At 33.5% G+C, this 72,089-nt stretch overlaps 1 protein-coding gene across 1 annotated transcript; it reads left to right on the forward strand.

Moving 5' to 3' along the window:
- Positions 1–283: 283 nt before the first annotated feature.
- LOC124539849 (sodium-coupled monocarboxylate transporter 1) lies at positions 284–34,870 on the forward strand. Its single transcript, XM_047117206.1, has 10 exons — positions 284–404; positions 18,250–18,464; positions 25,446–25,588; positions 27,448–27,650; positions 28,390–28,521; positions 29,664–30,023; positions 30,325–30,455; positions 31,049–31,299; positions 32,006–32,145; positions 32,678–34,870. Exons 2-10 carry the CDS (start codon positions 18,257–18,259, stop codon positions 33,030–33,032), a joined length of 1,923 nt encoding a protein of 640 aa, XP_046973162.1. The 5' UTR covers positions 284–404; positions 18,250–18,256; the 3' UTR covers positions 33,033–34,870.
- Positions 34,871–72,089: the final 37,219 nt, after the last annotated feature.

Raw genomic sequence — 72,089 nt, forward strand, 5'->3', positions numbered from 1 at the left:
CTTATTCCTATTTCCTAGTCCAGATATATAAATTTCCAATATAATCCAGGCCACAGACATACCTTACAAATATAACAATATTTGCAACGTGCATAATCCCTCCCCAATACAGCTGTCGTCTAAAATAAATAAATAAAAAAAAAAACATTCTAGAAAAGATTCGCTCTGAAACGGAAAACGCCTAATTAGCAAAGATCATAAATGTTTTTGTTTACAATACGAATTTCAAATATCGAATGTAATATAAATCAAATCGGATTCACCGTTGTTTGATTGTCATTCGCAGTCCGCGCGTCGGGACATGCGGTCGCGTCGCGTTGTGTAACTTTGAACGAGTGGAATTGAGCCAATTCATCTATTTACGGATCGCGGAAAACAGTAAGCGTTGTTTAGTTGTTTATATTGTATGTATATTGAAAACAAATAATCCGTTTACTTTGTGGTGTATTAAATTTGTTTGAATCATTTTTATTCTAATAAAACGGTAACTATTACTATTTTACGTATTGTGTCGCAAAGTTTTAATAATAAAAAAAAAATATTTCGTAACAATTTTACGTGCGATATTTCATATACGGTTTTGTATTAAATTAAATAAATACTTCGAGTTACAATGTTTATGTTTGAAAACTACGTAAGTACACAAACTGTGATTTGAAAATGCTGATTTAATCTCAAATGTAACGATATAGTTCCCATTCATTTGCATATTTATGCAATAAAATTTTTAATTTATAAATTCATACTTAGCACAATTATTAAATAACTCAGCAATTATAATTGTTATTAATTCCATTGTGATATTATCCTAAGCGAATACTTTTTAAGAGACGATTTTAGTGTATTGCGCTGAAATTGTTCAGTGCTTAGACCACTTGAGTCTTAACTGAAGTCTGTGGATTCGAACTCTGGCTTGTCAAACATTTCACAGAACAAAGTAATTTACTTTCATCGTAATGCCTTATTTGTAATATTACAGTTTAATTGAATCAATATCATATTAACGTAATTATAACGTTTATTTATAAAGTAAGCAACGATATATTTTTGATCTTTGGTTAATTTACTTTAATTTATTGTTTTTGGTTTGTCTATAAATCACCAATGCGCCGACAACCTTTGTAAATAACATGTTATGGCCCTTGTGCCTGTAGTCACACTGGCTCAAAATCCTTCAAACAGGAAAACAATAATAAGTATTGCTGTTTAATGGTAGCTGGTATAAGTGATGAATGGGTGGTACCCAGGCGGGCTTTTAGAAAGCCTAACAACCAATGATGTGAGTGTTAAAATTAAACCTATGTAAGTTTTTCCACGATGTTTCCTTCATTGAGTAGTAATTAATTATGAACACAAAGAAAGCACATGAACATTTACATTTAATCTTGTTTTTCCGCGTTTAAACTCACAGTCATAGATTAATATCTATCTATCTATCTATCTATTTCTAACCACTGGGTCGTTTAATCTCACTTCATTTATGTCTACTATATTATGTACTAAAATAGCTGAGATGGCCCAGTGGTTTGAACGCGTGCATCTTAACCGATGATTGCACGTTCAAACCCAGGCAAGCATCACTATATATATGTGCTTCATTTGTGTTTATAATTCATCTCGAGCTCGGCGGTGAAGGAAAACATCGTGAGGAAACCTGCATGTGTCTAATTTCATCGAAATTCTGCCACATGTGCATTCCACCAACCCGCATTAGAACAGCGTCATGGATTTTTTTTTTATGGTATAGGTTGGCGGACGAGCATATGGGCCGCCTGATGGTAAGTGGTCACCATCGCCCATTGAAAATGACGCTGTAAGAAATATTAACTATTCCTTACATCGGCAATGTGCCACCAACCTTGGGAACTAAGATGTTATGTCCCTTGTGCCTGTAGTTACAATGGCTCACTCACCCTTCAGACCGGAACACAACAATACTGAGTACTGTTATTTGGCGGTAGAATAACTGATGAGTGGGTGGTACCTACCCAGACGGGCTTGCACAAAGCCCTACCACCAATGTGTTCCAAACCTTCTCCTTAATGAAAGATAAGGCCTCATCCCAACAGTGGGAAATTTACAGGCTGATACTTTACTTTTTTTATATTATGTGCTTATTCAATAATTACTTTTATTACAATTATAAATCGACATTATTTAATTTTAGTATTCAATATTGTTAATTTAATAATAACTTTAACTAATTCACGGGATGGCGTACGATTCTTAATATATTTTAAATTTAAATAATCACGCAAAATGGTCTGAATAGATGTAAATCCGTTCTTAAATCTAATCAACGTCAAAATGCTATTCATTCTTTTTAGGTTCCGTTGTCTTAAAAAAAGGAAAACACCTTTAAGATTACGTCGTCGTCCGTCTTTCCCTCTGTCTGTCAATGGCATTATCTCAGCTGTGCGTTCAGTTTTCCAATTATTTGATAATGAGTAATACTTAGATCTATAGATCCTAACAGGTAATGTTATATGGATGTATAGGTCGCAATTTCCATACATTATCTAAAGGAATCAAAACGTAGATGGTCCCTTTGCCCTAATTATGATATTTGGCTAAGATTTCGACAGTAAAATAATTCCGACTCATATTTTCCCGGTTTAATTTATAGTCGTAATTAAACGTTATCTAACGAAATTTTTTTTTTGATTTTTTTCTGGAAATTGTACATTTACAGAAAATATATTCGTGTTTTCTACCACGTGTATAATATAGTTGTTTTTAAATGTTGACAAAGAGTAACTACTGAGTTTCTTGCCAATTCTTCTTTGTAGAATCTACTTTCCAAACCGGTGGTAGTACTTAATTATTGACGACTCAAAAACGCTTTATTGTTAAGTTTACTTGGAATGCTTCTACCCAACGACATGGGTTACTTTTTCAACCTTTGAAGGGGTTATGTGGATAATTCAAAAATGACGATTCAAAAGTGCTTGTAAAAGGCTACTTGAATAAAGTTTATTTTGATTTTGTTTAATTTTTTCAATATTCAAATTTTATAATAGTCCACTTTGTGAGTCCACCATTAAAGAAAACAAGGAATTTTAAAAATGGAATTAATATAGGTATTGCATTTATTTACAACTACATTACATAAATAACACAAATATTACAATACATAAATAATTAACATACATCATTATTACATGTTACGTTTAAATGAAATATTTCTGATGTATAATGAAGCCTTTGTTATGTTTAATTATTGTTAAAACAGTTATATAATCTAATTAGTTGAACGAGGGTTGCAATCTTGGTAAACAAAATAAAAACTAAGGTTAGTGCATATTGGTTGTATAAGAAAAGGTTATTATTTCACATTGACAATGTTTAGGTCAACAATAACATCAACCTGTAAATTTCCCACTGCTGGGCCTCCTCTCCCTTTGAAGGTATGGAGCATATTCCATCACGCTATTCCAGAACGGATTGGTGGAATACACATGGGGCAGAATTTTATGAAATTAGATATCACCGAGCACGAGATGAAATATAAACACAAACTAAGCACATGAATATTCAGTAGTGCTTGCCTAGGTTGGAACCCGCGATCATCCGTTAAGATGCACGTGTTTTAACCACTCTCGGCCATCTCGGCTAGATAGCCGAGATGGCCGAGAGTGGTTAAGACCTAGATAGGTCAACCATGCCCTTAATATAAGTTCATTTACTTATCTATTTAAAAAAAAGAAAGTGAACAGTAAAATAAAAAAGAAAAAACGTCAAACCGACATTCAGAGAGCTCGTAAAATCTAATCTCCGTTGATAAGTGACAATTTCCGATTCGAAATCGAAGTTTTTATTGCAATCGATTTTTATGACAGTGATACGACATGTCGGACGCATTGGGCTCACTACCGTTTAGAGGAATCTAATTAATTTAACTTGGACTTGTTATTTTTTAATATATAAATATACCTACCTAGCTCCGCACTTCAATGCCGATAGTAAATATACTATAGATTTTCTTCTTAGTTCTTTACTATATACTAAATATATTCTTTACTATTCTTACTCTACTATGTACATGGACTATATACAAAAACCTACTTGAATCACTCTATTTATTAAAAGAACGCATCAAAATTCGTTGCGTAATTTTAAAGATTTAAACATACATAAGAATAGGGTTGGTGGCGCATTGGTGGTAAAGAACGGTTAATATTTCTTGCATTAGTATTTCCATGGGCAGTTGTGACCACTTATTAGACCCATTTGCTCGTTCGTCTTGAGAGCTGAGATGGCCCAGTGTCCCATGTGCTTTCCACCAAACCGCATTGGAACAGCGTGGTGGAATATGTTAAAAACCCTCCCCTTAATGGAAGAGGAAGCCTTATCCCAGCAGTAGGAAATTTACAGGCTGTTACTTTACTTACTTTTGCTCGCTTGTCTAAATATATGTTACAGAAAAACTTCGGTGGATACATTTTCTATAACATTATGATATTCCGAATTAGGAATATCAGGAAATAGAGATAACACTGGAAGTGGAATTTTGCAGGTCCACCTGTACACTCAACAGCTCTTCATTTCGAATGGCAGGCATGACGTAAAAACAAATACATAAAAATAGAAATTCAAAGTAAATACTGGTCTGAATGTACACAGCTGTTATTGCATATTAATCTTTATCTAAATATAGTAATAATTTAAGCAGATAAGGATTTCGAATGAAATATAGCAACTGGCATTAGATACGGTTAGTTAAGTGCGGGAAGATTGTTTGGCTCGATACGATATGTTTAGTCACCAACCCAAAGATTCATCTTCAATTCTTAAAGCATACGTACAAAACTAACAGCAGAACATTATAGATATTGAAATCACCTTTGATTTATTGGTGGTCAGTAGAGATGGCCCAGTGGTTAGAACACGTGCATCTTAAACGATGATTGCGGTTTCAAACCCAGGCAAGCACCGCTGTTTCATGTGCTTAATTTGTCTTTATAATTCGTCTCTTGCTCAGCGGTGAAGGAAAACATCGTGAGGAAACCTGCATGTGACAAATTTCATAGAAATTCTGCCACATGTGTGTATTCCACCAATCCGCATTGGAACAGCGTGGTGGAATATGTTCCAAACCTACTCCTCAAAGGGAGAGGAGGCCTTTAGCCCAGCAGTGGGAATTCACAGGCTGTTGTTGTTATTGGTGGTAAGGCGTCAGGCCATCGGGCTAATTTGTCATGCGAATGAAACAGCGATCTCGTCTATTTATGTGGGTATTCCGTTGTACTAGGCGTCTTGGGTACCGGCGAATCCCATATGCCCCTACACGTGGAAAAGGCTCACTGGGTAGGTTAGGCTAGATATAACTACTACTAAGCCGAGATGGCCTTAATTTGTGTTTATAATTCATCTAGTGCTCGGCGGTGAAGGAAAACATCGTGAGGAAACCTGCATGTGCCTTATTTCATCGAAATTCTGCCACATGTGCATTCCACCAACCAGCATTGGAACATCGTGGTGGAATATGTTTCAAATCCATTCCTTAATGGAAAAGGAGGCCTTATCCCAGCTGTGGGAAATTTACAGACTGTTACTTTAGTTTACTTTACTACTACAAAGCAGCAATACTTAATATTGTTGTGTACCGATTTGAAGTGTGGGTCGTCTAGGCTTGGTGTGATATCTGAAAATGGTTGGATATTGTTTACAGTGCCAATGTATAAGAATATTGGTGTCAAATATACCATTAGGTGCCAGGTCGGACCGCTAAACTAAAAAATTTAACGAGTTTGTAAAGACCGTTTTCATTTCAGGCCAAAGAAAAACCATGTTCCATTTTCAAACACAAACGTTGTGTTTTTTATTATAACTTCCGTTAATATTATGTCTGTATTTTCTAAACATCAAAACACATGTCCCTTTCCGTAAACAACAATCGGAAATATTTCAATAATGTTTCTAAGTTATTCAATCCAAAGGCGTTGTATATAAACGTATTAAGCACATGTTTATTTATAACAAAATTTATTGAGAAAAAAGAAGTAAAACGTGACACTTGCCTCAAAATCTTATCGAGTTAGATGAAAAGTTGCGTAGACTTTGAATGAACTAAGAAATGAAACGCCGTGAAATTTACTAGCTGGATAATTTAAAATATTTTGTTGTTAAGTTTGTTTAATGAGCCCAGTGATTAGAACGCGTGCATCTTAACCGATGATTGCGGGTTCAAACACAGGCAAGCACCACTGAATATTCATGTGCTTAATGTTTATAATCTCGTGCTGGGGGTGAAGGAAAGCATCGTGAAAAACCTGCATGTGTCTAATTTCATAGAAATTCTGCCACATGTGTATTCCGCCAACCCGCATAGGAACAGTGACCTTGAATATGTTTCAAACCTTATTTTCAAAGGGAGGGGCCTTAGCCCAGCAGTGGGAAATTGAAAGGCTGTTGTTGACGTGATATATCTTAGGCGTCAAACTGAGTGACATTTCGTGATGGCCGACTTATGCGTGCGTTGTTCTTTTATTGTGTGTTCACACACGTATGAAAACGTTTTCAATTAATATTTATTTCAATTAACATCTTAGATGTTTACCGTGCTGCGTAAAAATAGTCACATTTTTTAGATATTTAATTACTTTAAACGTTTGTAATATAACAATCAAGAATTCAATTGTTTGATGAATAATCTTGTTTAGTTATAAGTACATATCAAATTACTTTTATGAACATAAATATTATAATCACTAACTTAAGAGAATCAATTAAATACACGCAGTGATTAAATTAAGTGTTATGGATATTTAAATAAACAAAATTTATCACCCTTCTCTCTCACACGCAGGCAAAAGGTAGGAACAGGTATATATAGAGTGTTTGTTTGTACTCAATGTTTTCACTCATCTTAAAACCTTTGTTCAATTGTTCCTAATACAAGTGTGTAGATTATGATACAATAACATCAACTCACAATAGATGTCGCGATGGTTCACTTATTCACTAGCCGTTGACCGCGGGTTTGTTCGCGTCCAAATTGAATATATTTATAGTTTAACTTAAAATATTGCGTTTATTTAAGACCTCTTTGCATACCATATTGGCGTGTTCTCCCTTAGGGTAAAATATTCAGAAACGCTTAAATACGTATCTACTCATTTCTAATCATTATCCAAGAATGAAGTTTTATTTTTATAACAAAAAAAATTATGGACTTCCATACAAACTTTCACTTAACACCTATTTCACCCCCTTAGGGGTAACATTTTCAAAAATCTTTCCTTAGAGTGTCTGTTCAATAAAACAATCCTCCTCACCAAATTTCAAGACCCTAATTATAATAGTTTACGGTCGGCGATGATCAGTCAGTCAGGACAGATTATTTTATAAGTATAGAAAATGGTATTCTTACATATAGGCTAACGTTATATAAAACACATGTTAGGTTATACGTAAAAATGTTCTCATAAATGCACACATACAAAAAGTTTCTTATCAACGATTACAATGTGTAGTTATTAAAGAATTCTAATCTATAATAATTTATTATACTTTATAATGAAATAGCAATTTTAATTACTGTTCGATGTTTTATGTGTGTGCGATGTAAATACATGACGGATTTAGCGGCCTATTGGATTATGAGTGGGAGATGTGCTTGTGTTTGTGAACAAACATGGGAAATTTAATGTCAAATTTAGGTGGTCATTTCAACTTCAATACTTACAGATAATGAAAAGCCACTTCTGACAGCCCCGTGTGATCGGGGTGGATCCCAAATGTTTGAGGAGGGTAAGAAATAAGACTTGTTACTGTTAAAGTATAAGTCATAAAATTTTACGAAATTACTTTCGACAGTATTTTTACTGCAAAGAATTTTAGCCAGAGGATTTATACCCCTTCTAATTATTGACAGAACTTACGTTTTATTTGTATACCACAAGGTTTCACACAAAAAACACATACAATTATAGACTGAAGTTCAAATATCAAATGAAAATCTCTTGTTTCAACTAGAAAAGTTGATGTGGCTTTTATCAAGTTTGATAGGTGCACACCTTCCGTTTTATAAGTGGTTTCACTGACGTCTCCATAATTAGAATTTGCTCCGTCCTAAGGCTTCAATTGTACCTACGTCATAAGTTTATAACTGAACTATTTTTTGTCCAGTATAGTATTAAAGTAATAAAGTAACATCCTGTAAATTTCCCACTGCTGCGATAAGGCCTCCTCTTCCATTAAGGAGAGGGGTTGGAACATATTCCATCACGCTGCTTCAGAATGCACATGTGGCAGAATTTTGATGAAATTAGACACATGCAGGTTTCCTCACGGTGTTTTCCTTCACCGCCGAGTTCGAGATGAATTATAAACACAAATTAAGCACATATATATAGTGGTGCTTGCCTGGGTTTGAACCCGTAATCATCAGTTAAGATGCTCGCGTTCTAACCACTGGGCCATCTCAGCTCAGTATAGTATTCTTTCTTGCTATCTCTTTCCTTTTGTATTTACGAACTGTTATAGTTATAACCTGTGCTAATAATGTAAATATTTAGAAATGATAATGATCTCGTGCCAGCGTACTATTCAAACGAATCAAAATATTTATTTAAGTAGGATCTTACGAGCTCTCGAATCGTCATCTTACAAGATCAATTTGAATGTACAGCTATCGGTTCCGAATACATTTATACATATTGGCCTTCTGATGGTAAGTGGTTACCAACATTGACATAAGTAAGATATTTCAGCCAATCTTTACATCGCCAATGTATCACCAACATTGGGTGCTGTTAGATCCCTTGTAGTAATTCTGGCCAAATATTTGATGGTACCTACATAGGCTGACATGCACATAATCTTACCACATAGATGAATACGTTATATTGAATAACAATCGACCCGCTCCGGTTTCGTACGGCTGTAATACAGATACTAAATATACTACGGAATTTGTTTATTTATTATATCACATTAGAAACTTCTGAAATTATCAGTAATCTTTACTATATTGTCTATGTATTATATACAAAAACCTCCCTCTCGAATGACTCTTTCTATTAAAAAAAACCGCATCAAAATCCGTTACGTAATTTTAAAGATCTAAGCATACATAGGGACAGACAGATGCAATAATTATGATTAATGTATATTAATTTAGATAGTATCATTTGTTTAGTACGTTTATAGAGCTATATATATTTCGATGTTCTAGATTTAATTTTTTTTTTATTGAAAGTAAGTTAGCGTTCTGATAAATGGGTTACCTGATACGATCTGATACTAACCATACATAGGGACAGACAACGGTAAGCGACTTTGTTTTGTACTATGTAATGATGTGCTAGCTGCAACATGTCAAAGAAGCGTCTAGCGTTGTGCCATTTGGAAGATACATCCTGTTTTTAAATAATCATACACAATTGAATGCCTCAATTAAAATCCGTTGCCAAGTATCAGAGCAGTACTAACACTAACAAATAATGGCCTTAGAAGTTCATTTCCTTTAATGTGTCATGAACATTCCATCGAGTCGAGATGGCCCAGTGTTTAGAACGCGTGCATCTTAACTGATGATCACGGGTTCAAACCCAGGTAGGCACCACTGAATATTCATTCTTAATTTGTGTTTATAATTCATCTCGTGATCGGCTGTGAAGGGAAACATCGTGAGAAAACCTGCATGCGTCTAATTTCAAAGAAATTCTGCTACATGCGTATTCCACCCTGGAAGAGCGTGATGAAATCTGTTCCAAACCTTCTCCTCGAAGGTAGCCCAGCCCAGCAGTGGGAAATTTACAGGCTTATGTTGTTGTTATTGTTGTTATCGAACATTCCAGAAAATGAAAGGTTAATTACTTGTGTGTGTTTATTTTGTGCCAGTTTTATTTCCAATAATATTGAAGAATTCCGACATTACGTTTGCCAATTTTCAAACAAAAGATCAATATGACTAAATTCTTTGTTGACCCAAATACAAGTATTAGGAACTTTGCCAATTGCCTTATAAGAAAATGTATACATAAACAGCTTTTGTCCTGTCATTGCTTTAAATCGATCCTGTTTTCTGGGAAGATATTTAACGTCATTCATTACAGGTAACGTAACAGGAAAATAAAAGAGCAAATCAGAAGATAGTTTTGAAGACTTGACGTTGATTACAAGCTGATGTATGGGTAACTAAAAATACTAAAGTAAAATAAAGACAGATTAATGAATATGGTTTTTAATTTTGGTTCTGAACTGCATAATCCACAATGAGTAATATATAGCACGATCAATTTGTATCTCAGTATAAATCAACCAAATCACTGAGATAAATTACACACGGAAGATCACTTGTAAACGTCAAGAATGTCATGATTATACACATACATTGATGAGAACAGCGATGGCTTAGTGGTTCAAAGATGTGAATTAAAATGTTGATTCTAAATTCAAACGCACAGCACCATGTGCTTTATTTGTTTTCATAATTCATCTCAAGCTCGGCGATAAAGGAAAATTTTGTGATAAAAGCAACCATACTCGTATGATGAAAAGGTAGTCAACTACCAGACTTTTCCATTTTGATCTATATTTCCTACAAATTTTACGACTTTCGTAGTGAATGTCGCAAATCATTTTCTGACATTTCACGCTCGTTTTCAACGGTGAGTTTCGAGTTTCTTATAGTAGTAGTACTCTTTATAGTATGATTATTTGTTTTTGTATCACGTGCTCGTTCAGTGACGGAACTATTCTGTGTTGGATAAGTGCCAGTGTTATGTAAGTACATAGCTAGGCGCCCTTTCGACTAGACAATTATCGAAAATACGCTATTTTAGAAATGTGCGATAGATATGATTAATTTGGACACTATGGCGCTTTAATTTATAATGGCCTAATTATACGCAACGTTTTTGTGTAACGTAATGCAACGTTTCTGACAGAAAGTGACGCAATTTACGTCTGTGACGTGTACTAAGTTTATATATGTACATTAGTTATTCGGCGTCTACTACTTTTGGGTAGAAAATTTTCGGCTAAGGTAAACATAGTGAGAAAACCTGCATGTGTCTGATTACACCAACCCGCATTGGAACAGCGTGGTGGAATATGTTCCAAACCTTCTGCTCAATGTGAGAGGAGGGCTTAGCCCAGTATTGGGAAATTTACAGGCTCTTACTGTATTGTACTTGGATGTGCTTATTTCATCAAAGCATCATCCGTTATATTTGCATAAATATATTAATTATATATACAGAGTGATGTAAATTAATTCTATAAACCAATCACTATCGAGCCAAGTGACCTCTCGGCCCGTACAGTCATCACCTCAGTGTTGATACACTATTACCACGTGTCGCCTATGCAATGTGCCCAACTTTTTGGTGTTTCCTTAAACGAAAGGGGCTACGAATAAGATTATATTGCAAATATGATTTTATGTTTTGGGGATATTAGGGGCTAGTATTGTCGACATTACATACTATGTTTTCTTCATATATTATTGTCTTCATATATTATTGTCATATAGTATAAAAGTCGCTTATCGCTTTGTCCCTATGTATGCTTAGATCTTTAAAATTTCGCAACGGATTTTCATGTGGTTTTTTTTTTAATAGATAGGCTGATTCGAGAGGAAGGTCTTACAGCGGGTCGCTAGTATATATATAAGTCTCCTGTATCTGGGTGTAAACTGCTAATTGATTTGACTAATTATGGTGGTGTGTATTTGTATTTGTGAGTCTGGATAATTCTTGGACTCACTAGATGTTGTTGCGATCGTGAATTTAATACAATTTTTATACTAAGGTAATCAATGCCACTCTCCGATAGAGTCTGATTAATTCACCTACTTATTGTTTCAGAAGATGAGGTTTCTTACAGCTCAATAACGGTCTATTTGTATTTTCATTTTCTCAATACAAAGACTTTGCAGGGCATATGCTTGGGTTGTCCATAAAATAACGTAAAAATAGTATAGGCTTGTCACGATTAGTTGCTGATGTCTTCATTATATCAGATATTGTGATCAATTACAACAGAGGGAGTTTTATTGATGTTAACGACTTGAATAAGCGATAACGCTTGGACTCAGTGAGAAGTTCAATTAAATTCACTAGCATTTTTATGCTAGTGAATTTAATATCCTAAAAGTACTTCGTCGTGTACTATCGTAATTGAAAACACAGTTTAGTACAGTATTAACTCGTTAGTGTGTTTTTAATTAGCAGAGCAAAACACGAATCAGGCACATGGTAAGTCAGTGGAATTTGGACCGTCAGACGATCAGTGGATCATTTTGTGTCAGTATAAGGTAATCTATACATTGGATTGGATTGAACGTTTGTAATATTAAAATAATAGCTCGTTTTTAAATGTATATGCATGTTTACACGGTATATGCACCAAATTAACATGTTTTTCAATTTCTGTCTGTCAAGTAATCTCTGGAACGATTTTGTCGGGACTTCACAGGCACTGATGTAATAAGGAGTAACTTAGGCAGTAAAAACAATTTTGTTGTTGAATTCAAAAGTGCAAGAAGTCAAGGGCACAGTTAGTTACAATTCTATCTTTTTAAATATCTTCTATGTGTATTAAACGATATCCTTTATACAACGAGGTGAATCAAATGTTAGTGTGATTCAGACACATATTTTAAATTTAAGTATTTTTTTTACTATGTATGTAAAAAAAATATATTTAAATTTTAAAAATGTTTCTTTTTTTAATGGTTTCTCAGTTCTTGAACGGTTGGACTCATTATGATGAATTTTATATATGTGATTGGATCGCTAGGCAATTCAGATAAGACAGATCGTCCTAATTTTAGTATCGAGGGCTATTATTTAACAATAAATTAAATTATTATTTAAAGGTTGGGAAAGATATTACGTATATAACTTCATACATTCATACATATTTTAAATAAAGAAATCCATTACAATAATTATCATACAACTCATTCATAACCTGGGTCTTATTTATAAAAAAATACTTCCTGTTTCATATTTTAATAGTACGTATTTATAATGCTATTGTTTTGTACATCAAAGCATAATAAATATTACGATTCTCTATGCATTGTATATAAACATGAAATATATTACTTTTAAGTGATAGTTCCGTATAGTTTTCAGTGGAATATTTAAGATTGACCCAGTGTCCTTTTGCAGCAGAGTCGAGATGGCCCAGTGGTTAGAACGCGTGCATCTTAACCGATGATTGCGGGTTCAAACCCAGGCAAGCACCGCTGATTCATGTGCTTAATTTGTCTTTATAATTCATCTCGTGCTCAGAGGTGAAGGAAAACATTGTGAGGAAACCTGCATGTGACAAATTTCATAGAAATTCTGCCACATGTGTATTCCACCAACCCGCATTGGAACAGCGTGGTGAAATATGTTCCAAAACCGGAACACAACAATACTGCGTACTGTCGTTTGGCGGTAGAAAAACTGATGAGTGGGTGGTACCTACCCAGAAGGGTACTACCTACAAAGCCCTACTAAACTTATTATTATTTTATTAAATCGATAAATTTAAATTTTAAACTCGTATGAAGCTGAAAATTTATTAAGCGAAAGGGATACAATGATAAAACTCCCCATCGATCATTGTAAGTCGAATTTCATAAAGATATGAAACAAATAGTTTGGTCAAAAAATGTATGATCAGCATCATATATAGAATTAACATTGCATGCGAAGCCGGGGCAGATCGCTAGTATTTATTAAAGTACAATTAAAGTAGCCTGGCTTATAGGATAATCTCCCTTTGAGGAAATATTTATTGTCTTAATAAAAATATTTTTAAAGACTTTCTGGAGCTTTGAGTTACAAAAATTCGTTCAAAGTCCGATAAACTTCCGACCTTTACGCGAAGTAGGCGGTTGCAATGACATAATTATAAATACATTTTTAATCATATTTTTCCTTATAAAAAAATATTTTTATTTACAAGTCATATCTTGAACTGTAACTGGAATATAAACAAATCAAAGGTTTTTTTTAATTAATAATGCGTCGGTCAAAGTTCGCACTTTATTATGCACTAAGTGTGCTCGAGGTTTAACTTACGTTTAATTAATATTATAATTGGAATAATAAGAAACTGTAATAACAATACGTGAAGTAAAATTAATTTTATATTTTAAAGTGTTTAATTAAAAATAGTCTTTTGTTTTCCTCTGTGATTGGAATACGTGCTTGTCATCATTCTACCCTTATTCTAATTTACTTGAAGTCTGTGCAGAACGTCTTCTTCTGTACTTCCCTATCTGACGTCATCTCACAAGTAACATCGTTTCCAGCCATATCACCTTAACACAATCCATCTATCGTTTCATTGGTCGTCCCCTACCTCTATATCCATCCAGATTCGTGCTCAAAACCTTCATTCAAATACGTGCTAGTAAAAAGTATTAAATATGTTGTTACCCAGATAATCAATTACTAGTAATTACTGAAAAACTGACATTTTCACCAACCTGTATTGAAAGAGTGTGCTAACGTAAACTTCAAACTTTCTCAATGCCATACTAATAGCCTGTTATTTCGTTTCTTTGATAAAATAATATGATGAGTGTATAAAAATGCGAATACGTAATACGTAATATGACAAAATTTAGTGACTTATTATTAGTTTATATCTTACATCATTGCAATACGGTTTAATTTTCCATGAAGAGATATTTTGGTTTACGTAGCTTCGACTTTTTTCATCGCATCATTTTCGTCTTCTGTTCTGCAGGTTTCATTCTTGTGTTGTAAGCTTTAAACCCTCACAAAGAGAGACCTTAGCCCAGTAGTGGAAAAATTTATCCAAATAGATGTCCCTCTTTAATCGAAATACCACGAAAGATGGTAAACTGAAAACCGTTCACAATTCTTAGGAAGAATGTTGTTAGGAACGATTTAGATATTTTTAGTTTTTATTTTAGACAGTCCACTACCCCTTCAGCGTCATTAGACTTAAAAAAAAAATACTAGTTTAACTTTTTAATTGAGTTCAAATACCACGTTGTGTAAAACAAAGTTGCTTCCTTTTGTCTATTTCTCCCTGTGTGCTTAGATCTTTAATTTTAGCCAATACAACTACATACAAGCATTAATCCTTATCTTGTAAATATAATAAAGATCATTGTGACTTTTTAAAGCATGTGATTTAAATGAATATTTTCGAATATATTACAGATTAAAAAGCTATGAACGTTGTGTACAAACATTGAAGTATATTTAGTATCAGCATTGTACCCATGCAAAGCCGGACAGGTCACTAGTTATTATGATTTATTTTCACAGGAAAATATTTGATGGTGTTTTTTTTGTCAAGTGTAAGTTCGTACGTATATTATAGATCGGTTTTCATTTTTGAAATAGAGTCATTATACAGAACAGTTTCGAAATACATTCAAGAACATATCCTCAAAGATGAGCAAAGCTAAAATTACTCTAAATCGTTCGTAACAATCGGTTGTTTTAATGTGACTACGTACCGTTAAATTGTTGGTTTGTATGCAATTACAATTATTATATTTCTATTGTGAATTGTACATAATGACTGCCCAGAAATTTGTGTTAAGTATTGAGACACTTTACGTCTCTTAGACCTGCCCTGAGCCGAGATGGCCCAGTGGTTCGAGCGCGTGTATCTTAACCGATGATTGCGATGTCAAACTCAATCAAGGCCACTGATGTGATCCTTCAACAGAGGCGTGATCAGAAGAAGTTCGGCTCATACTTATTGACTGTACTGGTCGTCATCGTGTATCTTTTAAATAAATACAGGATGATGATTGCGGGTTCAAACTCAGGCAAGCACCACTATATACATATATATGTGCTTAAGTTGCGTTTATAATTCATCTCGTGCTCGGCGGTGAAGGAAAACCTGCATGTGTCTAATTTCATCGAAATTCTGCCACATGTGCATTCCACCAACCCGCATTGGAACAGCGTGTTCCAAACCCTCTCTTTAATGGAATAGGAGGCCTTATCTCAGCAGTGGGAAATGTACAGGCTGTTACTTTACTCTTACTTTAAAAAAATATAAAAACTTTTTAATCTTTAAAAATATGTTACTCATATACGTTCGAAATTTAAAACGGTCAAATAATATTGATACAAGTATTACATAATCATAACGTTGGTTTTAAGTTTTTGTGATATGGTATTTTATTATGCAATGCATATGATAGTATACATATACATCAACATGATTTATATTCAAAGAACACACAATAAATAAGTTACATACACATAACTTTTAATTTGCTTAAAAATATGTAGACATTGTATATTTGATTTATCATTTCCACGTTTTAGTGAATAAATAAAACAAATGGCTCATAATTGTCCCATAAGTCTTTTTGACAATGATTATAATTATAAAAGAATAAATCAAATAAAACACGTGTGCTCTTATTTGAAATTAAAAATTGTTTTTGTTTTTTTGCTAAAACTATTTAATCGTCATTATATTTCTGACGTTTGTCGTTTGAGATATATACAATGAATACTGACGTATATTGCTATCTCGTTTGTTATAATTAGGATACTTTTTTGTTAGTTTTAATTCAATTAGCCAATGGGCATTGTCCGATTGCCAAAATATAACAATCAATAAGAAATTAATAGTAAAAATCTTTGAAAACAAGCATTTATTTAAATGCGTTAAATCGAAAAAGAAAAAAAATACTGTTATTATGTAAACAAATAACGTTTGATACAATTTATTTTAGTTGGTATCTACATAGTTTGAAAATATTAATTTATAAGTATTATACTCAGGGCTAGTAAGCTATCTCATTGAGACAATCCAATTTTGAGAGAGATTTTTAAAACCATCGGGGTAGGCGGTGCAGTCATAAACTTACATACAAGTATTTACTCACTAATGTTATAAACATTACATACTACATTTAAAATATGTATGTATTATATATCTCTATTATACAGTAATAAATGTTTAAATCAAAAATATTTTCATTAATTTTCTTTAAGTCAACGCCATAATTATAGTAGTTATATATAACTTTATGATAATGAATGAAATTATTTGCATGAATTCTAAATTTAATTTTTCACTAACAATTGATTAAATTTATGCTAATACTTTAAGATACTACAGTTAAATGAGAATATCGTCGGTATTTTCCAGCGTAGAGATGTAAACAATCACCTTTGTGACGGTATTCATGAAACACAACAATGCCATCATTGTTGATATTGAACACTTTTCAGTGTTGTCATTAACACAACAGCGTTTCATAGTCTCAGCCTCGTGGATAGAAAGACCTAACTCACTAAGGGAATGTGTGTAAAATTTACATTATAATTGTGAAAAGGTTTCATTATAGCCATTACCGAGTTTTGTGGCATTCCTTACTATAAACCCTTTTTTCATTCTCGATACAGATACGATATACTTCCATGGCGCGGAAGAGCTCTCATGAAAACATACATATATACAAAAATATTCCATATATATATATATATAATAAACTTTAATAAACTTTTAACTTTCCGTGTCCATGCGACACAGAAAACGTTTTTGGGCAGTGGTTTATGCATATATAATAAAATATCAAGAAATATAATCAATTTACCATTTACTAAGTTTAAAAAGTTTATTAAAACTAAAATAATAGATGCGTCTTACTATTCATTAAAATAATGCTTTATAGAAAAAAAATACCTAGATTTAGGCTAATTGTTGTAAAAGCAGCATTGTAAATTTATTTATTAAAAAATATTTTTTAAAAAAAATAACACCGACTTCAAAGTGATCACTAAAAAAGTAATAAAATAATTTGATTTAAAAACGTATTATTGAAATCGGCCGATCGTATGTAAATATTTCTACATTTTGTTTTTCACTCAAAATCGTCCGATGTTCATTAATATTTGAGAGCTTGCTATTCATAACGTAATCACAACGAATAATATGTCTCATCAACAGCCTGAAAATTTCCCACAGCTGGACTAAGGCCTCCTCTAAGTTTGTGGAAAAGGTTTTGGAACATATTCCACTACGCTGTTCCAATGTGGGTTTGTTGAATACACTTGTGGCAGAATTTTTATGAAATTAGACACAAGCAGGTTCCTCACGATGTTTACCTTCACGGCCGAGTATGAGATGAATTATAAACACAAATTAAAAATGAATACTCAGTGGTGCTTGCCCAGTTTTGAACCTCCAGTTATCAGTAAAGTTGCACACGTTATAACTACTGGGCCATCTAGGAAAAAATGTGTATTGTATAATTATATTTACGGTTATTACTCTTTGTTTCAGATACAAAATGAATACGGGTTGGTTAGTGTGGGAATGCCTCGTGTTTGGATTGTTTGTGTGTGCGACGTCATGTGCACCGCTCTGGAGGAGGAAGAGAGACGCGGCGGCTGGAGGTGACGCTAAGAGAGCTTATATTTTTGCTGGAGGAGGCGTATCAACTCTGTCCATGATACTTTCTGTATCCAGAGGGACATTGGGAGTTCGGTCTTTTTTGGGTAAGTTGTTAACTAATTTAGTATTAAAAAAACCATAAACAACACTCAACTACTCTGTCTTTAATAATTCAGTACAATAAAACTACTGTTATTTAAATTTTGGGATACTGCAGCAGCAAAATGTATATGGCACATTTTAAAACTTGCTCTCTAGACCTCAGAATTATTATAAATTATCAATTTCTAAATTGATATTTGATAAATGGTATTGCTTTCCATGATAATCGGCACTAATGTCACGGTGCCATATCATGCACATTTATTTCATTCGTGTCAAGTAAAAAAAAAATTTGGCAGAGTTTCATTGTCTAAACATTTTCCATAAGTTGTGTGTTTGTTCCATGTGGCCAAACATAGAACATGGGATACTATACATATATATAGTGGGTATGCTATATATGGCATCAAAAGATATGAATAATATGACTATGAACAGTCCGAATTTTGGAAATTGAAGTGAGTGTGTGTACATAGGAAAGTTATAACTCGTAAACAAGCACGTCGCTTAAGCTGGCAGTTACACTGGTCCACTCACCCAAATTAGAACACAACAATCCTATATTTCACGACAGAATATCTTTATCTATCTATTCTATCTAGGTTTTCACTCGACCCTACCACTACACCACAAGAATGTTTTATGATACAGGAATATTAAATATTTTTACTGACATTTTGGATCTAACGTGTTTCATTAAAAGCGTCAATCTCGTAATCAAGAACCAAATATGAGCAAGCAATTTTATGATCATATTCATTAAGAAAGGTTATATATACATATATATTATATAGGGTTGATTTATATTATATCAAACGTACTACGAACAAAGAGGCGGAACAGTAACGTTAACCGCAGATAAAACCACAAGGAGCGACTAGGATGAATATAATTATAGCAAGCTTTATAAAAATCGTTAGCGTAATTTAAAAAGAAGTATTCGCTGTATTTTAATGATTTTCGACGTGGCTGAAAAACGGTAGGTCTTTGGTTCTGTTAAAAAAAAACCAGACTGAGCACAGAATTTTAAATGAAGAGAAAAAATATATAATATGTTTTTGTTCGATAAGTTTTGTTATTAAAAAAATAATTAATAAGTGTCAACATATATTCAACGTTGTTTTATAAATCTTAACATACTTCACATATATAGCTCGTAATGACCTTACTTCACGTAGATCGAAGATATATCGAGATATTATATGTTTTTTGTTGGATGCACTTTGGAGAGTGCTCGAAGGCTTTTTTGAACTGATAGAACCATCTTCATTCCTTTATCGGATAACTAGGCGCAGACAAAAGTTTCATCCATTCATTGTTGACATACCCAAAAGTCGAACTAAACGATTTGTCAGCTCGTTTTTGGTAAGAGTCGCTAAGATTTGGAACGACCTGCCTGCGTCTATTTTTCCTGATAAATTGAACTCCGGAGCCTTTAAGAGTAGAGTGAACAGGTTTCTTTTGGATGGGCGTGTACCACCTTCGTCTTCATCTACACTTTCCATCAGGTGAGATGGAAGACAAACGCCTATTCCATATAAATATGTAAAAAAAAAAAAAATTAAAAAAATATATATTGCACCGAATAAAATGAAATGAAAATTTACAATATGAGTAATTAGGTCGGCTTTAAGAGGCTTTTAAAGACGGTACTGTACTATATGGTACATTAATACAGCATAGAACATAGAGAATACAAAGTATTTTCTTCATTTACAACACTAACCAAATCATAGAACCTAAGATATTGCTCTCATTGGTTTGATTCAACTGTCTGACGCTATGAATTGGAACATCACGTTACAATGTGTTTATATTACAAGCTGTGATGGCCCAGTGGATAGAATACGATCACCTTAACAGATAATTTTAGGTTCCAATACAGGCAAGCACCACTGAATATTTATGTACTTAATTCGTGTTTATAATTCATCTCGCGCTCGGCTGAAAAACATCGTGAGGAAACTTACATGTGTATCAACCAGCATTGCTGTAGCGTGGTGTTATATGCTCCAAGCCTATTCCTTCCTAGGGAGAGGAGGCCTTAGGCCAGTTGTAGGAAATTTACGGACTGTTAATGCAAAGTTGTATTTATATATAACAGTGCAATAGCTATAATATAGTTGACACAAGCCAAGGCTGACCTGTACAAAGCCTTGCCGACAAAGTTCTAAACAATATATACTGAAACAAACGCCTATGCAATTGAACAAAACAATAATATATTCTATTGTTATAATATGAATTGTATTCATTGTACATTGTTGCAGATCTAATTGAAAATCTACGTTGCTACCCCACCAGACTTAGCGCATATTTGCTTATAAATATTTTATGACTTAGGATATATTTTATCATCTATAAATAAAAAATAGAGCTGAGATGGCCCAATGGTTATTGCGGGTTCAAACCAGGCAAGCACCACTATATATATATATGTGCTTAATTTGTGTTTATAATACATCTAATACTCGGCGATGAAGGAAACCTGCAGGTGTCTAATTTCATCGAAATTCTGCCACATGTACATTTCACCAACCCGCATTGAAACAGCGTGGTGGAATACGTTCCAAACCCTCTTCTTAATGGAAGAGGAGGCCTTATCTCAGCAGTGGGAAATGTACAGGCTGTTATTTTACTTTACTTTATTATATAAAAAATAACAAGTCCTGACTGACTGAATCATCAACGCCGTGGCGAATAGGATTGTTTTATTGCGTAGACAATCTCTAAGAAAGGAATTTTGGTAATTCTACCCTTAAGGGGATGAAATAAGAGTTAAGAGTTTGTATGAGTCCGTCACTTTTGAATTTAGAAACCTGCAAATTTATTTTTGGACTACTGATATAAAATTAGTGGATAAGAATTTAAACGTTTCGTTATAGGATTACTTGGTGGTAGAACTTTGTGCAAGCCCGTTTGGGTAGGTACCACCCACTAATCACTAATTCTACCGCCAAATAACAGTACTCAGTATTGTTGTGTTCCGGTTTGAAGGATGAGTGAGCCAGTGTAACTACAGGCACAAGGGACATAACATCTTAGTTCCCAAGATTGGTGGCACATTGACGATGTAAGGATTAGTTAATATTTCTTACAGCGTCATTGTCTATGGTTGGTGGTGACCACTTACCATCAGGTGGCCCATATGCTCGTTCGCCAACCTATACCATAAAAAATTAAAAAAATTCTATTCGAAGAAATTAATTTCAAAACACAAAAGCGTATGTATTTATATAATAATGACAAGCAATGAAAATCAAACTTTCTTATAAATGTATTTATGCATTACTTATAAATATATACTAGGAATTTTAAGTCTCATATTTTATAAAATAATTCAATTTAAACAAAATAAATTTTGCTTAAACATAAAGCATAATGCTCTTTGGTACAAAAATAACCTCATTTTTTGTTTTTTTTTTTCATGTCAATTTATTTACGTACAAGTTCAAAGTCATACAGATTACTACTATGTTTCATTAAAACCCGAGAAAACAAATATGTGATGATCAATGTTTACGTCTAATGAATCATTTGAAATACTATTATTAATACGCGTTTATACAATACTTAACGGTAAATTTGCATAATTAGTAATGAAAGTAAATAACAGTGAATGAAAAACGATTTCTAGAAAATTTCGTTACAGTTCGTGTGACTTACCGCATAAATATTATGTGTATATATGTATGTTAAATTTACAGTGTCGTACTATTGACATATTTATACATATAAATGACATTGTTAAACAATCTTGGTCATTTATTGTATGTTCAATTTAATCTTGTAAAAAATAATGAAAGTTAGTTTAGAAAATCGGACATTTGACATAAACAAAGTATCTCAAAAGTACTCACCAATAAAAAGAAGAAACAGAAGAAATAAAAAGATATTTGATAACCAATTACAGTAATCTTGTACTAAATAAGTGTACTATTATAACAATGTGTCAATATTTTTTTATTGTAACCTTGATAGGCTACTGTTTGACCATTGTCTTGCCTGATGTTAGGCATCAACATGATCTACAATGTAGCACACTTGCCTAGAAGATACCTATTAACTATAGATTTGAAGACAGCAAAATTGTACCTATCTATATACAAACTCAGGTAATTCAGACTACTTACTGCTATCACCTTGTTCGACTGCTGAAAGCAAAACTTAAATAATAAATACTATATATGCGGATGAAGAATCCGTAGGCAAACTTGTATTATATAAAGTAAACTATTTAATTTACGTTCATACTGTACACATGTACAGTGTGTGTAGATTTTATTAGACACATGCAGGTGCTCATTTCTCTGAGAATGATTAATGACACATGAATAGTAAGTGCTTGTGCATTTGAACATACGTTCTTCGATTAAAGACCAGCTTATGATGAAAACGTGTTCCAGTACAAGAAGTGCATCGGTCATTTTCCTCCCAAAAGACTATTTTTAAGGGACCTCAAGTGTAATTCTTAACCATCATTAGCAAGACAAACTCCGCGGTCGTATGGTGTGTCCGGTTTTCATGGGTACGCCACTCCGAGGTCCGGGGTTCGAGTTTTATGTCTTGGGTCTGAGTGTTTGTAGTACCATCGTGACTCTTGATTTTCCATAACACAAGTGCTTTAGCTACTTACATTGGAATCAGAGTAATGTATGAATAATGTATTTATTTATTATAAAAATATACATCTAGGTCTTTAGCAATTTAGATAAAGACTGTTACCTGTTAATTTCTGTTTGTTGTATCTCTATGAGTCGAGGTGGCCCAGTGGTTAGAACGCGTGCATCTTAACCGATGATTGCGGGTTCAAACCCAGGCAAGCACCGCTGATTCATGTGCTTAATTTGTCTTTAAAATTCATCTCGTGCTCTGCGGTGAAGGAAAACATCGTGAGGAAACCTGCATGTGACAAATTTCATAGAAATTCTGCTACATTTGTATTCCACCAACCCGCATTGGAACAGCGTGGTGGAATATGTTCCAAACATTCTCCTCAAAGGGAGAGGAGGCCTTTAGCCCACCAGTGGGAATTTACAGGCTGTTGTTGTTGTTGTTGCTGTTGTATCTCTATGACCATTCTCGACTTAGGGTAGGTCATTATATAATAGTATCATATCACCATAGCTATTGAAAACTTATAACAGAAAGCCTTTCTTGTAAAATCCAATAGCACTATGAAAAAATTATGACACGATAATATCAACCGTTCTATATATAGAATTAAAGACTAATTTCACGCTTACATAAAGATTGTACTTATACCCTGTGAGATCATATTTAAATATATGTATACGTTTATATCTAAGACTTCCATTTACGTTTGTGTGGAGTTTAAATGGTTTTTAAATTCAGTGAAGGAAATTAAATTACTTTATGGTCTTTGAGTAAACGCGTCTAGTACTTGGTAATATTGAGTTCTGGTTTAAAGGTTGTGTGAGCCAGGGTGGCTACGGGTCCAATGATAACTCATATCCCAACGTTGGCATTGGCAATGTACGGAATCCTAAAAGTTTCGTAGAAATTTTCGATATACAATAAGTTATTATCATGATAAAGGCTTTTATTTAAAATCTTATCTAAACAGAATAAATCATTTAGTGTTACCGTTCACGCAGGGCTTTGGGCTAGCCCGTCTGGGTAGGTACCACCCACTCATCAGTTATTTTTCCGCCAAATATCAGTACTTAGTATTGTTGTGTTCGGGTTTGAAGGGTGAGTGAGACAGTGTAACTACAGGCACAAGGGACATAACATCTTAGTTCCCAAGGTTGGTGGCACATTGACGATGTAAGGAATAGTTAATATTTCTTACAGCGTCATTGTCTATGGGTGATGGTGACCACTTACCATCAGGTGGCCCATATGCTCGTACGCCAACATATACCATAAAAAAGCAGCTTATGAACAAAAATAACAAAACAGTATTCTCATGAACTTACTGCGGTTTCAGAATTTTTATTCACATGCTATGGTATTTAAATATCGTATTACTAAGTAACAAGACGGTGTTATATTTCTTATTTTTTTATAATCACGTGTTTTTATACGCATTTCATACTTCGCACGTGGGCATGCATGATGCTATGAAGCCCGATCAATGCGATCCTGTTTGTTCATTTGAATTAATTTTGATGTACGCAAGACGCTGACGACGCTTAAATTTGTTCTATTTCTAAACTTGACAGTTGAATGCTTTTTTTTTTAATTATTATTTATATAGGCAAATGTTGGGTGTTATTGAACCTTGTATAAAATTATATAATTTATTTTTGAATCATAAGCAATAACCTTCTTAGGCGCTGTTATTATAAGATGAAAAAAATACACTTTTTACAATACAATTACTGGACCCATTTATCCTTTAAAATTGCTACAAACAAGTTAACCTTGAGGTATCTCTTTATTATTTTGATTGAATTTTGTAGTTTGATATATCTTGATGTTTGTACGTGGATATCAAAAGTTCAGGATTATAATTTAATTAGGGTTGTGTGGATTTCTTTATAATCTTGTCTCGTGTTTTTCCTTGGATTTTATATTATTGATCTTGGTAATCTGAATTACAAAACTGATCTGAGATAGTTTTCAGACATTTATTACGTAATAGATGGATACATCTATGTTACGGATCGCAATATAATCACATATAAAAAATAACAATATTTCAAGAAATAAATATTTAATTGAATAAAATATCAATCATTGATACTATAACTAGTAAAAAGAAGAGGTCTTACCTCTTTTTTTCCAAACAAAAAGGTAGCCTGTGTCTTTCTTAGGCTCTATACTATTTGTGTAATATAATCTGCATTCCGATCTGGAAGTAGCTTCACTTAATATAATTTGTTAAATGATTCAATAGTGCCTGTAAGATTACTTGAATAAAGTATATTTTGATTTTGAAAATCACAAGGCACATCTTTTTAAAATTGCTCTTTATTTTTTTTTCTCGATATTAAATATAAACTATTGTGTTCCAGGATTCCCATCAGAAATGGTGTATTATGGATCAGCGATGTGGGAGACACTGTACGGCATGATGCTGGCTTTCCCCTTGGTCTGCTGGATTTTCATACCGGTGTATTACCGGCTCAGCACGAACTCCGTGTATGAGTATCTTCAGGTAAGTTTTACTGTTACACTTTTTTTTACTGGGCAAGCCCGTCTGGATAGGTACCACCCATCATATATTCTACCGTCAAGAAACAATACTTAGTATTGTTGTGTTACGGATTGAAGGTGAGTGTGCCAATGTAACTACAGGCACAGTATTGCATTGGTTTTATAAGAAAATTTCATACGGCGCCAATAACAATCTGCATTGGTGGACCATCAGTTGAATCAATTGGCCAACTCTAGTCCAACATAAAAAAAAATCCATACATTTTTATTCCAAAATTTTCCAAAAGATATCACTAAGATTTTAAAATTCGTTCTTTATTAGAAATTTCTTTATATAGAAGTAACACAGGCTTTCTTTCAACATATAAGATTCAAGTTTGATAAGATGGCTGATTGATACGTGTGTGCGTATCACTAGTAATGAAAATCTACTATTCAGTATCAATTGATCAACTCAATCACATAAACGAGCTCCTATACGTTTAATTATAATAATATTGCATTTGTGATGTCAATAGTGATGTCTTAGTGTGCGTGTCACTAAAAGTAAGGACAGCAAAAAAAAGCAGATTTTTTTTATATTAATTTAAAAATGATTAATTCAATACTCGAAGTGAAAAATCTATAGCTTATTATGGCGATTGCTAATCCGTTCCTCTGCCAATTAAGCATATCGGCTGAGTAAGTGTGTTGGAATTCGTTTGATACAAGTCAATAATTCGGTCCACACGAATGAAAACGTCATGACATAATTTCATCTATGATTAAGTCTTTCACTTTGATAAGCTATGTTTCTGTGTTAGGTTTTCGTTTGTTATAGACGAGCGAGTTATCTCAGCTTCGCACGAGTACAATTTATTAATAAAGAAATGATTTATACAAATGTTATAAATGCGGAACTGAATCAAATTTGATGAAACTTGGTTTAGCAAGCTTGAACTCCATAGAATGTTATAGGCTACTTCTTATATTTAACATCTGACGTTAACTACTAAACCGCGAGCAGAATGAGAATTTGTATAGAACAGAATAGTATGGAACTCAGGAATATTGCTTCCTACGAGTGAACAAAAATTGAATTTGGATCATTTTTTTCTAAGATTACTTCCACAATATATAGAAGTATAACAAGACTCTGAAATTACAAATGTGAAATTAAAAATTGCTGCAATTGTTTATTTCTGAATCGAATTAATCGCTTTAAAGCGATATCAATCAATCAATCAATCAGCCTATTGTACAGCCTATAACGATATGTTGATACATAACACTTGCTTACTATTTAACACATTATATCGTGTTTTTGAGCAGGCATTTTTCTTAATAATTCGTTGACTTTTGGTTAGATACAAGGCCTCAGAACCCGAGGTCTTCGATTGAATGAGATTAAAAATGTATTTGAGTTTTTCGGACTTAATTTCTCAGTATCAACTCACAGTTAGATGTGTGCACTCTTATGCTCACTTGTGGTCTTGAGAAAAATTCGAAACTTTTCCTGTCGTTGATTTCCCTTGCCATCAGATTACAAGAGTACGTTTGTATTGATTAGTATTATTTGAATTGGTCTCTGTGACTGAAATCGATCTGAAGAATATCATCAGTGTTTAAATATCTTTTAATATGTGTATCATCATCCTGCATTTTTTTAAACAGACAGATAGAAGAGGCAAAATGTCTTAGTGGTTAGAGCACGTGCATCGTAACCGATGATAGCGGGTACAAATCGAGACAAGCACCATGATATTCATGGGCTTAATTTGTTTATAATTCATCTCGAATTCGAACATCGCGAGGAAACATCTCATCTCATTTAAAGATTATTTATTGGAATATAATAAAACACAAGCTTATCATTTGTAGATGAGATTCGGTTCGATTTGGGTGCGACGGTTAGCGGCGGCTACGTTCCTCCTCCGTCAGACCCTGAATCTGGCAGTGACGGTGTACACTCCCACTGTGGCCCTGCATGCAGTACTGGCGCTGCCACATTGGGCATCAGCCGCTGCGCTGACAGTTGTGGCCATCGTCTTCAATCTACTGGGCGGTCTGGCAGCTGCTATCAGGTGAGTGATATTGAATGATGTTAATGATACTTTACGTATAAGCCAATTTTGTTACACGAGAGAGAAGGATATACGGCAAAGAGAGAAAGGCATATTTTTAAAAGTTTGTCTTCTATCATGTGTACGTTGTACGTACGTTTTTTGTTTTGTATTTTTGTCTTTCATGGTAGTCTAAATCATTGAAACATTTAAAATGAAATGAACTTTGTGCCTGCATAAGAACACTTGTACTAGTGTAATGTTATTAATTTGCAATATGGTGGTCAGTTTTTTGAGAAATAACAGATACAAGATACATAACATCTTAAAACCCACGTGTAGCCGCGTATGGACAGCGTAAAGAATACTGCTAAAAATAATTAACAGAGTAGTTTTTTAAAATGAAAAAAGGCCTTAAGTCGAAAATGATTTCTCTTTCACATCACATTAGACATTCACTGTAATTTTGGGATGGCAGTTATAACCTTCTGGCCAAAATTATAGGTATAGATTAAAAATATATACTAAGATTATAAATGAAAAAATTACTAGTCTGTTTATTGTATATTCATTGCCAAATTAATGAGCCGATTTTGATAACATTTCTTTAAAATGAAAGGTTACCAAATCAAGAATTTCTATCATATGCTTAACACATAACAACTATCCCCTAAAACATTAGTAAAAACACACTCAGCAATAAGTATTATGTAAGAAACTGTACATTTTAATAAATATTTACCACTTCCTTCACTTTCAGAGCTGATGTTATCCAAACGCTTGCGATGGTGATGGTTAGCGCTGCGTTCATAATCCAGGCGACGGTGACAGCTGGTGGACCACAACAGGTCATCAGCGATAATCTGGAGGGGAACAGATTCAAGTTCTTTAAGTAAGTACTTTAAAAATTCAACGTGAATTAAAACTAACAAAAAATTAGTTCAAATGTTATCTTATAAATCAATCAAAATATACTTTATTCAAGTAGGCTTTTATAAGCACTTTTGAATCGTCATTTAACAACTATATTTAGTGGAGCTACCACCGGTTTGAAAAGTAGATTCTACCGAAATGAACCGGCAGGAAACTCAGTAGTGACTATTTTTCAACATTTAAAAATATAAAGTCATGGTATGTAAATATAATTATATTTGTATGTATTATATCTCCTAAAAAATATATCTTATAAAATCGTATTAAATAGATTTTACCTAAAGACGTATATGATTAAGAGTTAGAAAGAGAGACTCGAAGAGAAAGAGAGGGAAAAGTCGCCTCAAGGAGCGTAACCGTTTTAGCTTATGTTACTTTACTTCTCACACTCACACACACTCACACACACACACTCACACACACACTCACACACACTCACAAATAGGAAAGTGAACATGTTTTAAGCCTTATAAAGACTTTTCGTTAAACAAATAGATATTCATTCTCAACATTGATATTGTTGTTGTTGTTTCTATATAAGTGGACGGAAAATACCATGATTGTTAAGGAGATATATTTACAAGTGTATGAGGATTACAATATAAATAAATTTACAATTAAAACAATCTCATAATGAGATTCTTACATTGTGTTATTCTTGCATATTTATAAATTGTTTATATATTTATAAATCGTTGAGAATAATATATATATTTAAAGAGTAATTAAAGATAGTATCATTAAGGTAAGATGGTATCAGTAATAATAAAAATAACCATTTTAATTTAAAATCTTGTATTGTAAAGATACAATAGATAAAATAAGGTACGTTTTTAATTGATTTGACCGTTTATAAAGCACTGGCTTGTTAAGGTCTCAAGTTCGAGATAGTATTTGATGCTCAATACATGATTTATTTATATTGGGGTCTAAGTTTGTCAGAATTTCGAGCAGGTTACCTGACGAATAAAAAAAAATGACCGAGCTAGAAACTATTATTGTGGGACCTCGTGCTCATCAGCTTGGTTATTCATTCCAGAATAATTTTAAGAAATATTGTACTCTATGCCTATCGTATTAAGATATAAATTATCTTTCCAGCTTCACATGGGACCCAACAGTAAGAGTGGATACGATGTCAGCGCTAGTCGGGCAGATGTTCATGTCGGTGTCAATTTACGGTTGCCAGCAGACTTTCGTCCAGCGCTACTGCTCCATGTCCAGTGAAACCAGGGTCAAGAGAACCTTGTTGGCTAACGTCCCAGCTGTATTTGTCTTATTCAGCCTATCCTGGGTCGTTGGTATGGCCCTTTATGCTGTGTACAGATATTGTGATCCCTTGATGTCTGGAAGGATTGTTGCTCCAGATGAAGTGTTACCGTTCTATGTTCAAGATCAGTTCTCGTTTTTGCCTGGGATGCTTGGATTGTTTTTGGGCAGTCTATTTAATGGTGCTTTAAGGTGAGTTGATAATGTTCTATATTGTTGTTATAAATGCGAAAGTTATTCTGTGTCTCTCTGCCACTCTTTCACTGAATAGATTTTGGTATAATTTGGTATGAAACGAGACTAACCCCTAAAATGTCTGTTGCTCTTTCACTGAATCGGTTTTGATAACATTTGTTGTCAAGCAAGACCAAACTAACCAATACAATAAATTATGTACAATTTAACCAGCTACACTATAATTATGGGGAATATCTGTTGTGAAATAGTCTCTATGCAAGTTTTATTTTCTATTTCAAGTAAAATTTTCTTTCAGTTTTCTGGTCTCAAATGTGAATTCCATATCTACCGTCACGTGGGAAGACTTCGTGTCGCAGGCGCCGGCGTTTAAAGGGATCAACGACAAGCAACAGTTAATGATCATCAAAATTATAGGAATTGTTTATTGTAAGTCATTATTTTTTTAAAAAAATTTAGTAGTTATAAACCTTGATGCAAGTATAAACACTACTTGTAAATATTTACGTATATTTTATCCTATATGTTGGCGAACGAGCACGATCACCTGATGGTAAGTGGTCACCAACGCCCATAGACAATGAAGTTGTAAGAAATATTAACCATTTCTTACATCGCTAATGCACCACCAACCTTGGGAACTAAGATTTTTAATCTCTTGTGCTAGCAATGGCCCACTCTCCGTTTAAGATGGAACACAACAATACTAAGCAATATTGTTTGGCGGTTAAATATCTGATGAGTGGGTGGAAACTACCCTGACGGGCTTGCACAAAGCCTTACCACCAAGTAAACTATGTATGTGCACACTGCACAGCATTCATTAATAATGTTGGAAGTTACCACTACGTAACTGCAATATAACACAACGTTCCAAAAGACCTGTAATTTATTTTCAGAGTCCTCTATCTATATATATTTGGGTAAACCAAACTTTAGCGTGATTCAGAAAACACTTTTAATCTGACTGTTCGTTCATTTTTTTCCTTTCTCAACTAATGATGAATTATTTTATTTTACAGCGATAGCAATAATGTGCCTCTCTCTCTGCGTGGGGATGGTGGGAGGAGTAATAGAAGGTTCTCTGCTAGTGACTTCCGCGACTTCAGGCGCTTTGCTGGGCGTGTTCCTGCTGGCCGCCATATTCCCGATGGCCAACGGCAAGGGCGCGCTGTGCGGGATGCTGTCGTCACACTTCATCACGGCTTGGATGGCGACGGGCAGGCTGCTGTATGTTAACGATAGTGTGGCTATGCTGCCTCTATCTGTTGAGGTAAGCTGTTACGATCATCATTACATAGTATAAAACAAAGTCACTAACCACTGTCTGTCCCTATGTATGCTTTGATCTTTAAAATTAGGCAACGAATTTTGATGCGTGATTCGAGAGGAAGGTTTTTGTACATGATACGTGGACAATATAGTGAAGAAATACTGATAATATTGAAAGATTCTAATGCGATGTCGTCAATAAACAAATTATGTAGTATGTTTAGTATCAATGTCGCACCTGTGCGAAGCCGGGGCGGGTCGACAGTGAATAATAATTTATTTTTGTAAACAGGATTTGGGATTTTATTAGACATATATATTATAATGTGAGTTTCGCGTAGTATAAAATGCCATGGCTAATCGAATCGCATTCCATATTAGTGCCATATATAATTCAACTGTAACATTATTATTTCTTTTTGAAAGTTAATGATCACAATTTCAATAATATAATTTGTTTATAGTGGTGGTAAGTGGTCTTTACCGCCTATAGATTTTACCCGAGTAGGAAATATTAACCAATCCTTACAGGGAAATGCGTTACCAACTTTGGTGCCTAAAGTGTTTCATTTTTTATGCCTGTAGTTACACTGGTATACTCACTTTAAACCAGAATACTAAGTAAGGCTGCTATCTAATAAAGCCCTACCACCAATTAAAATCTTCTTATGTGACCTTATTTTAATTTATAAAATTTTGTTTCACAGAATTGTCCAAATGCAACACTCAGCCTCTTAAGTCCGAAGGCTCTACCAGTAGTTGTGAACCAAACATTAGCTCAGCTCGCTCCAGTACTACAAGTATTAGACAGCACTCACGTACCTTACAAACCAAAGGAATCTTTTGTGTAAGTAATGACATCACATGTTTGGAATATAGAGTAATACACACGCAAACCCTCCGTTTTTGAGGAGAAGTTTTGAGCCTTCTGCTGCAATTAATAGAAGTGATTCTCGTTCACCACTTGTTTACAGTCGATATTTTACTTTAATTTAAAGAACAAATTGAATTGTAAATTATGTACATTAATTCAATGGTTGACCCAAAACTTTGAACTCAAAATCCTTGGACAAAATTCATTTTATAACTTATGATTTATTACGGCAATTTAGGCAAAAATAATAAATAAATAAATATTGGATAACATCACATACATTGCTCTGGTCATAATGTACGGAGCTAAAGTACTAGTTTTATGAAAAATCAGAAGGCAGGCAGGCACCAAAAAAACTTGAACTTTTTCTACATCAATTTGGCCGGGAATTGACCCCGGGACATATTAGCGTACCCATGAAAACTAGTGAACACATTACTCGACCACGTGGGTCGTTGTTATACAATTTTATGACATCATGAAAATCTTTTTTTTATGTTTACAGATTCACAGCATTAATGAAAATGTATTCAGTATCCTACATGTGGTACGCAGTTATTGGTACAGTAACATGTGTCACTGTTGGAGTAATCGTCGGCCTCATAACTGGTACAGAAAAGGACGCATTCGACGAGCTACTTTTACATCCATTAGTGGCGAAAATCGGTCGAAAGATGCCCGGTCGAAAACGAATATTTACAGAGCAAGTGGAAGAAAAAGTTTCAGAGGAAAAGGAGCCTTCTGACAAAACTGACGAAACGGTCGTCGAAGATAAACAACCAGCTATATTTTTAACCAATGGGAGTAGATTATTTGAGACGTATGACAGAAAAACTTTCCCTGTCAGGACAAGACTTTGATTGCATTTGATTGTAATAAATATTAGCAAGAGTATGATATTACCAATTTTAATGATTTTTTGGACTGTTTGGAAAAAGTCTTAGGTATTATGTGAGAATCGCAAATGCTTACTTTAACCGTTTCGTTGTACAGCTTTTAGTAAATTCAAATAAACTAGGGGCTATTAAACTTAAAGAGTTTATAACTCTTAACATAGTCGAATATAAAAAGTAATTTAGGTTTTGCAACTAAAAATGTGCCTTGTAAGATTTTTAGTAAATTGTTACGTGAGTAAATGTGTCGTGTTAAAACACGAAGTATTTATTTAGACGTATAAGTAGGCAAAATTAAATAGGCCCAGCCTGCTAATAGCCTAAATCAGGGGCTTTTTGTTAACGTAGTTAAACCACCCTATGCCCCTGATTTGTTATTGTTGTGATAATAGAATAACTTGTAATAGGTTTATGTATGTATATAGATTAAAGTAACCCGAATTTAAGTGCCTCGAACTGTGTGTTATTTAAATATGAATGGGAGGAATATGCCTTTTTATTATTATTATTAATATCTAATTATTTTTATCGTAATCTTAATTATACTAAGTTTTATATTAAGAAAATATGATTCATACATATTAAGTTATTGATAAGAATAAATATTTTAGATTTTATATAAAAATAGAAAAAAAAACCGTCAGATTATGTCAATTCTACTATTATTATAACTTTGACTATTCCTCACAATTCTACTTATTTATAAATGTTTTGATACGATCATTATTCTCCGATCCAACTTCACCTGTAACTGGATTGTTGTTAGTGGAATATGGAAACGGCAGTCGAATCGGAATTATTACTATTAATCAACGATTTGACTACGATTAAGTGACAATGTTTTAGTAGAATCGTCTGCTTTTGTGTATAATAATACCAATAATTGCTATGGTGAACTCTTGAATGGTGTAAATATTTTTTGTCTACACTGTGCAGTGGGTAGTACAATTATCAAATAAAAATATAAACGTCACCGTAAAATTGTAAATACCGTTAGATTATAATCTGTCTCGCGAGATAGTGATCTGTCGATAGATTGTGAATTGTAACATACTGTTTACAAGTGAACGCATTATTATTCGGTAGTTTACAATCTATCGAAGTAAGTTTAAGTTAAGTTACAAAAAGTCTGGCCAAAACTAATCGAAATATTATGAACTAACGAAATTGTATCTGTTTCATTATAAATCGAATAAACGTTCATAATCAGTCGAATGTTTACAGTAGACCGAGGTAGATTATAATCTAACGCTATTAGCAATTTTATATAAAAAAACATTGTCATTTGTCATCCGGTATAGGAGACTACATATATAAAACAGATACTTACAGATACGAAAGTTATCTAACCTATTATCCATGAGTGAAAACTTTTGGGGATAACAGTCAAATTTCAATATCGATACTGAGTGCAACGTTTGCATGTAATGCTTGAGTGAAATGTTTCTGACGCAAAAGTATTATGTTTCTAAATATAAGTTACCTTTGTGTAGTCTGAACGTGTGATAATAATATAAACAATGTACTTATGTGATAGTACGCAGTATTAGAAAACGTATGAGATTTGAGAATATTTTTGTAGATATTGTATTTATATTTTGTAAATGAATGTATAATCACCAGTTTCTGAAAAACTTTAAAGTCAGATAGACGAATTGGATACTGGACGCTGATTGGTCGCTGATCACGTCATTGAAAGCCATAGACCAATGATGTTAAAGATTAAAATTAAATTCGTTATTCAAACTTTGACAAGTATTTCAGAAACTGGAGATAAATGATCGAAATACATGCTATACAAATCATTTGTCGTTTTTTTTATCCTTACTTTTAACAACTTCAAAATTTTAATTGAGTTATCGTAAAAACTCAATAAAAATCAATGACATACTGACTATCAAACTCAATGTTTACTTAACTAGCTTAAACCGGGATTTTCCCGACACGAAATTTATAAAACTTTACCTAGAGCACACAGACCCTTTACCGCCTCTAGGGATTCATTTAAAAAAGTAGCCTATTGCCAAGGATACAACTATTTAAATATCAAACTTCATGTAAATCAGTTCAGCGGTTTAAGCGTGAAGTGCGTGCGTGTCCAACAAGCTTTATCAGGGAATATTGAATCGTCATTTTTGGAATAATAATAAAAGCTACCACCGACAGAACATATTAGCTTTCAATGTTGGGGCATTAACAATTAAAGGTTTGGTTATATTTGTTACAGCTCTAACACTAATGGACGGTGGTGACACCTATCACCAGTTAAAACTATCATAAAAAATATGCCCAAAGCTTCTGCAACGTCAGGCCAGGATTAAATCCGTAAAATTCACGTAGTAAAGCCCCATCGTTAGCAATATCGCTCCGAATTCATTATTCGCAGACGAAACCGCAAGAAACAATGTTATATATTATTATGACGTGTAGTTGTAGGGGAATACGAAATGTAGGTCATGAGAGCCATTAGGCTTTCATTAAAGCGAGCCAACTGTCCCCAAGATTTGCATAAGACATTTTGGTCAAACTTCCATTGAATTTGACGCGCGATATATTATCAAAAACTATCATTAAGTATACTTGGTGTAACTGATTTTAGAATAGATTATTTCTAGCCGACTAGAAAAGGATTAGTGATTATTTTTTAATTAGCAAGCATCCTGGTTTCGCACACGTTAACATAGACTTTTTTTTTAATATTTATATTTATATATTTTTTTTAATAATTGTCGTTCTATTTCCTCGTGCGTACACTATAACCTCAATAAATTATATACCAAAACCTTCCTTATACCTCAATCTATTAGTGGCCGCAAACCGCATGAAAATCCGTTCAGTAGTTTTGGAGTTAATCGCGAACTTACAGACAGGCGCGGTCGGGGGACTTTTTTTTATAATATGTAAGATTAATCATATCACAATTATAAAAGTCATAATTGTCGATTGATAGCGGCGGTCCGTGGAGCACTAGGCACGTACAACCGACGGCTGATGTAGAAAAGATCTTGAATTGCAACCAAGAAGCTAAATATGAACCCTAAGTTACCCTTCAAGGTATACCGACAATCTTGTTAGGGTTTGAGAAGGAGCTAGGTACGGGTCGCTTGAGATATACCGTTGATGATTTCTTGGGGGAACCCTTTGTCCACAGTGTCCGGTAACGATCAAAAGATCTAACACATATTTCTTAAGTGTAAGAGATTATAACCTTACCAAATCTAAGTGATGCTTCATGATTAACAATTTGGGTTAATGTTTTGGCCACTGGCTTTTGTCGCGGTTCGGTGACATTTATAATTACTTTTTATTGAATATAGTTAGCTGTTACACGACACAAAGGTTTGTGGCCTTAATATAATTACATTCATGAAATATTACCCGTTTTATATAATGATGAGGTTAATTTCGTTCATATAATTATATCCTTTTTCGCGCGAAATTTATAAAATCGATTTATATGCGTAATTAAAATTTAATAAATAGGTATTGTATCCTATTTTAATATTGTATGATTTCTCAAACTACTTCGTATTTAGTTGAGGTATTCACAGTGCCATTCATTCATTTGTTCAGTTGTTACTTATTTGTTAGTATTGATCCTTATATCTTGCGTTATTTTATAATGATAACTTCGTTACGTAACGCGTTATATGGCTAGTCTTGAATCTGCTTTCCAGGTGGTAGCAGACGGACAGGAAAGTACATTCGGAAAGTACATTCAACTAAAGAACATTGGTCAAGAAAATCAATACGTTCCAAGTAGTTTTTATAAATGTATTTTAATGTTTTAGGACATTTTTTGTTCGGTTTTGAGAATGAAGAAATTTAAGGATCGAGGCAATTTAATTTGAGCTCACATTCGTGTACTATAATATTATGTTCGTTGTTTCAAGAGTGCGAATAAAACGCTTCGACATTCATTGTATAAAAATGCTTAAAAAATAATTACCAGCATCGGATGCGTTCGTGTAGCAACGTTACGTCTTATCGATTACGGCCATTACTTCTAGAATATAAAATTCTACATTCTATTCGAATATTACATACATTCATCACTCCATATTAAATGAAGTATATATTTTGCTTATAACCAGTGGATGACAAGCTTTACAAGTTTTCCGTTAAAGCTATACGATGGTCTAAACGTTTTAAAGTTTAAACGGTTGGGCTGATTTCAACCCTTGAATTTCAGTTTGTTAAAGTATGTTAATACTTCCAAAACGAGCCACGTAGGACGCACGGAAACTGGGCTTAATCTTATATATTTGAATGAATGAATAAATCAAGGATATATTTATTTTATAAACGTCAAATTTGAATTAAAAATAAATGCAGATTAATCACAAATGATTTAAATTACGGAATACTAAACTCATATGAATGATAAGAGCTGAGATGGCCCAGTGGTTAGAACGCGTGTATCTTAACCGATGATTGCGGGTTCAAACCAAGGCAAGCACCACTACATACATATAGTCATATAAGTAAAGTCAACGTTAAGTCAAAGTCAAAAATCTATATTAAAAATAGAAGTTTACATGTGTTTACATTTACTTATTGATAGTCAAAAATCTACCACCGGGTCGGAATTTAACACCTCAGACCTGAGAAGAACCGGCGAAAGGAACTTAACTGGATCTATAAACATCTAGAAAGATTGTTAACATCGATTGAACAGGTGAAGTTTCAGCAGTAATTAAGATTTGTCATAGCGTTTTTGATTAAAATTCACGTGGAATTCAAATTAATTTGTTAATAATATATATTATTCCATTAACATACACCAATTGGTAAATTAAACTTTATATTTCGTCAAATGAATAATTCAATGACCCTTTATGTCAGAATTATAATAACAATTGCCCGAACCTCAACGTAGGTCATGCTTATGAATATATTTCAATATTGAGGACTTTATAAATCTTATATGTTACCTGCTGGGTCTAATCTACACCAACCACTGATATATACACAAGAAATCATCGAAATTTTTGCAGTTTAGGAGATAAGTTACAAAAAAAAAATAAAAGTAGCCATTACTTGGTGGTAGTCAATCCCGTCTTGGTGGTAACCATCACATCACATTTACTATAACTAAGAGTGTAACTAAAACTAGTTATAACGGATTTTAATCGCGTATATTAATTATTTTGGACATCCCGGCGTTTCGAGTGCACGAAACGTCGGATTGACTAGTTTTATTTAAATGTGTAATAATCGCGAAAATTTAAGACAACATTAAGAGTGTAACTACAGGCTGAAGGGACATAACATCTAAGTACTCTTAATTTTGATAGAATATTTTATACAATTTGACAATTGTATTTTTTTTAATTCTAAATAACTTGGTATATCATACCATCTACACTTAGTCTGCTTCTAAACAGCAAAACTAAGTATTGTTGAGTCAATCTAACAACAGGCAAAATAATTATAACATCTTACTTCTCAAGGTTGGATTAACGACATAAGGAATAGCTTATATTTTTTACAGTACCGGTGATTTACCATCATGTACCACATATGTCAATTTACTTACCGCTCTTAATGTAGAGTCTTATTCTTCCAGAGTGAAGGGACGGGTTGGTAAAGAAAACATTAATAAATACTCTATCAAAGGAAGCGGAAAGTTGCTTGTCTATGGTTTGTTAAACAGTCTGGAACAGACGTTGAAGTTTTTCTTCGCTGCTAAAAAATATTTTCCCTCTAATGAGCGGGTTGTGGTAAAAATAGAAACCATTATTTTGTATGAAATCTTGACTTGGGTCAAGGATACGTGTCAACTTTTTGTCGTTGGGATATAGATATAAATCCTAAGTAATACTACGGATACGAATATGCTTTTGTTTGTCTTAAATACTCAACGTTTTTAGGGGTACGGAAAGGGACTTGACAGCTATCCGTCATACGAGGAAGATTGGGGCAAATACTTGTCTCTGAAAACTGATTGAGATTTTTGTTTTTTCATGAGATATTGCATTTAATCTTTCTAGCACTGTACTATCATGGAATAAGGACAATTGGTTTATGCCATAATATTAATAAGCTGTTTTCCGGTTTAGCTTAAAAGGTCAAATTACATTTAAAAAAATACTAATTTGAGTTACTTTATTATATTGTTATCTTTGATCTTGTGGAGAATCAAGTCCAAAAATACTATCTTTTACTGAATTCTTAATGGAAATTTTGTTTCTTAAATACATTTTCTAAAAAAAATTACAAAATAAAAAGTAAATCAAGATCCTATAAATAGTCTTCCTAGAGGGATAATTCCTATACCACTTAAGTGCACGTAGATCCTCATTTCGCAGAATTTTAGTAGTTTGAATCTGCTATATTTAGAGAGTTTAAATAATACTAATCCATAAAACGATTTCCATTCTTACTCATAACTTTTATAAGTTTTAGTGATGTTGTATAAATAGAACTTGGAATACTTTATCATTATAAGTAATGACATTTCCATTTAATTGCAATCAGATTTCATTTAATTTTTTTTGTAGTAATTGTTGGCGGACGAGCATATGGGCCACCTGATGGTAAGTGGTCACCATCACCCATAGACAATGACTAAGAAATATTAATTATTCCTTACATTGTCAATGTGCCACCAGCCTTGGGAACTAAGATGTTATGTCGCTTGTGCCTGTAGTTACACTGGCTCACTCACCCTTCAAATTGTGTAGGCAAGTGTATCAAAAGTAGCTATAGTACTTTTGCTAAAACATATACAATATAGCAAAAGTAACGTCATATCAACCGAGTTTCCCGTGACACCTTTCGTGAATTTCTCATTCTTTGTTATGGAAAACATTTTTTCCATCACACATCAGTTTTGTAAAGCCGTACAGCCTTCGTTATTTCGCCCTTGTGCCAAATGAATTCGTACAAACAACTCAGGGTTGGCACTCAGGATTAGTGGCTTAGGCATACTTTTGTTTGACCCGGGTTTTTATGAAGATTTTAGTTTGTTACAATATTGTAAGGTTTTTATTTTGCAGTCTTGGTTTTTACGATATATATTTGGTCAATAATTTATAAAACATGTTATCAAAACTTATGTTAGTTGAATTTAAAGGAAATAGTATAATTATATGCTTTTTAAAGTAGGACTCAAGAGCTAAAGGTTAAATGGACGTTGATGAAATCATTAGATTTATAAAAAAAATATTTCTTAAATTCCGAAGATGCTGTTTTCTATGACAAATAATCAATTTTGTTTCTTGAGCCTATAATAAAGTATGTATTATTGTATATGTGTCATATATTTATGGCAATCATTTGTATTATTTCTTAAATAGATTTGTTTCAATTAGTAGCGATCTTGCTTTTTATTTCAACGGTTTTTATGTAATTAATGGAAATAAGAAAATGAATGTCACTGGTCTGATATATTGTCTGAAAAACAAATACTGTAAAAGCCCTGGACTTCAAGAATTTTCTATCCGATATTTTAAGAAGGATCTCAAAGTCAACCCTAGAGGCATACTTGAACAAATTATATGAGTGCAATAAATAAGGCGTCTTTTTTTCGAAGCAGTGTCTATTATTAACACAACGCAACCTTAGTGACAAACACAATCGCGCTATCCATCGTTAGGCCGACACGACACCTAGTCTTCCACTAAGTAAAGTTATGTTCATTATTTTTGTTGACTAAATGTAAGATAATTTAACCTCATATAGATAATAAGACGAGATGGCCCAGTGGTTAGGACGCGTGCATCTTAAACTATAATTGCGTCTTCAAAAACAGGCAATCACCACTGAATATTCATGTGCTTAATTTGTGTTTATAATATATCGTGCTCGGCGATGAAGGAAAACATCGTGAAGAAACCTTCATCTGTCTAATTCCATAGAAATTCTGCCAAATATGTATTCCACCAACCCGCATGGGAACAGCGTGGTGGAATATGTTCCAAATGTCCTCAAACGGAGAGTTTACAGGCTTTTGTTGTTGTTTATTGTTGTGAATAATAAATATATCAAACACAAAGAGTTATAACATTCTATAATCAAGATGACATATGATAAGATCTTCGTAAATATATATTTATACTTTTTCTGGAGCTATTCACGGTGGAGTTACGATTTATAGGAATGCCAACAAAACATGGAAGCGTCTAGACAATGGCATGTGAAGGTATAGCGTGACGTTACCTTGCGGTGCTAGTTTCATTTCGCGATGTCTGCAACAACATTAGAATTCATGGTCATTATTCATTAAACGTATTTGGATATGGTGTTATGATAAACCAATGAGATTGCTTCCAAATTCAAAACATCAGAGATTAATTATTTCTGTGATTTCATCAGAGTTATCACTCTTCCGTTTTTCATCATTTTCTTCTTTGAACAAAAGATGAGACAAATTTTAGAAGACTTCACAACCAATACTAAAACTACAGGTTGCTCAAAAATCACGACAGTGCACCCTTAATCCAACTTTTTCCGTCTGTATTTCCGAACCGATACGACTTGGGTATCTTAAAGAAAAGAGCGTATTTAAATCTTAAAGGCCGGTAACGCACTTGCAAGCACCCCGGTGTTACAGATGTCCATGGGCGTTGGTAGTCACTTGCCGTCAGGTGAACTTCCTACTAGTTGACCGTTAAATTCGTTTAATTTTGACACCGACTCCAAATATAACAATAATTATAACTACATGATATAATCGTTAATCGACTTTTAAGTAGTCTAATATTTTTCATTTCATTTAACTTAGGAAGACTCTAAAAAATATGTTGAATACGCAATTATTTTTATTACTTTTTCGTGCATATTCATTTGTTTTATAATAGTGTTTTGTTTGAAGTCGGTTTTTCTTTTTGTTAAAATTTTTATTTATTTTTTGATTTTAAGTGAAGCTGATGTTGACTAACTAATTTTTTTTAATATGGATAGATTAAGCGTTCCGTTTATATGAGTCAGAAACTACTTCGAGGACAATTTCAAAGGAAACTTGCGAATAAAGCAAAAATAGACTTTTGAAAATGCGGATTTAATACGTCACGCGGCGTAAACTACAAGGATCCCTCGAAAGAGCTGTAATCGAACTCAGCAAAAAAGTTTTTGAAAAAGACCAACTATATTTCGGACATCATATGACATCACATCACATACACAAACTTTGATTAAAGATAGTAAGAAATTCTGCCCCATATCGCACCCTAACTGCGAGCCGTATAGGAGTTCCATCACTACATAGTATAAAACAAAGTCGCTTTCTCTGTCCCTATATCTTTAAATCTACGCAACGGATTTTGATGCGGTTTTTTTTAAACGATAGTGTGATTCAAGGGGAAGGTTTGTGTATATAATACATGAACAATGTAGTAAAGAAACACTGATAATTTTAGAAGTTTGCGATGTGATGTCGTAAATAAACAAATTCTGTAGTATATTTAGTATCAGTATTGCACCCGTGCGAAGCCGGGGTGGGTAGCTAGTTGATTATAATATTCGACTATGATAATTGCATAAACATAACCACATTACGGAAGGTGACTCAAATATCCAAATAACCTATAAGTAAAAGATTCGACTGAGTATCGCTAACGTGCTCCTCAGAATTGTTCCGTTCCCTTCCGTTCCGTTACTTTGTCATGGATCCAGTGCTCAGAACCTTACCAAACTTTCACCAAATTACCCTTGAAGTATATATTTTAAAGAATTATCAAAATTGGTTGACGTGATTTTCAGTTATTCACCTATTTGTCGCGCATATACATAATGCAAATTTAAGACTTATGTCGTTTTCATATGGATACCATCATCGGAAAAAAATAAAAAAAAAATGAGACCCCACGGGAAGCACTACCTTTCAAACAAAAAAAAATTATCAAAATCGGTCCACCCAGTGAAAAGTTATGAGGTAACAAACATAAAAAAAAAAAATACAGACGAATTGATAACCTCCTCCTTTTGGAAGTCGGTTGAAAAGGTAAGTTCCTGGGTATAATTCTTCAGCCCACTTCCTGTTAATCTAGGACATTCTTCCGACTTAAAATTAAAATCATGGGGCTTATTTTTTTACTTATTACGAAACAAATAACAAACAGTACAAGCTAAATAAAACGGTCTAAAAAAAAAAAACAAACATTGTATCAACATTAACGTATAAAAAGATTTTATATAACATAATAATATTATATTATTTTATTAAAACACATATTTCTATTTAATATTTTAAACAGAGTATTAATTACTCATTTATTATTTTAATAAGTTCATAAAAGTTTGTTTGGATTGGGATTGTTGGTTGTTATATTTGCATTGAAAATATCTAGTTAGTGAAATGTTGAAATGTTAATTTCAGTCAATTTTGTATTATTCGTTACATTTATATTTTAATTGGTACAGTGATTTATTTTATACAACCTCTTTGTATACCACATTGGTGTGTATTGCACCCCTTAGGGTACAATATCAAGAAACGCTTCAATATATATCTACTTATTTTTAATCAGTATCGCAATAATTAAATTTCATGTTACTAGCTTTAAAAGTGACAAACTGTAATTCAAACTATCAACCGCTATTCCATCCCTTAGGGATAGAATTATCAATATTCCTTCCTTAGTGAGTGTATCAATAAAGCAATCCCAATCAAAAAAATTCATGGCCCTGAATAATAGTCGCTGAAATTATGACTCAGTCTGTCAGGACACGTTATTTTGTAAGTATAGAAGTCTGCCATGTTTGAAAATTGAAGTACATTTTGTCCATACCTAACTATCCAATAATATAACAAGATATATAATGTCATATCCATATTTTCTATCTGAAGGTTTTGAACGGTCTCGGTGACTGAATGGTTTTAATTAGTACCTCCTTGTCACTCGTTAAATTTCGAACGACTACGAGCCGACTACGACTAATTACGGTGCATTGTCAAATTATTACTCAAAGTTATACAGACTGTCAAGTATAAGTTGGCGTTCCTGTGGCAGCACCTGCTACACCCTTTGTTTTGCCACTTTTTTGTTTATTTTACTAATATCTCCCTACAAAATAATTCTCTACGTATTATTTTTAATAGATTTTGGATAAGTTATCTTAATAAGGGTAAATAAAACAAATAAGATGTAAATGAATAAAATAAATTAGTTGTTGTTTTTGCCACACGCCAACTTACACTTGACGCGCTATATCTATACGATTACTATTTTGACGAACACGAGTAATTTTTACGTTTACATAATCTAATATAGTAAATGTGAAAGTAATTTCTTATGGGGATGAAATTTGATATGAAGATAGTTTACGTCCCGAGAAAGGGCAAAATAGAAGCAGCTTGTAAATTTCCTGTTGCTGGGTTACGGCCTTCTCTAGTTTTGATGAGAGCTGTTCTAGTGTGGGTTGGTGGATTTACACTTGGCAGAATTTCGTTGAAATTAAACACACGCATGTTTCCTCAAGTGATTAAACTATCAGCGTATATAAATAAATACGAAAGCTTTTAACTATAACAAAAAACAACAAAAAGTTATAGAATTTGAAAAAGGACTCAACTGGGTTTGTTATTAAAAGGTTTCGTAGGCACAACAAAATTGCCCGAAGTGGCGCCGGCCTGCCTGAGTACTGACTACGTAACTAAAAATAAAAATACTATTCTGCCCAAATCTCTGTTTCTGATGAAAAATCTGTGAGGAACATGCATTGAAGGATTTTGTGTTAAAAATTTAGCCGAGGTGGCCTATTGGTAAGAACACGTGTAAACACAATTATCATGTAATTAATTCGTGTCGTGCTTGGTGGTTAAGACAGTTATCGTGAGAAAACTTGCATGTGTCTTAATTTAATGAAACTGTTCCATCTGTATCTGCCAAATGCATTGGAACAACGCCGTGGAATAAGCTCCAAAACTTCTTCTTAAAGGAAGATAATTCTTAGAAAAAGATATTATTTAAAAGTGTAAGTAAGTACAACTCAATTTAGCAAATATATTTGACCCATTTCGGTGAAATATTGTACACACGTTCGCTTTGGATGAGGGTATATAGTTTACTGTGACGTCATTCTAAATCCAACATGGTGGCATACCCAAGATGGCTGACCAATTATGTTTAATGCATTCCTTCAATATGGGTATTTAATATAATGGCATAAATAACTCGAAAAATAGTTGGTGGTCGGGCTTTGTGGAAGCCCGTCTGGGTAGGTACCACCCACTCATCAGATATTCTACCGCTAAACAACAGTTCGCAGTATTGTTGTATTCCGGTTTGAAAGGTAAGTGAGCCAGTGTAACTACAGGCACAAGGGACATAGCATCCTAAGTTCCCATGCTTGGTGGCGCATTAATGATATAAGGAATAGTTAATATTTCTTACAGCATCATTGTCTATGGGTGATGGTGGACATCAGGTGGCCCATATGCTCGTCCGCCAAGCTATTCCATAAAACAAAAACAAAAACAAATAATGTGATGTAATTATTAATTCAATATGGCGAATTGCTAAACTTTGAAAATCAATTTTGAAGCACAAATCTTTAACCCATTTGCTGAGCTGAGTATTTTTGAATTTACCATAATAGACGCTTTAAAGAATTCTGAATGACTCTAGTTTTTTTACCAAAATTGGTTAAAATAAAACACCACGGTAAGTGCAAAATAAAACACTATATTTTCGAAATAAAGGTACCACTGTAATTAATGGCCAGATTTAATTTTACAAGTAAATTTTAAATCTTACTTCACTACTTTATTCCAATCCAGATATCCATTCAATAATTTGCATTTATGTTTTCTTTCACTGTTAGAAGGAGACAAATGATAAACGCAAAGTAATTACAATAATTCATTTTGTCTTGCTTGAATTTCCGACATTTAGTTAAAATATTTGTTCCAGCACTTGGTCCTTTCTAGCTGTTCTTTGAGGTTCGTTAAATATATTCTTATTTTCATATAGCTTGCACAATATATATAAACCTTATTTATATAATGCTATATCAAGCTATGCAACCAAGTGTGTCCATAGCGTTTCTTTAGTTTGTGATCGAACGCAGTAGGGAATTTTGTAGGCAAAGATTTATATGGTAATGAAAAATTGTGCCAGTGTCAACGAAGATATTAACTACTATTGATAATTAATTTCGTTGTTTAAACAGCTGTCATTAATTTTATTACGAGTTCTCGAGTGGCAACCACGAACCGGACGACGCAGCGTGGGTAGGCCCCCCACGAGGTGGTCCGACGACCTGGTGAAGGTCGCGGGAAGTCGCTGGTTGCGGGTTACACAAGACTGGTCGTTGTGGCGATCTTTGGGGGAGGCCTATGTCCAGCAGTGGACGTATCACGGCTGAAACGATGATGATGATGAATTAATTTTAAAGTAATTGAGGTATAAGTATGGCTGGAGTGACGTCATCAGAGGTATAAAAAAGACACGATTAGTTTTCATACCATAAGACTTAAATATCTAGACTCCTCTAAATCTGATCTTATCATTATTGACGTTTGAGTCGAAATATTTCAAGAGGTCATATTCATACCTTCTTTGTATTCATGTCTTAAGCCTGATATTGGGACGAGCCCTTTGTTACAGATAATTTTGACATATAAGGCTTAGCACATACTAAAAGATCATTTGTCTTATTTTAATATAATGGAAATAAAAGATAAAAGAAATGTTCTTCTGTTCGTTTAAAATGTATAGTTGTTATGACGTTCACAAATTTATGGATCTTGAAATAATTTCTAATTAAATAGAAATAATTCAAATACTATGTATTTTATAATATAATACTAAAGTGTAGTATTTAGAGCACCATTTGGTGCTTTGTGTAAGCCTATCTGGGTACCATCTACTCAACACATGTTCTGTATTCTGGTTTAATGATTGAATGAGCCAGTGTTATAACAGGCATAAGTTTACAACATACATAACATCTAGGTACTCAAGGTTGGTAGAGCATTGTTGTGTGGGCAGCTTTGACCACTAACCATCACGTGACCATTGACAGTAAAATAGAGATAAGAAGCATTTGTGCCATGTCTATTTATTATTAGTGTGAGTATTAATTGCTAGCTTAAACACTATGTTACTGGTAATATCATTAACTATAAATATGTATTATTGCGTATGGTGTTACAGCTATTACACGATAGAAGAATACAAAATTTAAAACAGTGTTAAAATTTACTGAACCATACAAATAAAAAAATTTAATCTCTCAATACTAAAAGTGTTTTTTGTATAGTTGTATCTCAATTTATATAAAAAATAATATTTTTTCACGTGGTCGCAGCCGAGTTAATCCGTTTAACACGTCAATTGACGGCGAATGGATTTTTAACGATGTTAAAAAGTGGTTTGAAAACCACTTAGTTATTTCGTCCAGTATTTTACATTTATGGTCATTGTGACGCTATTGTTCATGTAACAATTTTTTTTTATCTAAGACTCGTTGTCACGCGCGGCTGTACTCGCGTTTTTGCGGCTGATCGTCAGGTGTTCGAAATAATTAGGCTTTTCTTTCCTTTCATCAAATTCACCTCAGCAACAGCCTGTCAATTCCCACTGTTGGGCTAAAGGCCTCCTCTCCCTTTGAGGAGAAGGTTTGGAAGATATTCCATCGCGCTGTTCCAATGCGGGTTGGTGGAATACTCATGTGGTAGAATTTATATGAAATTTGTCACATGCAAGTTTCCTCACGATGTTTTCCTTCACCGCTGAGCACGAGATGAATTATAAAGACAAATTAAGCAAACGAATCAGCGGTGCTTGCCTGGGTTTGAACCCGCAATCATCGATTAAGATACATGCATGCGTTCTAAATACTGGACCATCTCAGCTCTCGGTAGTATTTAATTATCGACGATTCAAAAACGCTTCATTGTGAAGATTCCTTGAATAAAATTGATTTGATTTATAATTTAGCTTTATTTCTTAATTTCATGGAAATTCTGCCATATATGCATTCCACCAACCCGCATTGGAACAGCGTGGTCGAATATGTTCCAAGCCCTCTCTTTAATGGAAGAGGGGGCCTTAACTCATGAGTGGGAAATGTACCGGCTGTTACTTTACTTTTTTTTAAAATACTACCACAGTTTCGGAATGCAGCCTCTATTGAGAAGAAACGGCCAGAAACGCATATAATTACATTTACTAATTAATATTAACAAGTAAGATAAAATAACGCTTTTTTTTCACTTAGTTGGTAGGTATGAAAGCATTTCTTAAAATCTGAAGTGGTAGGGCTTTATTCAAGTCTAGCTGGATAGTAGCCCATACAGTATCATTAAGTTCAGGTTTGAAGGGTAAATGAGCAAGTGTAAAACATAATACTTGAATTCCTAATGTAAAAATGTATTTAAAATATTATTACAACCTCTGTAAGCCCCACATCTTGTCTACGAGATACCCCCTCATTTCCTCTTTGAGGAAGTTAAAGCCCAGTTTTATGGTTTCGGAGCTTATTGCATTAAACTGCTCTAATGCGGGAGGGCTGATACACATGAGGCAGATATTCGTTGAATATAGTCACGTGCAGGTTTCCTAACGATTTCCTTTACCACCGTGTGCAATCTGAATCAATACATATAAAACTCTTCCGTTACTGAGTGACTGACAGACAACGCACAGCTTAAACCACTGGACCTAGAGACTTTAAATTTGGCACACGTATACCTTGAGTATCCTAGACGTGCACTAAGAAGGGATTTTTCAAAATTCCCATGGGATAGGGATAAATGGGATTAATATTTTCGGACCAAAGTAGCTCTATCTCCGTAACTATAATTATTAGAGGTTTCAAATTTCGCATGTAAGTAGGTTATAACAAGAAGTAATCATCGGAATTATCGGTAAATACGCACGCATTCTAACCACTGGACAATGGACACATTATAATAAATATGAGACAACATCATACATTACTCTGATCCCAATGTAAGTAGCTAAAGCACGTGTGTTATTGAAAATCAGAAGTAACGACAGTACCACAAACATTTAGACCCAAGGCAACATAGAAAACTAATGATAATCTACATTGACTCGGCCGGGAATCGAACCCGGAAACTCGGAGTGGCGTACCCATGAAAACCGGTGTACAAACCACTTGACCACGGAGGTCGTCAAATATTATTATTATTAGTATTGATTAAATACATTAATGACTACAACAAAATAGTTTAATTTTATCTGACCTACAAAATTATCGCTGTATATTAAGTATAGTGTTAGAAAATCTGAACTACTCTTGTCATAAAGCACTTAAACTTGAACAAAATATATAAAATATCGGATGAAATTCTCTCGGGCGGGGTTGCGAAATTTGTTCACAGGGAAGTCCAGTGTCGTCGTTTTACGAACGGTCTTAGGATGGGGATGTAGTAAAAGATATGAGATGCAATGCTATGGTAAGCTATTTTAGAGACATCTTTAACTTCGCTATTTCATAAATTTGAATCATTTGCAAAAGCTACATGGATAAAGATGGCATAAATACTTGTTGACTTATATGTATATGTCGTCGATTACGAATAATTATTGACTCAGATGATTTTGTTGTATCTGTGAGGTGTGAACGCCGTGACGTAAAGAGTCTCGTGATCGGAATCGTTTGAAGGGACAACTGTCACATTCTATTATTTATTGTCGGGGGTGACAAGTCGGAAGCTAAGTGTTATTAGAAGGAGAGATACAGATCGGGCCTTCCAAACGGGACCGTTGGTTCACGCAACTGTGATAATTACTGCTAAAATGATATACCTACTTTATAATTGGTTACTGCATATAATACAATAATTGTCATAATTGTCATGCTGTATCTTTATAATAAGTTGCCTGAGACCTACGCCCGAACTCTGTACCAGAATATCCTACTGATGACGAGCCTGCCACTGATATAGCGCAGCCGCCTTCATATATTATGTATAGCCGGCTAAGGTCATCTTCGGCATACATATTTACGAAATAATACAACAAATCTATAACTGGATGCGTATTTTCGGTTCTCATGGATACGTGACTCTGAGATTTCGATTCATGGCCGAGTCGATTTAGAAAAAGTTCATTTGTCTTAGGGTATGGGTGTTTGTGGTGCCGTCGTTACTTCTAATTTTCCACAGAGCTTTAGTTACTTACATTGGAATCAGAGTAATGCGATGTTGTCAAATATATATTTTTTATTTTTTATATCATGTAGTCTCATGTCGAACCTTAGCTTTAGTCGGAAATACAAACAATTGTATAAACGAGACGTCCCCAAGACGATATCATAAGTCCAATACATTGCCTTAGCGAGAGATTTGAAGGATATTCTTAATACTTATTGAAAATATAACATTTCTCAAGAATATTGGCAAAGATGTTTTCATCTAAGACAAAATATCTATATTATAGATAACACTACGAAAACATACGTAGTAACTGATCCAGATGATTTTAGTATATGAAATAATTAAAAAGACTTTTTTGAGAAGATTCAAACCTATATTAAATATTAGTTTTAGACACCAAAAAGTGTCTGTGAGGGATCGCTTCCAATTACTTTATTATTTAATTCGAAAGCAATGTATTCTTTTGTGATATTCAATAAACTATAAATAAATTTATTGGATGATTCGTGTGAACGTTTTTCGTCACGATTTATTAAGCACAACTATGATTCTGTGTAAGTATATAAGTGAGTGTGAAACACGAATGCTTTCTCATAATCCGATAGGATAACCATTCTGCCAGGTCTAAATAAGGTAGGTAATTTATATTATCTCTCGAAGAGGATTTTGAAACCAAAACGATTGATTTAAATTATTTTTTCTGTTTCACTTTATAAGGTGACCTACTTGATCGAGTCACAACAAACATTTGTCCTTTTTATGTTTCCTACCAGTTCATATTAAGAAACATTTTAGTGGGAGTTCGGTGAAACTTTCAGTTAGGCTGTATACAACAACAATATCAGCCTGTAAATTGCCCACTGCTGGGCTAAGGCCACCTCCCCCTTTGAGGAGAAGGTTTAGAACATATGTATTCCACCTAGCTGTTCAAATGCGGGAAAACACATGTGGCAGAATTTCTATGAAGTTAGACACATGCAGGTTTCCTCACGAGTTTTTCCTTCACCGCCGAGCACTAGATGAAAAACACAAATTAAGACCATGAATGTTCAGTGGTGCTTGTCTGGGTTTGAACCCGCAGTCATTGGTTAAGATGCACGCTTTCTAACCACTGGACCATCTCTGCTCGACTGTATACAGATACGGTTTATGTGAAATTTAGTTAGTGGTAAAATTTATGTAGTATTTATGTATGGTAAAGTAAAGTAAAGTAACAGCCTGTAATTTTCCCACTGCTGGGCTAAGGCCTCCTCTTCCATTGAGGAGAGGGTGGTATGTACGATCATTAATCGTATCGCTACAAATACATTGCCCTACAAATGCTGTATTCTTTCCTTATTTAAACGTTTTCTTATAAACTTGACATTAAGATACAGTTGAATTTTTCAAGTAAATTTAAAGTGTTTCCTCGGTCTGTATATTGAATCGTTTATCATTTTCAAGTGACGTCACTAGTGCTAGTGTTTACGTAATACCAAATAGATACGTCAAGTTGCAACCCACGCTTAGAAACAATGTTCTCAGACAAGTGCTAAAAATTTTAAAGTTATTATTGAAATAAAATTTTCAACGAATTCATTTTCTATTGAAAATAAAGTTTGGGGATTAATGGATTAAATGTTTGAATTGGAAAAACGTATAATTATAGTATTTTCTAAAACAAACTTGTGAGAAATCGATGACCATATTCTTGCCTAGGTCCTTTGTTAAAATGATTATTCACGCCCTTATGGGCTAAGGCTTTTTATGTTATTGGGGGCAAACGAGCAGCTGACTTGATGGAAACTAATTACCACCGCCCACGGACATCTGCAGTACCGGCGAGTTGCAGGTGCGTTATCGACCGTAAAGGAAATTGTATGCTTTTTTCTTGGAAGTCCCCAAGTCGTATCAGTTCGAAAAACCGCCGGCGAAAGTTGGTTCCACAGAGTGGGTGTTCGGGGCAGAAAATGTCTTATAAATTGCACTGTTGTTGATTTATGGACATCAAGGTGGTGCGGGTGAAACTTGGAAATGATCCAACATATCTACCAAAAGTTTTGTCCAAGCCTGTCAAACAGTAATACGCGTAAGTTACAGAAAAGTGAACTACTGACGCAAAGGGAGATAACATACTTACCATTTGACAACGATTTTTGACGACTTTCGTGGTCGTATAGTGTGTACACGGGTTTTCAGGTCCCGGGTTCTATTCTCAGCCGAGTATATGTAGAAAAAAATCATTAGTTTTCTATGTTGTCTTAGGTCTGGCTATTTCGTCACGGTATCATGCAAAAGCGATCCCGTGACACCCACCGAAAAGACAGAAGGGGTACCGCTGGTTTTTTAGTAGGTATTCCAGTATATCGGGGCGCACTCGGCGTCCAGCGACAAAAAAAGGGTCTGGGTGCTTGTGGTACCGTCGATACTTCTGATTTTCCATTACACAAGCGCTTTATCTACTTACATTGGAATCAGAGTAATGTTGTCCAATATTCAGTAGAAATTTAACCTACCTTCCTATTTAAAATAAAATAAAAAAACCTCTTTTTATTATTACCTATTAATGCAATATCGTTATTAAAATATTCATCGTTCCACTTAAATGAATTGGTTCCGTACGTATTACTTTGTCTAATTTCAACTTTCCGGTTGTCCGAAATGAGGGAATTAATATTCTCACAAACAAAGCTAGCTTTTAGACCGACAGTGACGTACGTACACGACCGTTTCGTTGATTTATGTTTCTGGTTGAAATTAATATTAAGACTGTCTAAATATTACCAACTAAGTACAGTCAAAGCCGAGATGGCCCAGTGGTTAGAACGCTTGCATCTTAACCGACGATTGGGTCAAACCCAGGCAAGCACCACTGAACATTAATGTGCTTAATTTGTGTTTATAATTTACTTCACTGTCGAGCGACGGTTAAGGAAAACATCAAGGAATAATGCAATTTCATAGAAATTCTGCCACATTTGTATTCTATTCTAACCTAACCAACCTGCATTGGAACGGAAGAGAACGCCGAAAAGGAAGAGAACGCCTTAGCCCATACGTAGGAAATTTACAGGCCGTTGTTGTTATTGTAAGCACACTACATTATGTATTTTATTTATAATGTTGTGATTATAACCGAAGATTGGGGGTTCAGATTTAGGTAACGGTTTAACGGTTTGAAGGGCGAGTGAGCCAGTGTAACTACAGGCACAAGAGACACCGCATTGACGACGTAAGGGATAGTTGTTTATATTTCTTACAAAAAAAAATACAAAAAGATTTAGGTTTGGGTTAATGGTTTCGTTTTTGCTGTAAAGGAACGTTTGTTTGCGAAATGTTAAACAATTCGTGAGTTTATGATTGATAGCACACATCGGTAACGTGACCTAGCTATTTCTTTTCATATTGAATGAATGTTAATCATAAGAAAAAAGACTGGGTATGTTTTTTACGCCGGTTCTTCTCAGTTCAGGGTATTATCATTTCCGAAAATGGTAGTATTTAATTTGACAGTCTATATATAAGTGTAATGTATCTGTTTAGATAAAAAATTAAATTAAAAACCCCCGGCACAAAAAACATAAGGTACCTTTAAAAAGTAAAAAATAATAAAAGAAAATTAATCCTAAACTATGAATTAATATTTAAAAAAAAAAACTTCTCGTTGGGGGACCGGTTACAAAAAAAACTAATTTGAAATAGGTTCGTTCGTGAGCTATGATGCCACAGACAGACAGACACATCAAACTTATAACACTCCTCTTTTCGCGTCGGGGGATAAAAATAAGAGTTTGAGTTTGAGTTTTTGTTTAATTATATCACAATGTAAACAGTTTTTTAATCGGATAAATAATATAAATAAATAAAAAGCCGTCTGCAGTCTGAGGGCTGACAATTTGTACAGTCTCGAGCCTTGGAAAGCACGTCAAGATATTGGTTATACACTGAATATCTTTCGTCTTATCGGATTTGTCGTCCGATAGAATTATTAGTGAACAGGGGACATCTGTGCAATTGTGCACTATAACATGATATTAATAGTTGGAAGATGTGCTTTTTGAGATTGGTTAGAACATCATTATATGTATCAAGTTTTTGTCTATGAACATAAATGAATTTTGGCTTTTAATTAAACGATGCACTCTACGAAGTAATCAAATATTTGCTTTGAAACTCGAATGCATACCCACTTAACTGGAACAATTTTAAACATGCTTCTATTTTGCCCGTAGCTACTAAGATTGATTATTACACAAAATTAATGTAGAAACGAACCATAGTAATAAAAATCACTACATAGTATAAAATAAACTCGCATTCTCTGTCCCCATATCCCTTTGTGTGCTTAAAAAACACGCAACGGATTTAGATACGGTTTTTTTATTTGATAGATGGAGTGATTTTACAGGAAGGTTTTTATATAATACAGGGACAATATAGTAATGAAAGGCTGATAATTTTAGAAGTTTCTAATGTGATGTCCTCAAACCCGAGGCGGGTCGCTACTTATATATAAAAAGATTTTAACATACACGTAACTGTAACTGTGTAACTTATTGATGTCATTAATTCAATAGATTGTTTTAATATTTGCTTTGATTAAACGTTAATTATATCATAGAAAAATAATGCAGTACTTTTTTATTAAAAAATAGAAGTACTTTTTATAACCTATGACGTCATTTCAAATTTGACATATTTGACACAGTTCAAAGTGTTATAACATTGAAAGTTCTATAAAAGCTTGTCTCACTTTTATTTCACAGTGGGCAAAATATGCGTCTTTTTTCTCACTTTTATAATGCAGTTCTTTTTTACTTGGCTGCGTTTGGCCTAAGCTCTTGTTAGTTCTCATTATATATATGACCATCAATGTATATAAATGGGAAACTAACTCTGTCGCTCTTTCACACACCACACACTCTTTGACACCGGCTATTTTTTTATCTAACATATGACAATCAACACCTTAAAACGCGAGCGAAGTCATGGGCGACTACTGGTTAGTAATATTTAGTGTTACAGAATGTATTGAGTAAGCCAAGCCCGGCACAGGACGCATAAGATCAAGTTGGTGTTACAATGTAATAAGAATTGGTTTGCTTTTTAAAGAAGCTATTGTCTATAGGAATTGGAAACCATTTACTATTACGTAGCCCATTTGTTAGAGTAGTTACCATAAAAAAAATATGTTAAAGGTTTTGCATAGCAATGTTGAGTTATTATTCAATTATGTAAACAAACCTGATCCGTCACAATACAGGCAAACTCACGGTAAGTTTCCACTATTATAATTATCATAATTATTATATTATTATAATTCATAAAAAGATTAAGTCAAAGCAAATTTATCTAACTAAATTATGTTTAATGGCAGAAGTCGTATCTCGTAGCAATACATCGTAGCGGTACGTTGACGTAGCTTTGCTACAGCTTAGATAAATTACAATATTTGTTAAGCTAAATAGGGTAAGTGGAATATTTAACTTAATTTATATACAACTAACTTTAATCCACAAAAAATCTACTATTCGCTGGTTTACTTTAGTAAATCTATAGCACTGACTGATTAATTGACGATACGATGTAGAGTCCTTTTTTAATTATGGTATATGATAACTTTATACATGGGGCCAGAAAATTTTATTCCTTTTGCTAATCATATTGCGCAAAAGGAAGAGATTATGAATAATAAAAGTTATTTTGAAGAATAGAAATACGATCTTCGGAGCAAATATTCTATTAATAGTTTGAAATTTTTATCTTCCCAAAACTTAATTATAATTGATTGGAATCAGAGCGGTATCTTATAGTCTTTTGATAACAAGACTGATTTTTACTAGCAAAAATTTAAGATCGATTTTCAAACAACGGACTATTACTACTTACTAAATATTTTTCAGATCCCACTACTTACTATACATTGAAAGTTAAGTTACAAAGTACGTCACATATAATATATCCTTATTTTGTGAGTTCCGTATTCACAATATCGTCAGCTCATTCATTTTCAATTCAAGGACAAAAGATAACTTTCTCAACTTCAAAACTTTAAAAACTCTTTCACGAACATCGAATCGTTCCTTTAACTTTATGTCTCAAAAGTTTCAATAACTTTCCTAGCCAAAACTAACGAGGAATCAAAACCGTCCTAAAATATCTAACACAGTCTTAACACGTTGCAATAAAACTCAAAATCGCTTAAGCGTAAAATTAGAGATTTTAAAATCGTCTATTTAGTTTGACATGCCATTTGAAATTGCACTCTTTGTGTACAAGTTAAAGCTCAAATTCGTTTAAGCTCAATTTTGATTTTACCAATTTTAAGGCATTGAAATTTATTGCTACATATAGTTGTTTCACGATATCTGTTACATTTTGTGTTTAATGTTCCTTGGTTTTATAGCTGTATAAATTCTGTCTGTGTGTTTTGCACCTTTGTTTATTTATTCTGATGTGATTCTGATTTACATGTAATATACAGAGTGTTCTCTTACTTTCCCATACATTTAAATCACCCACTCATCATATATGCTATTTCCAAATAGGTATATCTAGTCTTATAGTGATCTAGTTTGAAGGTTGAATGAGCTATTGTAACTAACAGGTACAATGGTCTTAGTTGTAAATACAATATTATGTCCCAATTACCTGTCAGCTTGTCCATTATGCTGCGTTTTCTATCACGTTGCGTTGAACATGGTTCTAAAGAGTGGTAGGTCTGTAACTCTTTAATAGGTTTTTATTACCACTGTTGAATATCACCAACACAGTGCTGTATCATGCCTGTGGCATTAGACCATCAGTTATAATAATTAATAGCTTCTGTGGCGCCATAGGTACATCACCCTTCATAAGAAGACCAGCAGTCAATCCATCATCACCAGGCGTCACCTTTAGAGCCTCTATTTCGCTGGATGGCTTTTTTCATACAAATTGTTTTACTTATGGGCATAATATGTCGCGACTCAGAGTATTGGTCTGTCTATCAAGCCTAAGAATATTTATCTTTCTTTCCTCAAAAAGTTGGAGGGAAGAGCAAGTGACATTTTTGGTTCCACAGGCAACCTCAAAGGACTCAAACCCATTTGTATGGACAGATTCCACAAACCTGTCATTATACGCTTATTATATTTTACTTTTTAGCATTTGACGGTCGACCTGAGAGGGTTTGAGGTGGACTTCATCATTCGGGACATCTGAAGTTTGATATTGAGAGCTCAGAAATTTATTATGGCTCCCAATTTTGACCACTTTGATAAAGAAGACGTCGAATTTCTCGACGACAAAATATACTTATCCCATTTTTGGTTTTACAACGAGATGCATTTGCGATACTCCGGTTTCTTAAAAAGGGAATTCGTTATGAAGAGTCCCTTTTTTTTCAAACTGCCCCGCATTCAGCTCGACCGAAACGTTTGCTCAGTTGTAGTGATTAAATTAGGTATTTATTTATTTGAATTATAAATGATTGATACATACAATGAATGATGTAAACAAATCATGATGTATACAATATTATATTTTTCAAATAGTCTAGTATATTTGATTTCTACACACTAAAAAAATTATAACTTATATCGCTATCTAACAAAAAATATCCTTTAGCTACCTACTTTAGCTACCACGGGTTCGGAAAACAGATTCTACCGAGAAGAACCAGCAAGAAATTCACTAGTTAACTTTTCAACATTTAAAATACGTTAGTTAAATAAAATAACATATGTGTATAATACATCCCTCCCGGAAGTCGACAACAAGAATGGTAGTGCTCTCTTACCAGCTAATAATGTAAGCCCTTTTGCATACGAGTACCAATTACTCACAATACAAAATGAAAACCAATAAACGTAACTACAATATTATCGATTTCAATCTTGGAACATAAATTAATCGTGATACATTATTTTTATTAAAGTCCATTTTATTTAATTTCAACCCATTTCGTTGCTTCAAAATAAAAAGAAGTTAAAAAGTCTTTAGAGCTTAAGAAATTTTAAGGGTGCTTACGTCTCATTCATTTTATACTAGCCCATAAAATATTAATGAAACTTAAATCATTTCTTTTAGAACCTTCTATAAGAATATTTTTTAAATTGAAATACTTATGAGACGACATATTCTATTCATGTTAATCTTAATTTAAAAAATAATCGTTATAAGTCATTGAAATGTCATTTATAATATAAAATGATGTATTATTTATACGTTTAAACTTAAGCAAAGTATTTCAAACATTTTCGTGTGTTAATATGTATATTTAAAAGTATCGGTCAGAATGGCGATTGTACTCCAGAGATCTAGCTATACCTCTTGAATATATATATTTTCTGAAGTCAGAGGCACATTTTTTATACTATAGATTGGTGAACGAGCATACGGTAAGTGGTCACCACCGTCCATAGACAATGCCACTATAAGAAATATTAACCATTCCTTACAGTTTATACAGCAATTATATTTAAAATCTTCGACGCGAGAAATAGTAAACATTATGTGTCAATATTAACGTTTTATTATGCTATATGTTACTGGACGACCATAATGGCCACCTGATGGTAAGTGGTTACTAACGCCCATAGACAATGACGCTGTAAGAAACATTTACCATTCCTTATATCGCCAATGCGCCACCAACCTTGCGATCTCAGATGATATATCTTGTGACTGTTATACAAGCTCACTCACCTTTCAAACCAGAACACAACAATAATTCTCCCAAGTAATTATACAAGAAATATAAATAAATACATATGATACAACATCACATACATTGCTCTGATCCCAATGTAAGAAGCTAAAGCACTTGTGATAATGTAAATATAATTGTATGTCATTACAAATATTGCTGATCAATTTTAGTATATCTCCTGAAACTCCTTAAATATCATATTTTCACGTTTTTATACAGATACGGCGATGTCTGGTTGATCATTAAAGAAAACCAATAAATAAATATGGAGTAAAATAAATAACAGAGGTTTGTTCGTAAGATTTAAATATATATACAGAGCAATTGAAATAAGGATTTATATATGTTATTTTGAATAAAGATAAAAATCCATTTTTTTTTCTATTTATTATAAGTACTTTTATTAAGTTGAATCTTTCACATCTGATGTTTTTTTTTCTTTACTTTATCATTAAAATGATATATTTCAAGTGTCAGCGATTTGAATTTGAAAGTTATCTCAATCACATTTTAATACACAAATGATTTTCTAACGTTATTAAATAACAAGCAACCTACATCTAAACATCATTGACATTTTCCACTTATTTAATATACAATTCTGTTTTACTGTGAACTTTATTTCATATATCGAAATAAAATCAGCAATGTGATACATTCCATATTTTATTACCGTATCAATTTTGGTACGATGTTTCAATCGACGGTTCTTGTTAACAGTAATCGGATTTCTAATTTGATTCTGAAACAAAGTAATGGGTGTACGAGGTTCTAAAATGAGGATAATCATATTTGGAATACCATATTATATATGAATAAAATCCAATCACCTTAAATATTGGTCGACATAGGTAAACCTTACTGCATATACTGATTAAGCGCGATTTAAAATATAAGTAACGCCATCTATTGAATCATAGCAAATAAATTATTTATAATTTTCATCACAGGCTTATAAAAAAAACACGGACTATCATTGGGTCCAAACGCAGGCATCGACGCAGACGATCTGGAGCAACGATAGGACGACAAAACAGACAAAACGACCGACAGGTCAGATTGAAATGACGCTTTAGCCGAGGCTACTAGGGAGTAACCTGGAGGAACGTACCCTCCTCGCCTCATGTGCGTGCAAGAAGAACACTCACTCACTCTTATATTATATTATATTGGCTTATATTGTATACATCGACTTTTCATCTACAAATATTCAAATCAAGCTTGCTGATTAGTAATTAGCTGTTGCACATCCCGATGCTCAATAATGGGTTCGAAACCAAGGTTATTTAAACCAGTTGCTAAAAACTCCGCACCAAATATATCCCGAAGTTCGAATGTTGGCAGAACTTTACCTGAAATCACGTAGGAAAACAGTCGCTTCCCTTTTGGATATAGTGGGGGATAAGAGTGGGATGTTCAGAGTATGTTTGTGCAGACCGTAGATCATGTTTCTTCTGCGTGCAAACACCAGATCTGGATGACAAAAAAAAATCTCATTCTGGAGGAGTTTGGGAATTGGAAGGTTGTTAGCGCACTAATGATTTTAGTAAAGCTTTATATTTCCTACAACCCCAATGTTTATTGGCGACGATGACCACTAACCACGAGGTGGCCTATTTTCTCGCCCACCTTCCATTCTTACTTGTTTGCGTATGTGCTTTAAATGTGATAGAGTATATTATAAGGTGTGAAAAAATTATGAACATGGAAGTTTAAAAATAGAATGTATTCCAAAATTTTGAAATAAAAAGTTGTCATAATATTTATAATCACTCATGGATCGCACGTGAAAGTTCGCGTTTATTCAACAGATTTATCAAATTTCGAAACCTATGACAGGTTTTTGTTTTAATTTGATGTTATTGTAAACTTATGACGTCGATTTGCACGATTGACATTTGTTTTTTTATTAGACAGTCATAGAGCTGCTCTTCATGTGGCCAATATTTTTTTCCGCTCTCTAAAATTAATTATTTGTTAAATCATAACATTTAAATAAATTGCAATCAAGAATCTTTATTTTTATAGACTAAAACCGATTTTTGTATGTGCAGCTATAATCTTATAATCACTGAGAATAAAATCGGCTTACGCTATTAATACATAAGATTATTTCTAGTTTATCAATAAATTACATTTGGTCTAGATTTAAACTTAGTTTCTATCTAGATTCTAGTAAGAAATCGTATTACATGCAATAAAAATTCTCGGCTCAGTCCAATCAGAGTTGTAACGAAATTTAAAGGCGGTTCGATTCAATTCGTTTCATTTCAAACGATACTTTTGTGTTGTTGAATTTTATATATAACTTGCAACTCGTGTTTGAAAAATTAAGGTATAGTAATATGTTAGCAAGTTTTTCAATAATTTCCTTTGATTGTTATAAACAAACTGAAAAACTACTGGTGAAATTCCATTGCGAATGGTATATTTATAAAAAAAATATTTATATTATGTGTGACAAATAATACCAATATTCCAACGCCACTGGTGAAATTCCAATGTGAACGTAATTTTATTTATGGAAAATTTTTATAATAATTATTTTATTTTTCTATTTTATGTTTAAAAATAAATAAATAAATATTACCTATTTTATGAAGATGACCTACATTCAATGTTTGACTATTTCATATCTATAACAGATTTAAAATTCGTGGAGTTTCTACTTTATTAGACCACCGATTTGAGGTTAATTCATCAAAAGTATATCTTACAACATATGATCACTAGTAATAAGTTTTATGAATGGGCAGGAGTCTTCTGTGATATAATCTATGGTTTGAGTTTAAAAAAAATATCACCTTTTATTTTGTTTTAAAATAACACAACTAAAAAAATAACCATTATCAAAGACCAAATAAAAATTGGGATCTAAAAATCTCTACAGAAGACACCCTACCGTCTAGTAGTCTAGTCTAGACTACTCACCAATATTTTCCTAATACAAACTATGTATTGCTTTAAAATAGTAAGTTGCGTCTAGCAAGAATATATCTGTAACCCGTAGATGCTGTTGTATTATACATTTGTACAAAGATGCTGCCTAAATAGAACAGAAAGCTTACGGCACAAAACTTTGGCTGATTTGTACCACCTAACAGTTGTAACCCTAACTTTTAATAACTGTAAGGTAACCTAACCCAACCTTCAACGTCCAAGTAACTGTAAGGTAACTGATACTTGGACGTTGAAGGTTGGGTCAATATTTCCTGACAGTGCAAATGCGCAAAGGGCAGAGCTAATCACTTATCAGGTAGTCCACTTGTCAGTCAACCTGCCTAATTCACCATGATCAAATTACAGACAGTTCACCAATTTTAAATCTTATCAATAGCATCAGCAACTTATAACTATTCATCAGGCGAACGAGGCAGTCAAGCAGAATGTAAACATCGTTAATATTGTGTATTGATATGGTCGCATTCCGATATTAGCAAACAATATGACATATTGATATAGCTGATGAAGTTTGTAGTCGTGATGATATACATATGTATATAAACTAGCGACCCGCCCCGTCTTCGCACGAGTATTTGATGTGTATCGTTGTATTATTTACTTGGTGGTAGGGCTCCGTGCAAGCATTTTTTTAGTGAGTATGCAAGGTCTTTTTGTTAAGAAAATATAATCAGGATAATTTAAAAGAAAATAAAAAAATATATTTATAAAGTTATTATGTAACAAAGTTGCAAGATAGGCGTTGTTTCAGACCTCAGCAAATGACCTAATTATACAAAGAGCTGGTCTGTCCCACTCCTAGAATTTCTAGCTAACGAGTTCTTTTGAAGAACACGGCCTTCATGCAGCAATCGCTACGATTGAAGACTTATATAAAACTCTGCTAAAGTTTTTTTATGTATTTGAGAGTTAAAACACTTCTCAATAATATTATTTTACTGATTAATAAAAAGAAACAATTTTTTTTTTAATTTCCCGATTGTAACACAGACGTGGGTAATAATAATTATTATTCATAGTATTAACAGTTGTAAATATATTTAATGAAATGATGGAACAAAGCTGGGAAGGAGCGTTATGGTATTCTCATCGACCATTTTGGATTATTTATAGAATAGAATACTGATTATAATCAAGAGTACATTATGGAGCACCATAGCTCACTTTGTTAATCTGATAGGCTATCCTACCCGACCGTAGATAATTAAGTGCGAACCTTGCTTACTTGCTTTTTGAAGCAAGGGTACTCATTACCAATTTTTAACCTCTGAGTGAGCAACCAACATTACATTGGAAAGATACGGGCTGTATATATAGAACCTCTTTTAATTAATAGTATCAATAAACTAACTACTAAACCAGTTTATTGTATAATTACATAACCGAAAACACTTTGGATTGTAATATGAGAATGAAAAGTTCTTTATACAGAAGCTGATAGAAGAAGCTGAAGACATACACATATTATAAAAACCTTCTTTGCTACGCCGTAGTCTAATCAACATTTGTAGCTCTACGAATTTATGTAGCGCTACGATTAGTACAAGCTACTTTTTGTCTCTACAGTAATGTATTCACACAAATGTAATGCATGTTAAATACATGAATAAATCGTAATCAAGGTCACCTTAGTAATATAAGAAGACAAATAAACAAACTAATACGGTTCAAGATAAACCTTATTCCCATCCAAAACATTGTTAGGCTTCTGAAGACCTTTTAACTTTAATTTAATCATCCACTGAAAATATAGCACTAGTTCGCGCGATATTAAACTATGCATATTGTTATTTAAACTAGCTTTTATTGTATATTATGTTTTTTTTTGTTTGATATGATCATATAAAATGTGTGTTCGATTTATTAGCTGGTTAGTTCGCTCGCTTGAAGTTTCGATTGCGTGTTAGGGTGGTAGGTTGTAATCTAGTCATTTTGTTTAAGTCTATAATAAGTATATTATTATCAAAGGTAACAAGCTAATTCTTAGTAATGAGACAAAACAATCTTGACACAAAGGGTGAGAGTTTTTACTCGTGCACAGGGAAACAATAAAATATCACGATGAGGTGGCTCGCTAAACCAGCGACTAAGTATCAAGTGGACAACTTCACCTCTTATCTATGCATATTTTTAATAAAATTGGAATGTCTGTTTGTAATATTGTATGTAATGAGGTACACTGTAATTTGCTGATGTAATGAGGAGTAACTTAGGCTTTGTTTCAATAATTAATAGTAACATCTGCTAACTGAACTATTACACATAGTTCATTGAAATTAAAATTGGAACATAAAATTCACGTGTCTTTTTATCTATTCGATCTCTGAGCGATTATATAAATACTCTAATATCGTTAGCTATACTGTGCTAAGCGTTTAGTGGAATACAAGTATAAGGGGTCAATTACAGAGATGATTATACCCACGTGCCGGTTTTATGTAACAAGTTACGATCAGGACATAGAGAATAGTAGACTAAAGCCAGAAGATTCTACTGAGAATTGGTTTTAAACTTGGAATAATATTTAAATGTCATTTATAAGATCGGATTCTGAGAATAAAAAATATCTTTTTTATTTCGACGTATTTAACTTTGCCGTTTCGTTAAGTCAAATCGTTTGTACAAAATCTATTGGTAAAAAAAGCATATTATTCGATACAAGATTTTATAGATGATAAAAAAGCGTGGGAATATACCTGTTGACTTCCAAGCAGGATATATTAATTTAAATAATTGTATTAACTAACATGACTTTGTATTTTTTAAATGTTGAAAGAGAGCAATACTGAGTTTTGTGTTGATTCTTCTCGGTAGAATCTCCTTTCCGAACCGGTGGTAGCTTCACTTAAATGTAAAATGACGATTCAAAAGTGCTTGTAAATGCCTACTTGAATAAAGTTTATTTTGATTTTGATTTTTGAATTTTAATCTACACGTTATCGAGCTACCATTAACCACTTATTATAATTAACAGTAGTAATTTAGCCAGATGAACATTATTATAAGTTCATTTTGTGTTGCTTCATTTAGTTCTTATACAATTGTAACCTAACGAAACTACTTTTTTTCAAGATAGCGGCGAACGCTTATAAGAAATTGAGGTCGATAACTTCAAGCTTATAGGCCTTCTCTGGAATATCCATAAATCAGGCTCTTCGGTTGATTAGCATTTCCAAATGTATGCAATGATTGGAATACGGTAGTGAAGGAAAACATTGTAAGGAAATTTCCTTATGTCTCTGATGAAATTCACACATGTTTTTTACAACTAGCAGTATTAGAGCACGATGGAAATGCTTAAGCCATTTCCTCAAGACTAGACGAGGAATTGCTCAGAAGTGAGATGTCAGTTCTGACTTTATTTATCAAAATAGAAATAGTTCACTGATGAATTAATGTCGCTTAGATTGAAAACTAAACAAAAGTAATTGGTCGTTTATAAGAATTCATTTATTTTCAATGTTTTTATTCTTAGAAACGGTGGACCTTTTTGTTTTCCTGACTTATCAGAAGTTGAATTTTTCCATTAAGGATTATTTCAGTGTACATAAAGTGTTCTCAAATTTTATGTATTTCATGGAATATGCAACAGGATCACAGATAACAGCTCACCTGATGGAAAGTGACTCCGTTATGTGATCTCGGTCAGCATAGTTACAAAAAAAAAACACAAAACTTCGACGTAACGATTAACTTCATTTGCGTAAGTACAAAGTATAAAAATATGTAAAGCTTTGCGAAAACATTTCGAGAAGACATCAGTGATTCCATAATACGTGCTTTATTGAAATAAACGTATAAAAAAATTTCGTGTATTCTATAATGAAATGAAATAAAAAGCGATTGATTTCATATCGTTTTCCGGGAAAGTAAAATAATCTCTTTTCTCTGATATTTCCGATGTTATGATATTAGAATTGCTGTCAGTAAAATTATATAAAGTGCCTACGGTAATTTGTTAGGTGACTTTCATATCAGTACAGTTCATTACGACTGTTATTTTGGTGATTTATTTTACTTATTTATTCAATAATAGACCCTCTCCTTAATTGAAGAGGAGGTTACTTTACTACTACAGGTTTCCTTCATTAATTAAAAACACAAATTAAGTGCATGTGCATGTGGTTACATGGTTTTGATCCTGAAATTATCGGTTAAGGTCACGTTAATCACTGGACCATATTGGATTTTTTTGTCTGTTTTGTTTTTTAACGCCGAACACAAGACAAACATATACACAAATAAACCACGTGAAAAATATTACTCGGCCAAATTCAAACCCACGACCATCGCCATGATTGACGTCTAACCACTCGAAACGGAATCAATCGAATAATAATTCAAAAGTAATCACAATCGAATGCAATTGAAAACATTAACAAAATACAAGTTCGAATGATCGAAGTAAAAGTTAAATTACATTTTGTCTGCTTCAGTCGTACATATCGCTGTAAGACCAATAACTCGATGTGAACCCATTTAAATAACGATTTCGATGCCAATAAAAATTATTTACGACCTCAATCGACATTACATCAGATACGAATCGTTAACGAGCGATTTATTCGTTTAATTCGCGATTATAAAAAAGTTACGTGTTAAATCGATTTGGTAAATATAATCGATTAAGCGAATAGATTTTTGTACTTGATACATCATCATCACATCACATACATTACTCTGAATCCAATGTAAGTAGCTAAAGCACTTGTGTTATGGAAAATCAGAAACATCTAAGACAACATTGAAAACCATTTAACTACATCGGCCGGGAATCGACCTGGGACCTCGGAGTGGTGTACTCATGAAAACCGGTGTAAACACCGGTACACAACTTACATATAGCGTGATTTTATTTGAGTAATTATATAATTTCTCAGATTAGAAAGTGTGCTACTATACTAGCTAGCTATATTAGCTGTGCTCGCAACTTCGTACGTGCTTTTATTTAACCATAGAAATATTATTATATCATAAGTGATTCCTTATTATATCAACTAACTGCCAGTTAAAGTCCCGTCAACATTGATCCAGCCGATCCAGAGATAAGCCGGAACAAATAGACAGACAAAAACTGAAAAAATGATTTTTTGGTATATGTACGGTGTATAAATAACATATGCATTTCGTAAAATAATCGTATTAAAATGAGTTGACTTATCAAAGTATGCGTTTAATTAATATAATAAAATACTTGTGCATACGTAGAAGAGCCAATACGAGACATAAAGGCCATAAAACAATTGAAGTACAAAATATTAATTAGTATAAAACAGCAAACTTAGTATTGTTGTGACGTAAAGGTTGGTTAAATATTGGCCAAGTAAGGAATGGTCATTATTTCTTACGTCACCAAATGTCCAACACCCATAGTGTTGGTGACTAGAAGCCAACCCGCCCGTCCAGCTGTATCATTAAATATAAGCAGAAATCAAATTTCGAACATCACTGTTCCACGTTAAATCAAATATTCCAACCAATCAGGAAAAGCTTTCTTTATAACACGTTACGCTAAAAACATAAATAAAATGTTATAAAGTCATTAGATAAATAAAATCTAACTGTTGCTTTCAATGTGATTAAAACAAACAGCTCCGATGCGCAGAGCTGGCAATTTGCTGATTGAATCGACCGAAACTGGAACGAAAATATATCAAAATAAAATTGTTCAAACGGAATGTTATTTATTTATTTTTTTATATTAAACTTATTCGTAGTATAAATAAATCGGATTACGTCAAACAGGAGTTAATACTTTGTGAATATAATTTGTTCAAATCTACATATATGTATAGTCACTGAAAACAGTTCATTTATTCTACATCAAAACAGCACTACTAGCTTACTTAGTAATTATTATGGTTTGAAGGGGGAATGTCTGTAATTGGTGATAAAAAGTTGGATCAAATTTCTTGTAATGTTAATGTCCAATCTCGACGGTATTGGCCACTTATTTTTAAAAGGCTCGTTTACCAGTTTGTCCCTGCATTTGAAACTGTATAGAATACGCTCGCGTCGTCACTCGCGTTTGAGGTATTGGTTTACTAGGTATTCACGTGATATCTTTATAAATATAATAGGTTGGGGAAAACGTTTCTTCGTATTTTATATGAAAATTCAAAAAGTTTTTTTTATAGTTTATTTACATTTGACTAAAGTATGTAGGTGCCATTTTGTTCCATAACTTTTTGCCATCTTGTTGGTAGTGACATGATCCCATTGCTGTAAAAATTTTGGGGCTTCTGATCGAAAAACTGCGACAAGTGGTTTTGGCAGTCCTCTCGTGATGTTAACCTGACAGTGCCTAAGGAATTCTGCAGAGACCGAAACAGATGGAAATCTGAAGGTGCAAGGTCAGGACTATACGGCGGATGCATTAATACCTCCCAGCCAAACTCTCGTAATTTTTGTTGAGTGGCTAAAGAGGTGTGGGGTCTAGCGTTGTCATGGTGAAAAACCACACCCCTTCTTTTGATCAATTCTGGCCGCTTTCTCTCAATTTCTTGCTTCAATCTCATCAATTGTTCGCAATACAGTTCTGAATCGATGGTCCTGCCGGGCGGTAATAGCTCATAATGAATGATGCCCTTCCAATCCCACCATACACACAGCATTACCTTGTTGCGAGTTAATCCGGGTTTTGCCACAGTCTGTGAAACTTGACCGGCCTTTGACCACGATCTTTTTCGCATGTTCTTGTCGTATGTGATCCACTTTTCATCACCAGTTATCAGCTACTTCAAAAATGGTTCGGTTTCATTACGTCGTAATAAATAATCACAAATGAGTACACGGTTCGTTAGGTTTCTTTCAGTGAGTTCATGAGGCACCCATATATCGAGCTTTTTTGTGTACCCAGCTTTATTCAAATGAGTCAAAACTGTTTTGTGGTCAATTGCCAGTTCTTCAGCTACATCGTAACTAGTAATATGCCGATCTTGCTCCACTTTTTCAAAAATGGCATCAATTTTGTCCGTAACAGGGTGACCAGAGCGAGATGCATCTTTGATATCAAAATTTTCGGCTTTAAAACGCTTAAACCAAACTTGCGCTACTCTCACAGATACTGCATTAGGTCCATAAACATCACAAATTGTTTTCGCGGCTTGAGTTACATTTTTACCTTTTTATAGTAAAATTTTAAATTGTATCTAATTTCTTCTTTAGATTCACTCATTTTAACAACAACAAAAACAAATGAAAATCACACAAATTCCTAATTTGAATTTGGAAGTGCCTTCTTTAAAATTAAAACTTTTTAATGATACCATAACCAGCCAGATACAAATGGTATAGCCAAAGAGATTATTTTACAAGTTCATACATACTATATGCGAAAAGACTTTTTCCCCAACCTAATATTTTTACAAAGTATCATTAAAATCAATAATGTAGTTTTTGCATGACAGTTGTTACACTGTCATTCATAAATATAAACTTTCTGCTTTATATTATTAAGAATAATTTGAATAAAAAATATAGTTGCAGGTGCAAATGCAATGTAAGTTAGAAATGAGCAATAACAAAATGTGTGGAATTTTTTAGCTTCATACGAGACCTGCACAAGATGTCTGTCTGATGTCATATTAAGCGTGAAGGTTTACTAAATTTGATGTTAAAATTGGACTTTTCAACAAGCAAAATAACACCCCCAAATAATATGAAACATATCCCTGTATCATAAACCTGGAATAAGAAATATATAACCTACAAAGGTTAGTTAGGGATTAGGAATAAATGAGTGATATCACAAATTACACAGCCATGTTGTAAATACCCTAAATGAGAACAGTTACATTTTTTTTTTGTATTTACTATCATGTAATGAGTAAGCAAAGTAAGACAAAAAAAATTATTGACTATTTTTATAATACTGTTTGGGTAGTCATATAACATCACTTCACCTGATGGTAAGTGGAAGTGAAGTACAAACGCAAAGACAAACATGCACTAGTCGCCCTTGCCATGTCTGGCCGAAAAATGTCTTTTTAAATAAACTTTTTCCTCCATAATATTACACATCAATGCTAAGCATTGAGGGTGCTCCTATATAAAGGCTATATATATGAAATATCCTTGTTAAGACTCTCGAAATCTTGATGGCGCTTAACCTCTTTCTGACCGATTTCGGTCACAGCTAATCTTACGGCAGCCTAGGCAACTTCTCAGGACAAGGGCACAAGAGCGCAAACACAGTTGCACTGTATATTCTCTTTCATAATCCTATGGGACAGGAATATGATGTAAGTTCAAGTGCTGGACCAACGACGTTATAGTATTCGAGGCACGGAACTATACACATTTCAACTACCATACTCCGCGCTACTATATAGATATTGGAAATATTTCGATATAAAACTACCGTATATTGTAACGTGGATATTTTTGAAAATCTATTGGAGACAGTTGTTTCGTGTCTGCGCAGTAAAAGGTTATAACATCGAGTTCTATTTATTTCTGAACACTACAAAAACTCAATACATTTTTAACACATCCATCTAACAAGACTAGACCGCATCGGTTAATATTATCTTATTAAAGCCTTCTAATTTTTTTGGTAGGGCTTTGTGCAAGCCCGTCTGGGCAGGTAACTCATCAATTATTCTAACGCCAAATAACAGTACTCAGTATTATTGTGTTCCGGCTTGAAGGGTGAGTGAGTCATCGTAACTACAGGCAAAAGGGACATAACATCTTAGTTACCAAAGTTAGTGGCACATTGACGATGTAAGGAATAGTTAATATTTCTTACAGCGTCATTGTCTATGGGTGATGTTGACCACTTACCATCAGGCCCATATGCTCATCCGCCAACCTATATCATAAAAAAGCCTCTGTTACATTTTGGTAATATGTTGACACAATTATTCAATATACAACAATCAAAAACTTAAAATATAGAGTAAATTATGATTTTAATGCATCGAAATATACGAAAACATTTTGCAACATTTAAATTTTGAGAAAAGTATGTATACCGTTGTCTCCAAATCAATTCAAATCAAAATAAACTTTATTCAAGTAGGCTTTTACAAGCACTTTTGAATCATCATATAACAATTAAGTGAAGCTACCTACAGCTAGATTTTACCGAGATAAACCGGCACGAAACTCAGTAGCTACTCTTTTTCAACAAAATACAGTCATTTCAGTTAAATACAATTAAATATGTTTGTAATTCCTGCTTGGAAGTCAACATGTATTAACTCCACGCTTTTTTATAATCTATATATAACACCAAGCTATGCTGATAAATATCTTTTTGGTAATAAAACAAACCCTCCTTTACTTTGTTCAAACATTTGTAACTTGAAACACTATAATTTTAAATCCATTAAACACAAAAACTACTTCAGTGATATTGGTTTGAAACTAAACATAGCGAGCTTCCATCAAACATCAACCAGACACCAAACAGCAAGTTAACCATCAAATTAATAGTAGTATAAATTTAAAGATCACGAAATAATGGATACGACATTACTTCTTTAAATCACTACATAGTATATTACAAAGTCGCTTTCTCTGTCCCTATGTATTGTGTGCTTAAATCGTTAAAACTATGGAACATATATTGATGAGGTTTTTTCCAATAGATAGAGTGATTCGAGAGGAATGTTTTTGTATATAATACATGAACAAATAAAAACACTGATAATTTTAGAAGTTTCCACTGTGATGTCATATCATTGCACCCGTGCAAAGCTGGGTCAGGTAGCTAATAGTTACATATAATAGAGAGCTGAGATGGGCCAGTGGTTAGAATGCGTGCATCTGAACCGATTATGACATAGAATGATACCCATATGACTAATTTCAAAGAAAATCCGGCATATGTATCCACAAACCTGCATTATAGCAGGTAAAATATGGTCTAAACCTTCTCCTCAAACGTGGAGGTAACCTTAGTTAGGTAGAAAATTTACAAGCTATTAATGAAACATATAATAGCTACTAATAAAAATATATTTTGAAGAATATTTTTGTCAAATGTACTAATCACTATCACTACATACTATAAAATAAAGTCGCTTCCCGCTGTCTGTCTATTCCTATGAATATCCTTAGAATCTTCAAAACTACGCAATGGATTTTGATGCTTTTTTTTTTAAATAGATAGTGTGATTCAAGAGGAAGGTATATAATACATGGACAATATAGTGAAGAAACACTTATAATTTGGTTATGAGGTTTCTAATGTGATATCTTAAATAAACACAGTTATCTGCGCTTATTTTGGAAAAGCTGGCTGAAGCCTACGAGATACGTCAGAACAATACTTCTTTATTGTACAACTCAAAAAGGTCTACTACATAGT

This window comes from Vanessa cardui, chromosome 23, assembly GCF_905220365.1.
Source record: "Vanessa cardui chromosome 23, ilVanCard2.1, whole genome shotgun sequence".
Taxonomy (NCBI): domain Eukaryota; kingdom Metazoa; phylum Arthropoda; class Insecta; order Lepidoptera; family Nymphalidae; genus Vanessa; species Vanessa cardui.

What these genes read in the sequence shown, in the direction of transcription:
- LOC124539849 (XM_047117206.1), top strand. Translation starts at nt 18,257, where the DNA reads ATGAATACGGGTTGGTTAGTGTGGGAATGCCTCGTGTTTGGATTGTTT. An exon ending in GGGAGTTCGGTCTTTTTTGG is followed by an intron (nt 18,465 to 25,445) that starts GTAAGTTGTTAA and finishes ATTGTGTTCCAG; the next exon opens with GATTCCCATCAGAAATGGTG. An exon ending in CCGTGTATGAGTATCTTCAG is followed by an intron (nt 25,589 to 27,447) that starts GTAAGTTTTACT and finishes TATCATTTGTAG; the next exon opens with ATGAGATTCGGTTCGATTTG.